We start from the raw sequence: 72089 nt of genomic DNA on the forward strand, positions 1-72089 counted from the left end.
AGAACCCAATCCAGCACAGCAGGATGAAGCATGTCAGCATAAGACATCATTTCATCAGAGACCATGTACTCAAGGGAGAGATCAAGCTGACCTACGTCCCAACGGATGAGCAGCTTGCTGATATCTTCACAAAGCCACTGGCTCATGAGCAATTTAACATACTAAGGGAAGCCATCGGTATGTTTAATCCTCTTCAATAAAATTCTATGTTTAAATTAAACGTTGAGTGATTACCATGCTGAGTGAATTGTGCTAAAACTAGTAACTATTGTATGATAAGTAAAACATAACATAAAATCACTTCATGCTGAGTAGACTTACATACTGAGTGATTATCTCAAGCTGAGTTACTAAGCACACGAATAATTCCTTTGCGTAAAACTGACTACTCTGAACATTAAACGTTTAGAATTCTTAACACTGAGTAAGGATCCATTGCACAAATTAATGCTAAACACGCGAATTAAATAGCCACCTAGGATGACGTAAGCGCAATAATTAGAAAATACATGCGCCGATTGTGTCATAAATGCCAGAATCATTGTCGGTTGAGTATCTCGAGGTCAAACCGCCACCTCAACACTTCAGATCAACTCGACACCTCTATAAATAGTGGACGAATTCCCACTTGTACCTCTTTACGCTTAGAAATTTCTGGTATTCAAATCCTCTATTTTCTAAAATTCCCAAACCTCTCAAATTTCTCTGAAAATCATGTCGGATTCTCAGAATCTCTCCGGAGGCGGTTACAACGACAACCACTCCGTTGAAAATCCATCGTACCAAACTGAGCAAGAACACGAGGAGACCTTAACTGAATCTCAAGGAGAAGGTCAGCATGACCATTCTAAGGTCACAACACCAAGCAAGAAACCCTACGCTGACCAAGCTACCTCCTCGAAAGGGAAACAGAAGCAGGATAAGGGAAAGAAACCGATGGAACGTACCTACTCCCTAGTTTACAACAGTGTAAGGGGATATAAGGTTGACCACTCCCGCTGGTTCTCGAAGGGATTTGTGGAAGCTGAGCAACCCTTCTGTGAGTGGATCTCAAAGAACGGCTGGACCGAGCTGTTCTCGACTCGAGAAGCCACCTACCCTGAGTTAGTGAAGGAGTTCTACGCTAACCTAAGAGCCGCTGATGATGACCGGGACTATATCGTCACCAAGGTTCAAGGGAAAGATATCTTCATCAACCCTCCTTACCTTGCCAAACTGCTAAAACTGAAAACCGAAGGAGCTAAACTTTGAAAAACAGGTGACCACGAAAAAATTGACTATCCCACTGAGTTTTGCAAACCTGCCGGTCATGCCGGGGAAATCTCGAGTACCTCCATGGGCCAGAATCAAAAGATGGCCCATTACATACTGACCAACTTCCTCTTTCCAAAGGTCAACTCCACTTCCTCGGCATCGAACTTCGAGTAGTGCTTCATCTGGCACATGCTGACCTACCGGCCGATCAACATGCTAGTCTTTCTAATCGGTGGTTTTCAAAGAAGTACTGGAACCCTTAGGTTAGGCTCCCTTATTACCAGAATCCTCAAAGATCACCAGGTGAGCTTGGTTGAGGAAATTGAAGTCTGGGGGACTGAGATTACTGCAACTGCATTGTTCGGCTTGGTCTACGACCAACCCATTGTCCCTAAGAAAGGAAAAGGGGCCGCTGTTAAGTAAACAGAGGGGATGCTGACCAGAGAAGGAAAGAAAGTAAGGAAAGCTCAAGCTGATAAGCAAGACAGAAAGAGGAAATCTGTTCAAACCTCTTCCAAAGACGCTGATGCTCCCCCGAAAAAAGATTCGGTTTGTGTCCAAGGGAACTAAGCCTCAAGTTCAACAAGGTCAGGTTGGACCCAAGTCAGCAGAAAACCTCAAAAGGCAAGCTGAGCCTGAGGAAGAAGAAAAAGAAGACACTCCTGAGCAGCCTTTGAAGAAGAAGAAGAAAATCTCCTCTGGGTTGAGTCCTATCGATGCACCCCCACTTGACGTCGTTATCTCTGAAGACTCACATTTCATGAGAAGTCAAGGCATTGATCTTGAGAAACCCCCCACTGACCAAGATGAAGAAGAACTGGGTAATCTCGGAGATCAGTTTGATGCTGAGGAGACAGCAGATGTTGAGCAACATGAAACAACCAACACTGAGCTGGTTGAAGAACAAGCTGAGCCAACAGCAAAGGATCATGCTGATCAAGGGGTAACTTCACCTTCTGACTCACTTAACTCTATTCAAGCTGACCCCTCTCCTCCAAAGACTAAGAAATTAAGGAGACTTAAGAAGAAGGCTCATAAATCCCCAGTTATTGACCTTCTGGATGACTCACCTCTACGGGATCCGATCACTGATCTCTCTGACATGCAGTTCAAATTCTTCTCCAATCCCACTGAGTTTTCTCCACCAGAGCAACATCAAAATCAAGCCTCTGTTTCTCAGCCTAAGGAACATGCCGACTCAATTGCTACTCAATGTCAAGATAATACCGAGCAAGTCCTCGAAGTCTCTGCTGCTCAAAACATTGAGATAGCAAAGGAAAAACATGCTCAGGTCAGTGCTGAAACTCCTCAACCTCCTCAAACCAGTCAGCTTCAGCCTGACTCTGAGCAAGTAGATAATTCTGCCGATCACCCTCTTCCACATCCTCAAGTGCAGAATATCAACCTGTCAGCTTCTGCTGGCAATCTGAACTCAAGACCAGCCGCTGATCATGCTGGCATTTCCAATAATGAACGGAACCAAACACCTCCTCCATCCGGTTCCACTCATATTCCGGTATTTGGGCCAAACATTGATGGATCCTACACCTACTTGCACACTACTGAGTCTGGTCGAAGAATCATTGACTCAGCTCAAGCCTTGCTCCAGGACCTTCATCAATCCAATGTCGATACCGCTGGGTCAGTTCCTGTTGAGCAAACGCAACTTTCCTTTGTCACTCAGCTTCTCACCGAAATCAAAGGTCTTAAGGATCTTCTGAGTGTCATGACTTCTCTCCAGTCTCAACAGCCCAAGCAGGACTCAATAGTAAAGCTGGCTGAACTCCAGCTGACAATGGTCAATCACATGAACTCTCTCCAGGGTCAATTTCAAAACCTGTCAGCTGTGAACTTTATGTATGCATCTTCTCTTGAAGTTCATCAACTCTTTACCCAGCTTCACTCTGAGCAGGCCATAACCAATGCTCAACTCTCTTCCTCCTCCCAATGCTCCATTGAGCAAATTAGTGAGGTTGTCCGTCTGCTCAACTTGAGTAAGGAAGAGATGGAAACTGACCAACTCAAGACAAATGAGCTTCTGCAATACTCCCAATCCATCTTCAAACATGCGCGTCACACGAATGCTCAACGTCAGTATTATGACTCGGCTCTGCTTAAGATGTTTCATCAAGCTTATGCCATGCTGACTGACACTATCACCTGGGTTGGAAAGTCTCAAGAATACATTCTGAGTATGCTCAGGGCCTCGGTCAGGGTTCCCGGTTCTGTCTTGGATGATGGTGTTCCTGTCTTTGATGGTCTAAATGAAAGCACGCGAAAGCTTAAGTCATATTCTGTGCGGTTAACTCGTGCTGCTCTCAACAACACCTTCATTCCACCTCCTCCCGATGCTGGAAAAACGGGGGAGAAAGAACAAGATAGAACTCAGCATATAGGAGAAGCATCTGGAAGTCAACAGAAACAAAAGGGAAAAGCCAAAGAGCATTCTTCCCAAGTCAACAAGAAAAAATAGCTTGACTAGATTTGCTAGACTTAGCTTTTGAAACTTGTATTCTTTTCCTGATGTATTTTGTTGTGATGACCATTAATCCAAAACTATGCATGCATCTCTTTTTTCAAATTGACTAATCTTATGTGATGCTTACTTATGTTTTGTTTTAAACATTTAATGTATCTTCATTAAATCAACTATGTTATTTGTTTACATTGCTTCATGTTTGTCTGCTGTGTTGATCTATACGTTGACCTCTTTTATATGTCCTCTTAACTAAACCTCATTGAACAAAGATATACTCAGCGTACTCTGATATCTAAATCTTCCGCATAACTTAACTGAGTTAAAAAGAATATGTTCCATGAGCTGACCTATTTCTGAAAAACTGACCTTAGACTTACTTGATTGAACCTTGAAATGTTTAAAGTAAAACTAAGTCAGTAGCTCAACCCTTATGGGGGAGTATCTTGAGAAAAATAAGGTCAACTATCATGGGGGAGCTCAACACTGAGTTCCTTACTGAATATTTTTGCCAACATCAAAATGGGGGAGTTTGTTGAAACACCTTTCCACATGATTTTGATTTGACAAAATTATTTATGTGAATGATAAAAATATTCTAACACATTAAATTTAAATGCTTTGATTTATTCACACTAATGTGTTTGTTCAATGATGAGTTAATTGATTTATAAGACATTAAGATAAAAAGCCTAAAGGCCTATAAGAGGAAGTCAAGCCCAAGTCAACAGATCAAGACCTCACGGCCCAGGAAGACAAAACGCAGTCGTATCAAGTAAAACGCCAGCCCAGCATGAAGACGAAGCTGCTGAGTTAAGCGACAAGGTAGTCAACGGCAGAACAGAACCAACTTAGAGACAAAGTATTTCTACTTTGGGTAAAGCTCAGAAGACGCAGTAAGCTGTCTGGAAGTCTTTACTATAAATGTCGAAACATTCTGTTCATCTGACGAAAAGCTGCTGAGCACTACCGTAGACAGAAGATGCAAGAATCTCATTGGCCAACGACACTGAGCACGTCCTGAGTGAAAGCGATAGGAAGCTATTAGCCTCCAACGGTTATTTCGAAATTCGAAATCACCTGTGCTTGAAGTGTCATTATAAATAGGCCTTTCAAATGCTTCATTTGATGCAGATCTTCAATCAAGTCGAAACGCTGACCAAATTTATACTTGAATTTCTGTGAGAAAAGCAAAGCAAATCTTACACCAATTCCAATCATTGTGTAAAAGTCTAGAGTGATTTTATTCATCTAAAGTGTCTTAGAAATTGTTGTTTAGGACAAACACTTATCATTTCTAGAAGAATAGAAAGGAGAAGCTGAGTACTCGGTTATAGTACTCAGCGGTAGTTATAGGAGTGAGTAGAGGAATAGAGGAAGGTACTCTTGTATACTCAGCTTCTGTTGTAAAAGGTTTCGTGCTCTACCTTTAAAGAGCTCAGTAGAGGATTCAAAAAGCTCGGAACGAGTTCCGGGGACTAGACGTAGGCGGAGAGGCCGAATCAGGATATGTCTGCTGAGTAACATATTTCTAACCTTTAAACTCCTTTATATATTGCTTGCTATAAAACTGAATAAGTAACGAACTCACGCTGAGTTGAGTGCACTAAGAAGCTGAGTTCAGGAATAGACTTAAGTGCTATCTCCTGACTCAAGGAAAGAAACAGACTTAGTCACCAGTTGACTAAGCTTGTGTCTTAAAACTACTTAGCGCCGCTGTGTAAATATTTTCTCAAAGAAAAGAAGTCAGCCTTAACGGACAAAATTTTAAATAGTTCCTATCCCCCCCCCCCTTGGAACTAACCTTGTCACGTTATACGGGACCAACAATTGATTCGCAATCGTTGGTTAAGTGTTCTACATTGATGGAACTAGAAAAATAATTATAAAACGTTTGGTACAAAGTAAGAGATGGTCTAGTTGTAGGAGAAGAACAAGATTTTCTTTGAACCAAGAATTGGGAAGGAAAACAAGGATCAGAGATGAGTGACAACCAGAGCTTGGAGACGATCTTGTTTCTATGGAGTTGTTTAACGGGAAGTTTGTAAAAGATTTCTAGTAGCATATCAATTGGAAGATCGTTGATTGTAGATGATGATTTTTGTTTCTTCTTTCTATGCAAGCAAAAGGAAGCCATCAGTCTTGATCACATGCACCTTAATGAGCACGTAAGATTTGCTCATTCACCGTTAGATCTAGGTTTATTAGAATCCTAAGGTGGAGATTCAAAGCATCTTGAGGCTTAGATTTAATAAGCCTATATCTAACGGTGAATGAGCAAATTCACTTGCTCATTAAGGTGCATGTGAAAATTACTGAGGAAGCCATTGTATGTGTTAAGAGCAAAGCAAATCAATTGAGATTCTTTTTATTCGAAATTAAAACCTATTGAGTCTATATATATACTAATCTCTCTCACTCCTTAATTACAATTTCAGAATTGAATTCACTAATCAATAATATAAATCCTAATTAGGGAATCAAATTAATTTTCTTATTAAAAAAACACTAAATGTATTAATGTTTGAAATTATCATTTCCTTATAAATTCTAAACAACTATTTACATAAAATATTATTTACTCACTTTCTATCTATTTTATTAATTTATGTTCACAGACAACAGTAGGATTCTACTCAATATGATGAGAAAAAGGAAAGAAACATTTGATAATTGACTTTTGGGTATTTTAAAAACGGTTTCTTTAAATTAAATAATTTGATATAATTGACTTTCTTTCTTTTTTTAATTTATATAATATTATTTTTTGTAAGTACAGTAAAACCTCCATATAGGAATACTCTATATAGGAATAACCTCTATTTTGTTATAAAAAAAACCCGGTCCCAACTTGGGCCAGTTATAAATAGGAATAACCTCCAAAACGTTATTTGTTATACACTTTTCAAGTCCCACCTTTAGAAACTATGCCTCTATATAGTAATAATTATATATATATATATATATATATTGACAACCAAAGAAGCATATATTAAGAATCAAGAAGAAGCATATTACAAATAAAATCAGGGGGTACAGAAAACCACTCACCCCGATGTAAAGGTAAAATACTACTTCTAGCTAACAAATGAGCAACAGAGTTTGCAGAACGACAGACAAAACGAATAGAGCAATTAAAAGACTCGTTCAATGAAAAATGACAATCATTGGCTAAGGCGTTAAAAGGAGATGAAACCTCTAACGGGCGGGCCATAGACTGTACCACGATCAAAGAATCTGATTCAATGATTACATCCTTCCATCCGCGGTCTTTGATCCAACTAAGAGCTTCACGGACCGATAGGGCTTCAATGAACGATGCATCTTGATAATTCTGCAAGATTCCATTTTTAGCCGCAACAAAACGGCCCGACTCATCCCGAACAATACACCCAAACCCAGCCACATTCTCGTCCGCGAATGACGCACCATCCACATTCAATTTTAGGAAGCCTGTTGGAGGACGCTGCCACACCGTCAGGCTTGGCACAGTCGGACTGCCTGAAGAAGAAACAGACACCTGCGCTTTCTTCCAGGCCTGTAAAAAGGAGCCGGCCGAATGGTATAGGATCGAGACTTATGAACCCTTCCGATTCCACACCATGTTATTTCTATAACACCAAATGATCCACCATAACACGGCTACAAGCTCAACAAGCTCCACTAGTTTAGAGAAGATCCAGCCCCAATAATAAAAAATGTTATGAAATTGGGTTCCCACATCCCCAATAGGCGAAATAGTCCAAATAGCTCGAGCCATAGTACATTTGAGAAAAATATGATACGAATCTTCCACCACCTCATGACAGAGCTCGCATAAATCTGAGATAGGAACCCTTCGGGCTTTCAGCGTGACTTTAGAAGGAAAACAGTTAGCAAGAACCCGCCAAATAAGGTTCTTAACTTTAGGGGGCACTTTAAGATTCCAAACTTTATTCCATAGTGGAGAATCAATGAACCAATTTGTTCCAAATCCAGACATAAGCTTTCGATACCCACTTTTAACTGTATAGATGCCCCGACGGTCATCCTTCCAATACCACACATCATGATCAACCCGATTAGATAAGGGGATACGGAGAATAAGATCTGCATCCCGAGGAACAAAAATACCCGAAACTAACCCAGCATCCCAAGACCTCCGACCCTCCTCCATAAGATCAGCTGCCACTTCCACCCCTAAACCATCCAATTTTTCACTTTCAATATATGGAAAATGATCGTCAGGGAGCCACGGGTCATCCCAAATTCGGACCTCACCACCCGCCCCTACAAATCTACGAATACCTGACTTTAACAATTCTTGAGCACCCATAATACTACGCCAGATGAAGCTAGGCCCATCAGATAAAGATGCATCAAGAAAAGAGCAATTCGGATAATAAAGAGCCTTAAAAACACGAGCCACAAGAGACTCGGGTTTTGAGCTGAGACGCCAACCTTGTTTAGCCAATAAAGCTAAGTTGAAATTATGCAATTTTCTGAACCCCATTCCACCAGCTTTTTTCGGGCAACACAGCTTATCCCACGATTTCCAATGTAAACTACCTTTACCCGAACCATCTGATCCCCACCAAAAAGAATTCATCAACTTCTCAAGGTCATCATAGATATTCATAGGAAAAAGGAAGAGACTCATAGCATAAGTAGGAAGCGCCTGCACTACTGATTTGATCATAACCTCCTTACCTGCTCTTGATAGAAATCTGGCTTTCCAACTCTTCAATCTAGCCCGCACCATGTCCTCAGTAAAGCCAAAAACCTGTGACCTATTCCTTCCCACCACCGAAGGTAGACCCAGATACTTATCCGGGAGGGCTACAGTGGACACCCCCAAGATATTACTAACTTCAGCACACCCACCATCTGGGCAGTTTCGACTGAAAGAAATAGAGGATTTTGATAAATTTAGTTTCTGTCCAGAAGCACACTCATAGTCATTTAGAGCTTGTTTAATAGCTGAAGCTTCTGATCGATTGGCTCCGAAAAAGAAGTAACTATCATCAGCGAAGAACAGATGAGAGATTGCTGGCGCTTGGTCTGCAACAACACAACCACGGATCCGACCCTCTGACTCCAGCCTAGATAAGTAGAGAGAAAGACCCTCCGCACAGATAATAAAAAGATATGGTGACAGCGGATCCCCTTGACGGAGCCCCCTCTGTGGTACAATAGGGCCCACAACATGCTTCCCATGGACAACCCTATATTTAACCTTTGTAACGCACTGCATTAAAAGGTTAACAAAGCTCGATGGGAAACCAAGTTTCACCAACATCTCCTGAAGAAATCTCCATTCCATCCTGTCATATGCTTTAGACATATCAAGCTTAAGAGCAGCTATGCCACTTGAAACCCTTCTAGTCCTCTGATGGAGATAGTGATTCACCTCAAATGCCAGCATAACATTAACAGTGATTAGTCTGCCAGGAATAAAGGCACTCTAGGACGGAGATATAAGAACATGAAGGACTTTCTTTAACCGATTAGCTAAAACTTTAGACACAATTTTGTAGATCACATTACAAAGAGCTATCGGTCTCAAGTCAGAAACCATCTCAGGCTTCGATTTCTTAGGGATTAATACAATATTAGTTTCATGAATCTCATCAGGCAACATACCAGAATTTAACCATAACAAACAAGCTTCAGTAACATGACCTCCTACTACATCCCAAAACTTCTGATAAAAACCGGGGTTAAAACCATCAGGACCAGGGCTTTTTTCAGGGTGCATTGAAAACAAGGCTTCTTTAATTTCCACAGCATTAAACTCACCACAAAGCATATCACAATTTTCCACAGACAACTTCGGCACCACATTTTCAACAATAGGCCCCAAAACACAACCATTCGAGGTAAAAAGCTGAGAAAAGTAAGAGAGAATAACAGAATCCAAACCTGCACCCCAGCTGCGCCATTCGCCATCTACATCACGAAGCCTCACAAAGCTATTCTTTTTCCTTCTATTATTAGCAGCAGCATGAAAAAATTTTGAATTCATATCACCGCCAGCTAGCCACAATTTTTTTGCTCTTTGCTTCCAATACAATTCCTGTTGGTACAGGATATTTTCCAGCTTTTCCCGAGCTTCTAACAGTAACGCCTGACCAGCCCCGTCGATGCGATTCTGCAACCTTTTAATCTCAGCTCTACACTCCACAAGTTTGGAAGAAAACCGACAGCGTAACTCAGCTCCCCACTGATACAGCGCCTGCCCGCACTGCTCCTGCCGAACCAAAATGTCAGCCGATGCATTTACATTCCAGGAGCTTATAATCTGTTCCCGACAATCAGGCTCTTGAGTCCAGGCAGCTTCGAAGCGGAACCGGCGAACAAACACCCCTTCACTAGGGGTCGGACACAGTACAAGAGCTGAATGATCAGAGGCCGAAGCTTCCTCATTAATAACATTGGCCGAAGGAAACAATTGAAGCCAGCTGGATGATGCTAACCCCCGATCTAACTTCTCTTCAACGAAATTATGATTGCCTCTGCTCTTTTCCTAAGTAAATGCATGTCCAATCATAGGGACCTCGAACAGATTACATTGCTCAATCACATCAGAAAAAACCATTAATTAAATAAGGTGGATGTCTGCGACCACCACTCTTCTCACTCTGTAAAGCCATGTCATTAATACACAGATCCCGGATCATCTCCCAAGAAGCTAACCTTCTAGAACGCTCAGGAAAACCATAAAAACCGGTTAATCGATACTCTGGCAAACCCAGTAAAGAGACTTTGACATCAATAAAATTTCTAAAAGCACGTAACAAACTGACTAAACCATTAATTTTCCAAAGTAAAGCCAAACCTCCACCTTGGTTAATAGGATCAATGAAAAAGAGACCAGAATAAGAAAGACTACGCTTTATTACCTCAACCTTCTCGCGGTTACATTTCACCTCCATCAGAAAAATAAAGTCGGGCTTGAACCTAGCAACTAAGTTCTTTGACATACAAACTGTTCGAGGGTTGCCCATACCTCGACAGTTCCAGCTTAACGTATTCATTCTCCTCGGCGGGTCTGGTCTCCAGATCCCGCCTGCTGTAAGTTTTTTGAGCCAGTCACCAATGGTGTTGTATCCACCACCATATCAGAGGTTATATTCTCAGCCACCTCCTCCTTTCTTCTCCTCTTTGACTCCATAACAACAAGGCTATCCTTCTTGTCTCTTTGCTTTGAGGCCATCCCCTTATTATTTTCAAACAAGGAAACAGTATTCATCACAGTCTTAGTTCCAACTCCTTGTTTCATAATACCTCCAGTAGAACTTTCCGGGGCCGCAATATTTTGCAATGGACGAGCCGTTTCAGGCGGCTTTGACAAGAGCCACTTCGACTGAGGTGGGGGCTGCAACCTGTGGGGCAGAGCACGTAATTCCACCGAGAATGGCCGTATGACAGTAGCCGGATTAGGCACATCAAGCAATTTCAAACAAAATCTCTCAGCATGCCCTAAACAACCACAGAAGAAACATAATATAGCAGACGTTCATATTTGAACGTAATGGTTTGCAGAGTCTCACCCGCTTTGCTGATAGGCATAGAAGCACACAAGCTTTTCCGAACATCAAAAGAAACCCTAATCCTCATATACGTTCTGCCGACGCCATTGAAGTTGTTCGGATCCGATTCAACAAAAATCCCTAAAGTATTGCCAATCAAAACAGCCACCCTCTCTGACATAAAACCACTTGGCAAATTATGAACTTGAACCCACATCTCCGTATACATTAGTTCTTCATCACCACGAACCACATCTCCTTCAAGTTTCTGCATGATTAAAAGATGTTGATCATAAGTCCAAGGGCCTCCTTTTAAGATCCGTTCACGCTCCCATGGATGATATAGATCAAACCGAAACAGATTAGGACCCAATGGTTCCACCGTCAAACCTTTTGCCGGCTGCCAGATATCAGCCAAAACGCTCGGCGTTTTTTGGGTTCTTATAATCCTCTCTGTCAAAAAACGCCCAAGAAAGCTCCAACGTTGAATCGGCGCCGTTTGTACCACATCTTCTGCTTCAAGCACAAGCCCCAACTGCAGACTTCTCTCCACCCCATCAATCATATTATGATTATTCGAAGAAGCCATTAAATTGAATACAGAGACTAGAACCGAAAAAACAATAAAATTGTTTGGAAGATACTCAAATCCTAACTCTAAAACTCCTCATACGGGAGAGATTCTCAAATCAAACTGTTGAAACCAAAATTGATTAAAAAACCAAATAACCAAAACCCCTTTTTACTTTTCTTTTAACCAAAAGGTTTATTATTTTAGAACTTTTTCATATTCAAACCTTAACCTCAAACTATTCAATCAAACAGAGCCGCCATTATACAATTACGAATTTGGTCCGGCATTCTTCAATCCTTAAACTCAACCTATTCAATCAATGAAACCCCTATTTACTTTACTTTAATTCAAAAGATTTATTATTTTAGAACTTTTTTTTCTTATCCAAACCTTAAACTCAAACTATTCAATAAAACAGAGCCGCCATTATGCAAATACGAATTTGGTCCGCCATTATTCAATCAAACAGAGCCGCCAGCAGGGAACAACCATTGAACCTAAAAGTATGATGACAGGAACATAACAATGATAAAAAAACCCTATGCAATTTCAGACCGGAAACAGATCTGTGAAATAAGAGAGGAGCGGCGGCGAAGGACACGGCAAGGAGAACAGAACCGCGACTCTAATCAAGGAAACGACAGAGCCAAAGCCCTAACAGAGCCAACCTCTCCATCAAATCTAAACTATTAGACCGTTCATAATATCTGAACCACAGGGGAAGGCGGCGGCGCAGAGATCGGCGACGGACAGAAGACACAGATCCGCGCGATTAGAAGAGGAAACAGCCGCGAGAAGGGAGCGGCGGCGGAGCCATTTAACACCGAAAACAACGCCGGCGATGCGAGACGCGGAGCGAGATCTGGACGGCAGCTTCTCTTAGGTTATATATATATATATATATATATATATTAAGAATTCAAACTAAATTATAAAATATTAAAAAAAAACTATTGAAATTATCTATGAGTTGGAAACACATACTATAACTTGAAATTATAAATATTTAGCATTCGCATTGATGTTTACATTTTTCCAATCATTAATGTCTATTGTTATACATCATATATAAACCATGCATGTCTATGATAATCTTAACCAATTTGAAGTGGTATTATTTCATATTCCTTAACCATGCCTCCAATTTAAAATTTTATGTGTTGAAATTTTTTATTATACCAAACTCTATTTAGTAATAACATTCCAATTGTTATACAAATAGCTCGGTCCCAAGTGTATTCCTATATAGAGGTTTTACTGTAACTGTTATTTTATTAATTATTTTCCAGGTGAAATGCATTAATACCAGCAGTTAATAATGTTATTGTCAATATTTAAAATCTAAATCTTTTAATTACATGACCAGCTAATAACAACTCATTTCAAACACATTATTTTTTTTTAAATAATATGTTTGAAATGAGTTGTTATTTTTTTTGAAAGAGGAATGAGTTTTATTAGTTGATCATGTAATTAAGAGATTTAGATTTTAAATGTTTACAATAAATTGATACATTATCCAACAAAGATTTTGAAATTTAACTATTGTTTCACTTCAATTAAATTGAATTTAATAATTCAATCATGGTTATTATTTAGTTGCATACAACTTTGATTTTGCCAATAATAGTATTCCTTTTTTGTTTTAGGTTATATTATAATTTCAATTTAAGGTCTGTTTGTTTATATTTAAATTGAAATATATGCTTTATCTTTTTTTTATATAATTATAATTATTCATATATAATATATGTTTTATCATATATAATATAAATTATTATCATTTACTATAATTATAATTATTTGGATTTGATTTCTTAGTCTTTGAATTGTACGTAAATTTGTATTTGTATTTTTAGTTTAAAATAGACTCATCTTTATTTGATATTGGGGATATATATAAAAAAATATTAAATAATATTTATTCAAGGCAAAAAGCATTATTAGGCCCCCTGAACTTTCATTTTTTGGTTCATTAAGCCATTGATCTTATATTTGGATACATTAAGCCCCTGATCATTTATTTTTTTATCTTATTAAGCCCTTGATGACCAAATTAGTAAGTTGTGAACGTCTAATTCTGTTAAAAATACGTTATTAACTTCATCTGTGTTTGAAATTATTAAAAAAAATATATTTTTACAGTTTGAATTAAGATTTTTACAGTTTTTCTATAGCCAAATTACACATCCAAAACTGCTTTCAAATAGTGAAAAAATATAAATTTTGAATGCAGGTGCAATGAATAACAGTTTGTTAACTGAATTTTATGTTAAAAAATATTTTTTTGGGTCATCAAGGGCTTAATGAGACAAAAAAAAAAAAAGATCAAAGGCTTAATGTATCCAAATAAAAGATCAATGGCTTAATGAACCAAATAATGAAAGATCAGAGGTCTAATGGTGCTTTTTGCCTTTATTCAATATTATTCAATAGCTTTTATCGAGCTTAGTCCAGCCAAACTTTTATTTGATATTCAATAATAGTTCAAGTATCAATTTAGTTTTATCTTTAATAATATATTTAATTAATATTGCTATTATTATTATTAGAACCATTATTATTACTATAAGCTTATATTAATGTCTAATATTATCATTAAATTATTTTAACGTCTAATATCATCATTATTATTAAGCTCAGTAACATTCAGTTTGATTCAGTTCAGTTTACTTAAATTCAGTAAAAAAAAAAAATAACAGAGTCTAAATCTGCTTGATTATAGGTCAAATGTCAACCAAAATAAATAGTCGATTTATCCCATTTCACTGTCTACCCCGAGACTGAACCATATAAATTGAAAAGTTCCCTAATCACATGCATATTCGTAACTGTAGCTTGATAGAAAAGAAACATATATTATCTGCATAGAGTAAATGCAAGAGAAAACTCTTACTACAGTAATAACCCATAGGTAGAAAGCTATCATCCGCCTCTAACTTGTTTAACCAACGGCTAAGAAATTTTATGTGGTAACAAAAAGGGTTGACAAAAGAGATCACCATATCTGACCCCTTGAGAACAGGAGAAGTTCTCGCTCTTCTACTAGTTAAAATAGAAATTTTGGAAGATGCAAGGACATTTAAAATCCACTCCCGAAAACCAAGCGAGAACCCAAACACCTCCACTATAGAAAGTAAGAAATTTCAATCAATAGTATGAAAGACTTTACTGATATCAATTTTAAGCGCCATGTTCAGACCAAAACAATTCTTATTCAACATTTTAACCCTTTTAGAGGCAATATCGATACAATGATGAATACTACGATTCTTAAGGATCGAACTAATTAATAGAGACAATTTTTGAAGCAGCCATTGCTAACTTGTCAACAACGATATCGATTTTGAAGGAGAAATTACCCATTATTAAAGTTCTATAATGCTCCACTTATGATGCCCCAGGTTCTTGGGCAGCAAAGCCATCAAATTAGAGTTCAATATGGGCATAATGGGGTTAAATGCACTATTGATCAGTGAACTTATATGGTTGTTTTAAAATGGTCATTCAACTTCAATTTGTTTCAATAAAATCATTCAAATTTTGAGGTTTGTGTCAATAAGGTTATTATGGCCATTTCAGTAATTAAAAAGCATCGACGAGCCAATTCAAATCTTTAACCGAAACGACACATGACATCCATATATGCACCACCTGGCTATCACGTGTTGGTTATTTTGTGGAAAAAAAATAAAATTTAGTTTTTTTTCATAAAAATAACAGGCATGTGGCTGCCACATTTCATTTCGGTCAAAGATATGATTTGGCTCATGTTAACGTGTCACCTATGTCATTATTTTGATGTCTTTTAACCATTGAAATCGACGAAGTTACCTAATTGAAACAAAACTCAAAGTTGAGTGACAATTTTGAGACAACCATTTAAATTCAATGACCAATGGTGCATTTAACCTGGGCAAAATATGGCCATTTCTTATGGATGCAAGTGGAGAGGGGATTCCGTATCCCCGTCGGTGATCTGCCCCCTGATAGGGACAAGGAATCACCGATAAGAATCCCCATGGGACGGGAATGGGGATAATTTTATCCTCCGTGACAGGGATGGGGCGGAGATGGGGAATGGTATCCCGGCCCCGTGGGGATCCCCAATTATTCCTCATTATAATTAAAATTATGCTTTAAATATTATAATTTATAACATTTAACTTAAATTAAGTAGACTTATTTTCAAATAAAAAATTAAATGGGGTAAATAAAATATTAGTGATTAATCTTTTGCTCCAAGCCACACCATGTCTATGAACTTCATTTTACGCCCAAAATATAAGTGTCAACTGGCAAGCATAGAAGTTTACGCACAAAAAAAAACCAACTTAAGATTTCTACATATTTGACATCCCTAAGTTTACTGAGAACATAACAACTTAACAATGGCATGCTGAGAACATCTTGGAAAGCTAGACACCTTTCGAGAAATTTTAAAAGCGAAATCAGTTCCTCCATCTTTTGATATCACCAAAACCAACTTTTCTAATATTCTTGCTTTCTTAAGTAGGAACTTAATGAATTTGAGCACTAGCTTACATTTACCATCTTGCTTAGAGAGGCCAATAATCTCAACAGTTTTCAAATGCGGCAGCAAACAATTGACGACACTCCTATTTGAATTCCAGTAGTTCTCTTCGGAAGCATATGGAGTCGTTCCACCCTAGACATAGAGTTTGTTAGCACTAATGACTTAATCAACAATATATCAAAATTGAACATAATTGGCATGGCAATTAATTGAAGTTAAGATTGATAACAACAAACTTTACCTTGTAAACATTCAACTTTATCACTAATCTCTCAAGTGCCGGTGAACTACAAAGTGCACACATAATTCTAGGAAGGTGATCAAAATTAGGACGATCCAGATTCAATATTTTGTTGTTAGACCATAGATAATATAAGCCTCCCACCTCTCCATCCGATAGAATCTTCAAACATAATGAAAAAGAAGATTCTTAGAAATGATACAATAGTAATTCAATTGCAAATTTGAATATTTAGCTGAGAAGTAAAATTCAAAAGCAAACTTCCAATGGTATCAAATTCTAATATTTAGCTGTCAATTATTTGTCTATGGTCACGGAATTGAAAAACATATAAAAAAAAATGAAAGATTTTCTTGTATAAATTTACCTTGATAAAAGAAGCCCCCGTTGATAGCTCCTTGACATTTTGAAGCTGCTTAAGGATCACCTTGGCCACATGTTCACCACATCCTTCCACGTATGGATGTAGAGGAATCTAAAAATCAAGAGTAGCACAAATTAAAGATGGAAAATTGATCACTTTAAATGTGGCATTATTCAAACCATAACAGTTGAATTCTTCAAGGTTTGGACATGAAATTTCAATTGCACAGCTTTGATCGATATTTCCTAAAACTAACTTTTTCAAAGATTTTGAAGCAATTACAAGCTGACTGAGATAACATTCTTTTAATTCCAATGAACGAAGCAGTAGACAGCCAGATACAACATTTTCAATTGTCGAGTCATTGCACTCTGCCAGTCCCATGAGAGTTAATTGCTCAAGATTTGGACATGAAATTTCAATAAGAGTATCAAATTCAATAGGAGTATCAATACCAAGAATCAAGATTTTCAATGATTTGGAATCAATAACATAGTCATCTCTTGGAATATCGTTTAATTCCAACGATTCAAGTAAAGGACTGCCGGATAAAGCATTTCGAACAAAATCTCTATCAGCATAACCTTGCATCCTCAACACCTTGAGAGATACCCAATTTACCTTCCAATCCTCCATAAAATAGCAATGAACCATTTCCAATTTGGCCAACGAAGTGTTGTCGAGAAGGAATTTAGGCAACAGGTAAGGACTACACAATAAATGAGAACCACGATCCAAGATTAGCTCCTCCACATGTTTTCTCGTTGCAAATCGAATTTTCGAACAAAAATTAGAACCCTTGTTAAAGTTATAAGCAAGATGTAATTTCTTGATCTTGGAGCAGTCATGTTGAAGCAAGGTATTATAAATAAATCTAACGAATTCTTCAACAGGGTCATCTGAGTAATCACAGTACATATCAAAATCGAAAATGAGAACCGGAACATGAGTCCATTGATTCCGCCACCTCTTGGATAAAATGTCAGTCTGAATAGCGTCTACAGTTGAGGGCAAAATGGATAGGATATGGTGAAGAAGCGAATCTGGCAACGAACTGATTCGGTCTTCTTTCTCCTCCAACTTGAGCTTTTTGTTTCTTCTTCCTTTGCCTCCACTACTCCCTTCCATTACAGAAGCTTCTATGCAAAAATTATGGAAAAGAAAGAAAGAAAAAAAAGACTGAAACCCTCAATTGTAGGAAAGACCAACTGTCAAATTGTAAATACTAAATAGCAATGTTACCGGACCGGATATCAAACCAGATTTGTAACTGGGTCACAGATCATTTGGTTAGATCGGATGGCTCGGATTGATCGGACCGGATGACGTAATAAATAAATATATATTAATTATATATATATATATATATATATATATATATAAAATAATTATAACAAGCCTATAATAAAATTGCAAACATAAATTAGAGAACAAAATCAAAAATAAAAGACAAAGCACTCAATAAGCATTTCTATATGAATCAAAATTACAAGAATCTCTATACTGAATCAAAATTAGATGTTAACTTAAGAAATTTCTACAAAAAAATTAAGTATATAGACCATATGTGTCACAATTAAATTAAGTATATAAACCATTCCACAGAAAAAGAACCACGAACCTGTAAAGCCGTGCAGTAGCTGTGAGAAATTTCCACAAACCGGTCGGTTTTTTGAGGCGGCGCCGAAAGCAAGGTCAGGGGGCGGAAGCAAGGTCAGGCGGCGGAAAGAGGGTGGCCAGAATGGGGCAGAAAAGAGGGTGGCGGCAGTGAGGGGGCTGGCTGGGCAAAAAACGATCCATCTATTTCTTAGGGCATCTCCAACGCTCCCTATTTAGAGCATTGGAGATGCCATATTGGAGATGCCAATATAGGGAGGGTTGTCATCCAACCCTCCCTATATTCTTCCCCTCTTGTGGGGAAGACGCTGGTTCTTCCCCACAAGAGGGGAAGAAAAATGGTTCCCCATTTAAATGGGGAACCATTATATTATTATTATATTATTATTTTTTTTGTTTCTTTTTTATTTAATATATATATTAAAAAATGTTTTAGTTGTATTTTATTTTAGGGGTTTTTTTTTTTTGAGTATGTAGTATTATTTGATAGTTGGATAATTTAATTTTTGTTTATTTGTATGTATAATTATTTTATATTTGGGTCAATTGTATTATAAATAATGTACATTAATTTTAAATCATGCAAAATTTAAATATTGAAAATTAATAAATAGAAAAGAAGTACTAAAAATAGATTACACATAAATTATCATTAATTAAAACAATACACGTAATTAAAAATCTAATACAATCCATTGGATAAATAAAAATAACATAAAACAACAACAAAAAAACAAAAAAAATAAAATAAAATAATAATATGTCTTATTTTAATGTTGGTTTATATTTTTATTTCCGTTAATGTGTACGTGTTATTATATGTTTGTTTCTAATTTTATTTTGGTGTAATGTTTAAGTGTTTCTTCCATGTTTTAGCTTTTTCTCCCATGTATTATTCTGGAGGAAATTCTTTTCCCTCTCATCTTCTTTTTGCTGATGACATGCTCATTTTTGGAGTGGCATCCTTGAGCAACTTGCATGCTCTCAAGGATTTCTTCCTGCTCTATGGACAGATCTCCGGTCAGCAGGTCAGTTGGGACAAATCTGCCATCTTTTTTGGTTCTCAGGTGAGTCCTCCAAGGAGGGTTCGTCTTGCTCATTGTCTTGGCATCCGTTTGTAGTCTCTCCCTTTCAGTTACTTAGGAGTCCCCCTATTCAAAGGAGCTCCAAGGGCTCGTCATCTCAGCAGTCTTACTGACAAATTTCTCTCTTAATTTAGCAAATGGAAAGGGAAGGAAATAGAGTTGCTGATGCATTGGCAAAGTTTGGAGTCTCTTCCTCAGTGATCAATTGGTGGCCTTCAGCTCCTGCTTTTTGCCACAGGTTTATCAATGACGACATTTGTAATATTTCTCACTTGCGGTTTTCTTGACCTTTTCTAAACTTTTCTCTTTCCCCTTTCTTCTTGTTTGTTCTCATTCCTCTTCTCTTGTTCATACACTCACTTTTTCTTTTTTAATATATTTTTGGGTTTGTCAGTTATTGGGCCTCGGGTGCTCACCCACCCAAGTTCTGTCTCGTCCCAATTTCTATAAAAAAAAGTGTTTCTTAATATTAATAAATAAAAAAATTAATAATTTTTATATTATATATATTTTACATTTTAATGTATAAGTTTTTTTTAATTATATATAATATTTTTAGAATTATTTTTAGTCTAAATTGATAATGTTAACAATTAATAATAAAAGTGTATGTAAAATGTATTATAATATTAATAAATAATGTATATGAAATGGAATAAAAAAGAGAATTTCTTTTTAGGGAACAAATTATATTTTTGGGTTGGAGAAAAAATAGGAATTGGGGAAGAAAAAATAGAGAATTGGGGATAGGGAAGGGAAATATGGGGGTAATGGTTGGAGATGCTCTTAGGGTTCTTCTACTCTGTTTATTTTGTTTCTGTAAAAAAAATGTTTTTTACGTTTAACTTTTTATTAATTTTTTAGACAAAAAGTAAAGATAATTTTAATTTAAAAAAAATTTTAACCGAGGTCACTCCGGTTCCCGGGCGGACCGCTAGGTTCCGGTTTGGCCCCGGTTCTCTTCGGTTATTTGAGCATTCAAATAACTGAAGTGACTCGGACTAGTATTCTAGTCGGTTTCCAATCCGACCAGTCGAACCGACCGGTCCGATCCGAACCTGATAACATCGCTAAATAGAGAACTTATATCTAGTAAAAAAAGTAAATAATTTATTAGTCCTTTACTTTTTATCTAACACGTTGTTTAGTCCTCTTATTTTTTTTCTTTTTTCTCTCTCCTCTCTCTTAATTTTTCTCTCTAAAATAAAGCTATCCCCGTCAACACTTTCAAAATTTTTATATATATATATATATATATATATATATATATATACATTTATTAATCTCCCCTTCAAACACTTATATACATTTATTAATCATTCGTCCTCGGAATCGGAGAGAAGCAGCAGCAGCAACAAGAGGAAATCGCGGGAGAAAGATATCGATCACATTTCTATTATAAAAGCAGCTACGGGATCTGTTCGAATGACAGCTGAATTCTTGGTGGGGAAACTAGCAATGGGGTCGCCAGATATTCAGATATTCAGAGGCAGGCAAGCATCTGAATACTTGAGAATCACGAGGTTTCGAAAGTCGTGCTTAAAAAATTACGGTTGCTGAAAATGAAGTATAAACATGAAGGGTAAATTCTAAAAAAAACCTCAGTGGTTTCATGTTATTCCAAAAAAACCCTTGTGGTTTGTTAATACAAAAAAAAGGACTATGGTTTGCACCGTTACCCGAAAAACGGAAAATGGCTTAACACCGTTAAAGTGCTGACGTGGCACATGGGTAAGGTTGGAAATTCGAATTCCTTCTTCTTCTTCTTCTTCTTCTTCTTCTTCTTCTTCTTCTTCTTCTTCTTCTTCTTCTTCTTCTTCTTCTTCTTCTACTTCTTCCTGCTTCTTCTTCCTTCTTCCTTCTTCCTTTCTTTTTTCCTCTATTCTTTTTTTTTTAATTTCGGACACTCTGAAATTTTCCAGATTTCTGAAAAATTTTCAGATTTCTAGATTCAGAATACCTGTAATCACCATTCTTCAATACCCTGGAGAAACTAATCCAATTACCTGTAATATTTTGAAGAACATAGCCTTAAACTGAATCCTCTCAGAATCAGCACTATCTGCTCGAGGTCTATATATATTGAAAAGAACTGCCAAATGCCTCAACCACATTAATCCCAATCACAAAATTTTCCAAAAAGAATTCAGAATTACCTAAAGTAAAGTAGTAGTACCAAAATGACCATGATCAGTGACAATACACCGACCCTCCCCATCAATCTTAAGAAGCTCATCCTTGTCAAACTCCTCAAGGCCTTGAGCTATAACCGTTGTGTCGTCTTTCCCATTTTTAGAATTATTGACAAGACCAGTGAAACCTTCCTCAGCTGCAACTGGCAATGTTGGTTCAGCACTAGAAAATGCAGAGTTTACATGGCAAAAAGTAGCAACACCTACAAGGAGAGTGAAGTAAACAATCACAGTTAGAAATAGAAATAGAAAGCAAAAACTAATTGGTTGAGGCAATTTCACAAACAGGTTACCGGAGTAGCCAGTGCGGCCTTTCTCACTGGTACGGGTGCAGGAAAAGAACGATTCATAGCCATCAGCCATGGCTAAATCCGCCGTAAGCTCCTGCCTTCTTAATTTAGTCTCCTGTTCGATTCGGTTCCAGCAAGAAATTAACCAAAATGACAATAGAAATTTAGCTATTTCGGAATGAACCACACAAGAAACATAATTTAGAAGGAAATTTTTGCCTGAAAGCAAATAATATCTGCATCAAAAGAATTGAGCAATTTGAGGAGAGAGCCGAGCTGGGAAACGCGCTGCCTAAGGCCATTGACGTTGAATGTTACTATCTTCATTATTTTCCACCCTATCTGTAGCCCAAAAGCTCCGGTAGCATTTTCGGTGGCTGAGAATGCAGAAGAACCGCCTTAAAACTACGACGTTTTGTTAGCATCGGCTTCTTCCGGCCAGTGAAATTGATTGAAATTCGAAGAGATACATGGCGGATACGAGATTACTACATAAAGTCGACGGCAAATTGTTAATTTTAGACACTAACCAAGCAATAAACTTCATAAAATAAAGGTAAATTACAAAACTGTGGTTCAATAAAATAAAGGAAAACTTTGGGATTTTCCAGAAATCTGGAAATTTTCCAGATTTCTGTAAAATTTCCGGATTTCCGTAAACTTAAAAAAAAGAAAAAAAAGAAGGAAGAATAAGGAGGAAGAAGAAGAAAAAGGAAAAAGAAAAAGAAAAAGAAGAAGAAGAAGAAGAAGAAGGAGAGAAGAATAAGAAGGAAGAAGAATGAAGAAGAAGAAGAAGAAGGAAGAAGAAGAGGATGAAGAAGAAGGAAGAAGAAGAAGGAGGAGAGAGATGGAAAAAAAAATTCGAATTTCCAACCTTACCCCTGTGCCATGTAAGCACTTTAACGGTGTTAAGCCATTTTCCGTTTTCAGGTAACGGCGCAAACCACAGTCCTTTTTTTGTATTAACAAACCACAAGAGTTTTTTTGGAATAACATGAAACCACAAGGTTTTTTTTTGGAATTTACCCAAATATGAATTGAATGTTAAGGAGACCATGGAAGAAGTAGGATTGGATTTGCCTTTTGACGAAAAGAAAGCTGAGATTACAAAGATTGTTGAAACTCGTAAGGTAGTTTATTTGTCGAAAGCAATTCAGAAATCTTATATTGAAGTATACGAGGAAGGTACAATTGCAACTGCTATGGATTCTATGTTATTACCTACTGGATCTCTTCCGCCCCTGAGGCTCCCTCCACCACAACATAGCTTTATAGCAAATTATCCGTTTCTGTTTATGATCAAAGAAGAGGTTTCCGACATTATCGTGTTTGTTGGAGTTGCTCTTAATCCTATTTTGGATTGATGTTTAACATTATATTACATGTCTTTCTCACATAACAACTTGATCTGATTCTTGCTTTGTTTTAGGTTGAAAATAATTTAATAAAATGCCATTGAGGTGAAATTTCTAATTTCTTTATATACCAGATTCGGATGTTTCATTCTGAAAGTTATTGCATGAAATTTAGAGCAACAGATATAAGTAATTGTGATCTAACTTGCACGGAAACAAAATCAAATGTTCGGAAGTTTTATTTTTAAAATATAGCGTTCAAACAAGAATGAAAATCGAAACGGCCAGGACTCCGGACGAGTTGAGGCTCAACGTAATGCAATAGAGTTGTTTTATCACATAGGTACATAATAAAATTACATATGACCCGAAAACATAATACGAACTCAGTGACTTGATTACATGTTTTGGCACGATTATGACACATAATTTTGTTTGAGTTGAGTTAAAGTTGACTCATTTGACAATACCTCGATAATTGATACGATACAAATACAATATTAACCCAATAATTCACACTCTTACAACAGTCCCTTTTCCTCTCTCACTCTCTGATACGGGTTCGAAATTTAATTTGAACCAAATTCTGATGGTTAGCTGGGATTCTAGGCAGTGGCGTATACACGAATGCTTGGTTGGGGGGCTTATTTTACACGTGCTGTGTAAAATGCTTTTTTTTTTTTTTTTGCTAAATCGGTGTCTAATAGAAAAAAGTCAAGTTTAGAGAGAGCCTAATATGTGAAAAAATTAGAAATTTAGATTTAAGTAAAGCCTAACATGCAAAAAAAAAAAAAAATAGAAATTTGGATTTAATGAGAGCCTAACAGGCACAAAAAAAATTGAAATTTTGGATTTAGAGAGGACTTAACGGGACATGTGCCAATTTTGGATACTAATATAGCACCCGAGATAAATTTCTTGGAAACAGGGAGACCGGAATCACCACAACCTTAAATTTTACCGAAACAGGGGGGACCGAAACTACTCGTGGCCATGGTGGTGAACAAATCATAAACATTAACTTCACATGTGCGTCATTTTATCAGTAACAAATCATAAACATGTGTTGGGATGTGAAAAAAATAAAAAAATACAGTCTTTTTGTACGAACTAGATAAAAAAAATTCAAAAAATTCACCAAATTTATAAATATTAATCTTCATTTCTATTATTAAATTATAAAAAACATAAAATCTTTTTTTTAGCACGTATTGTTATACAATTGGTGCAGAATAAGAAACAAAAAAATATCTGTGTTTTATAATATTGTCTAAAATTGACCAAATTTATGGATGTTAGAGATAAAATTGCTCTTGGCTTCCAACGTTAGGGTAAATTGCACAATTTTAGATTTTGGAGCTAAAATTGCTACAATCGCTTAAGGCAATGAAATGCTAATCTCTTCTCGTCTACCTGGTGGAAGATGAGAGCGCCGCCATATCTCTGTACAGTAATTTCTTAACTGGAGCTACAAAGAAGAAACCCAAAAAGTCCAGGAAAAGCAAGGAACTGAAGATGATATCGAAGACGAGGAAGGATTTCGCCTAAAAAATTCAGGTCCATCTCGCACTTATGCGGTCCAGCCACTGGGAAATCTGTACCTCAATCCAAGTTTAATCAATTCCAGAAACACAGGTTTAGGTAATATTCAAAGCCTATCTGACGAGCTAGTTATTATTGATATCTTAGGGCTTCTTGATGGTACCAATTTGGGGATTTTGTCCACTGTAAGCAAATCTTTCTATGTTTTTGCTAACCATGAGTCTCTGTGGAGAAATCTTGTATTGGATAAACTAAGTGATGGATTTTTGTTCAATTGATCATGGAAATCCACTTACATTGCTGCTTTTTACTCCTCATTTGATATTTCTGGCATCTGCTCATCGAATGTCATTGTTAGGGACTTTTACTCGGATTATCTTTTCCAAAGTTGGTTATGTGCTAATCTTGAGTTGAAACCGGAATCTCTAACATTTGGAATCAAGTCTGAGAAGATGAGCAGCTTGGTTTCACAAACTCTAAAGCTAAAAAATCCAAAACTTTTGCTTCTACAGAATTGCTCCTCCTTTTCTGACCTTAAAATCATCCATGCCCATATGATAAGAACCCATACAATCTTCGATGTATTTGTAGCTAGTCGTTTAATTACCTTGAGCATTGACAATAACTTACTAGATTACGCTTTACAGGTTTTTCACCAAATTCCAAACCCTAATCTCTTCCTTTTCAATGCATTTATCAGGGGTTATTCTGGAAGCAAAAACCCAGATCAATCTTTTCATTTTTACATACAATCACAACGGCGGCGAGGTATATTTCCTGATAATCTTACTTATCCATTTGTAATCAAGGCGTGTGCTCAATTACAATCTTTGCATATGGGAATTCAAGCTCATACTCAAGTAATTAAGCATGGATTTGATGATGATGTCTATGTGCAAAACTCACTTGTTCATATGTATGCTACTGTTGGGGATATAGACTCTGCTAGTTTTATCTTTAAATCAATGTCAAGTTTGGATGTTGTTTCCTGGACTTCAATGGTAGCTGGCTATAATAAATCAGGGGATGTTGATTCTGCGCGCAAGCTGTTTGATAAAATGCCTGAGAAGAACTTGGTCACATGGAGTATAATGATCAGCGGTTATGCGAGGAATAATTTGTTTGAAAAGGCGATACAATTGTATCATGTTCTTCGATCGGAGGGTATTCGAGCAAATGAGACAGTGATGGTTAGTGTGATATCTTCATGTGCTCATTTAGGTGCCATTGAAGAGGGAGAAAAAGCGTATGATTATATTAGGAGGAATAAGATCACTGTTAATTTGATACTTGGTACAGCTTTAGTAGATATGTATGCAAGATGTGGAAGTATGGATAAAGCTCTTCGGGTTTTCGAGGTGCTTCCGGAGAGAGATGCACTAAGCTGGACAGCTCTTATTGCTGGATTTGCAATGCATGGTCATGCGGAGCAAGCGCTGAAATACTTCTCGGAAATGATGATGATGAACTCAGGGGTAACACCAAGAGACATAACGTTTACTGCTGTTTTATCTGCGTGTAGTCACCGCGGATTGGTGGAAAGAGGGATGGAGATATTCGAAAGCATGAAACGAGATTACGGAATTGAGCCTAGGTTGGAACATTATGGATGTGTCGTTGATCTGCTTGGCCGTGCAGGGAAGTTAGCAGAAGCAGAGAAGTTTGTCCTTGAAATGCCGGTGAAGCCTAATGCACCAATCTGGGGAGCGTTACTCGGAGCTTGTCGAACGTACAAAAATGCAGAAATAGCAGAAAGAGTGGGGAAGATTTTAATAGAGTTACTGCCAGAACACAGTGGCTACTACGTGCTGCTTTCGAATGTTTATGCACTCACGAACAAGTGGGAAAACGTCGAAAGCATGAGACATATGATGAAGCAAAGAGGAGTAAAGAAACATCCTGGATATACCCTGATTGAAATAGATGGGAAAGTTCATAGATTTACCATAGGAGACAAAACTCACCCGGAAATTGAGAAGATCGAACGGATGTGGGAAGAGATTCTTAGGAAGATAAAACCGGCTGGATATACAGTAAGTACTGCTGATGCATTGTTTGACATAGACCAAGAGGAAAAAGAAAATGCAATCCATAGACACAGTGAAAAACTTGCTATAGCATATGGGATTATGAAGACGAAAGCTCATTTGAGTATTCGAATAGTGAAGAACTTGAGAGTATGTGAGGATTGCCATACAGCAACTAAACTGATTTCGAAGGTTTATGAACGGGAGTTGATTGTGAGAGACAGGAATAGGTTCCATCATTTTAAAGGGGGAATATGTTCTTGTGCAGATTACTGGTGAGAGTTGAAGTAATTTCAACTTTTACTCATTGATATTTCTGGCATCTGCTCATCGAATGTCATTGTTAGGGACTTTTACTCGGATTATCTTTTCCAAAGTTGGTTATGTGCTAATCTTGAATTGAAACCGGAATGGCTTGAGAGAGATAATATCATTAGAAAGAAGGGAAGATGAGTTCGTGTCTAGCTTTGAGGAACCGAATAAGCCAGTATTGTTAGAAGTGTGTATGGATAATTGGGCTGCATTGCAAAAATGGGACAGGGATTATTTACTTAAGCTTTGTAGCGATGTCAAATTTGCAGTTGCTCCTGTGGAAATGAAGCTAGAAGAGTACTTTAGGTACTCGGATCAAGTGAAGGAAGAGAGGCCATTGTATCTTTTTAACCCAAAATTTGTAGAAAAAATTTCAATTTTTGGCTCAGAGTATGAAGTTCCAATATATTTTAGGGAGGATTTGTTTAGTGTTCTAGCCAATGAGAGGCCTGATTATCAGTGGATCATAATTGGCCCAGCAGGGTCAGGTTCCTCATTCCACATTGATCCGAATGCTACATCGGCTTGGAATGCAGTGATAAAGGGCTCTGAAAAATGGGTTTTGTTCCCTCCAGATGTGATACCTCCTGGGGTACATCCTAGCCCAGATGGGGCAGAGGTGGCATGTCTTGTTTCCATTAATGAGTGGTTCATGAACTTCTATGAAGCAACAAAAAATTGGAAGAGAAGGCCAGTTGAGTGCATCTGTAAGGCTGGGGAAGTGGTTTTTGTGCCCAATGGATGGTGGCATTTGGTGATCAACCTCGAAGAATCAGTTGCCATCACCCAAAACTATGTCAGCAGGTATGCATTTTCATGTGTATGTGATATCGATAGTTCTGCATAAGTTCTCTTTACGCATTTCATACAACCATTGGAAAATTGCCAATTATTGACATTCTTCTTATGTTTGTTAGAATCACATGTCTTGTGTAAGATTGCTCTCCCTCATACTTAAATAAGCCAACGCAAGCCCTGTATTCAATCAAGCTAAACTGTGACATATATAGGAATGCTTATCTAGTGAATTGGATCATGTGTATGATAAGCTACTTAATATTGGTTTGTGAATGTTTTTTATGTTTCAAGTAAAAAAGGTTGTTTATGAACTTCGGATGCATTTGTGTATCTAACATTAAAAAGAGAATTGCAGAAACTCCTTTTGAGAACTCAAAAACAGTACTTCCATGCAAATATAACTCCTTTTGATTGTGTTGTTGATTTGAGGGATAGGTAGTCCATTTTAAATAATGGCATCTGCAGCCGAAGGAAGGCTGTTGAGGGTCTTATTAATTGAATTCATCAATCTTATGAAATGGTAAAAGAACTATCCAAGGACCAAGATATATATAGGTGAATCTAGTTTTTTTTTTTAAGCCTTGGCGCAACAGTAAACGTTGTTGTCGTGTAACCAAGAGGTCACGGGTTCGAGTCTTAGGAGCGGCCTCTTGCCCAAAAAAAATTGCCAAGGGAAGGCTTGTCCCCAGTACAACCTTGTGGTGAGACCTCTTCCCGGACCCTCGCTTAGCGGGACGCGTAGTGCACCGGGCCGCCTTTTTTTTTTAGTAGGTGAATCTTTGATTACACATCCGTCGAATTAACTATTGTTGTGTGCATAAGGAAGGATTTGAACTCGAGATCTAGCATAAGCAATGAAAGGCCTTTCCTAAGGGCTGCCTAAACCCTCCAAAACAAGCAGCTTGTGCTGTGGTTCCATGACATGGTATCAGGTTACATTGCCTGATTTGAACAGTTTAGAGCCTAGATAAAGATGACAGTATGTGCATACATACTTTATGTTCATATGGTTTTATCCCAACTTTTTTCCAGGGGCCTGAAGAACATATTTGCTGCAGGAGAAACTTAACTTGTTGAATGTTCTGGAATTTCTTTACAGGCCAAATGCAAGTGAGCTGGTATCTGGAAAACGAGACCGTTTGTGTAACCTTGCACGATAAATTTAAGAATGCTATTGATTGATCCTGGAACCATTGAACATTTGGTTTGGTGAAGAGAACAGAGGAAAAGGAATCCGAAAAGAAGAAGAAACTTTACGTCTGCAGATTCAAATGCTGGTGCTTTCAAGTTCTCATTCTACAAAGTCTTATGTTATTACCTACTGGATCTCTATTTCCGCCTCCGCCACAACATAGCTTTATAGCAAATCATCCGTTTCTGTTTATGATCAAAGAAGAGGTTTCCGGCATTATCGTGTTTGTTGGAGCTGCTCTTAATCTTATATCTGATTGATGTTTAACTTTATAGTACATGTGTTTTTCATATAACAACTTGATGTGATTCTTGCTTTGTTTTAGGTTCAAAATAATTTAATAAAATGCAATTCAAGTGAAATTTCTAATTTCTTTGTATACCAGATTCGGATTCTTCATTCTGCAAGAAATTTAGAGCAACAGCTACGAGTGATTATTGTCAATCTTGCATGGAAACAAAATCATATGTCGGGAAGTTTTATTTTTAAAACTTAGTGTTCAAACAAGAATCAATGTTACAGGTAAAATTATACAATTTTAGATGTTAAGGGTAAAATTGCATTGACTTTCAATGTTGGGGACATTTTTGCTTCTTATCCTTTAAAAAAATATAGGCATTATACTCATTTGGGTCCCTAAACTAAAACTTCAAAGTCAATTAGGTTCCTAAACTATCAAAATAATCAATTAGGTCCCTAAACTAAGTAAAAATAGTCAAATGATTCTTCATCGTATTCTAAAATCAGAAATTGTGACTATTTAATATAGAATGTAATAATCTCTGTATTGGTTCAAAATGAATTCAAGAAATATGGTCTAAAACTGTTCAACCGAATGATTTTCGATGAGGCCTCAATTGATAATTTTTTGTTTAAAATGAGGACTCAATTGATGATTTTTTTATTAGTTCAGAGACCCGATTGATACTTTTGATAGTTTAAGGTTCCAATTGATTTTAAAGCCTTAGTTTAGAAACTCAAATGGGTATATGCCAAAAATATATTAAAACTTCATATTTAAACCTTAATTCTATTATCATTCCTCGATTTGTTATCAACAACAGCCCGTGTATGAAAAAATTACACTGGAACGATTATGCAAAATGTTTGAGTTTACTTTAGTAGATAATTTGAGTTGACATATAATTGATCCAAATTTTTGGATTGGAGTAGGAGTGAGCTGCTAACTCGAAAATAAAACAATATAATATGCACACTTAATTAATATAGGTAGTAAAAGTACAATTATCAATTGCAAACACGACTCAAACCTTCCACATTTTTGCTTACGACTTGTAAATGCATTACATGAACGAAACATGATATATTAATGGACTTTTGGAACTAATCCAAAACCGACATAAGATCTTCATAAGTAATATTATATCTTACTATATTTTTAAATGTCACCATTAACATATAGGTGCATAATAAAATTACATGTGATCCGAAAACATAACACGAAATCAGTAACCCGGTTACATGTTTTGACGCGATTATAACACATAATTTTGTTTGAATTGAGTTAAGATTGACTCATTTGACAATACCTCGATAATTGATACCAATGCAGACACAATTTTTTAGTTGTTTTTTTGACACACACTATAAAAAAAAAAGTTATTTACCGACGGAATTTTTCAACTTTAGCGACGGTTATAACCGCCGGTAAAAACAGTAGCGACGGTTTTAAAAACCGTCGGAAAAGTGTTGTGAATGCTACTGTTGCTACATTTAGCGACGGTTTTATGTCATCGTCGGGGTAAGTTTTTTTATTAGCGACACCTTCTAATGGCGGTTAAAACCGCCTCTAGAACCGATTTTAACAAAAAAAAAGTATGGATTTACCGACAGAAATCTGTCGGTAATACGTCGCAAAAAAAATTTAGTGCCCAAATTGAAATGGTATAGACGAAATGGTTTCACTAAATCTCTGTAATACCATACATTTTATTTCCTGTGTACATTTGATTGGTTATATATATATATATATATATATATATATAACCAATCAGCACAAATTCCCAGAGTATATCATCCCTAATACAAAGATTACACAATCTTGACTTCACAATACTAACAATATTACAAATATGGATATAGTGGACAAGATCTATAAGGAACAGGAGTGATAGACCTCGGTTTACTTACAGGTCACTGTAATTGCGGCAAACAGCACAAATTCTTCAAGAAATGTGTTCAGACGTGCTTTCAGATTAGGAGTTCTAATGCCTGCATGTAGGAAAGTGGCTGAGAGAGAGAAAGAGAGTAAGATTTGATTAAGAAAAAGCATCTTATTATGAAGAATAAGTCTGAGAAGTGTACGAAAGAAAGAAACCAACCAAGAAGCCCAAAGGCATGTGCCCATAGCACAGTCAAGAGACCACAGGAGACATGCCAAAGGATGAAACTTGCTACAAAATGAGTAGGGATAAAAAGTTAATGGGAAAAAAACTTGCTGCCCTTTTAGCAGATGGGCGACCACCAATAACAAATCTAGAATTTGTGACGCTTCAGTTTATTGTAGAATCCATGAATTTGCTATGTAATGCACTGACTATGTTGCACGAAAATGGACCGGAAATGTTATTTCTAAAACATAACAACAACAACAACAACAACAAAGCCTTAGTCCCGAAATGATTCGGGGTCGGCTAACATGAACCATCATATAAAACCGTGAAAATCAAGTCGTGTCAGCGACACAGATTCGCTCCCTCCACTCCGTCCTATCCACTACCATATTTTCCTCAATTCCCAATAAACTCATATCACTCTCGATCACCCTCCTCCAAGTTTGCTTAGGTCTTCCCCTACCCCTCACCACTACATCCCTTTGCCACTCTTCGGTTCTCCTAACCGGCGCATCAAGCGCTCTACGTCTCACATGGCCAAACCACCTTAGTCGGTTTTCTCTCATTTTATTCTCAATAGATGTAACCCCTACTTTTGTCCTAATTATTTCATTACGCACCCGGTCCTTTCTCGTGTGACCACACATCCATCTCAACATATGCATCTCCGCCACCGACATCTTATGGATGTGGCAGTGTTTCACTGCCCAACACTCCGTACCATATAACAATGCTGGTCTAATTGCCTTCCGGTAGAATTTTCCCTTCAATCTATTAGGCATGCCGGGATCACAAAGGAAACCCGTAGCACTCTTCCACTTCGACCAACCAGCTTTAATCCTATGGGCAACATCTCCATCTACTTCTCCATCCGTTTGGATAATAGATCCTAAATACCGGAAGCAATCCGAGGCCTGAACAACTCTCCCATCTAGGGTGATTGTCCCTGCCTCCCTACTCCTACGGCCGCTAAACTTACACTCCAAATATTCTGTCTTACTTCGACTCAACTTAAAGCCTCTAGATTCTAGAGTTTGCCTCCATAGTTCCAACTTCATCTCCACTCCTTCTTTCGTCTCATCAACCAACACAATATCATCTGCAAACAGCATGCACCATGGTATACCATCTTGAAGTGAACTTGTTAGTTCATCCATAACGATGGCAAAAAGAAATGGGTTTAGTGCGGAACCTTGATGCACTCCAATCGTAATAGGAAACTCTTCAGTTTTCCCAACACTAGTACGTACACTCGTGCATACTCCCTCATACATGTCCTTTATGATGTCAATATATTTCCGCGAAATGCCTTTCCTTATCAAGGCCCACCAAAGTACTTCCCTTGGTACCTTATCATATGCTTTCTCCAAGTCAATGAAAACCATATGCAAGTCTTTCTTCTTATTTCGATAGTGCTCCATTAATTGTCTCATTAGATGGATGGCTTCCATAGTTGATCTTCCCGGCATAAAGCCAAACTGGTTTTCCGAGATCTTCACCGTCCTCCTTAGCCTTTGTTCAATCACTCGCTCCCAAAGTTTCATAGTGTGACTCATTAATTTGATTCCCCGATAGTTGGCACAATCTTGGACATCGCCTTTGTTCTTATACAAAGGGATTAAGGTACTTTTCCTCCATTCTGATGGCATCTTATTGTTTCTCCAAATTTTGTTGAAGAACGTCGTCAACCATTCGATTCCTCTTTCTCCCAAACATCTCCAAATCTCAATAGGGATGCCATCAGGTCCTACTGCTTTCTTCAACTTCATCTTACTTAATGCCATTTTGACTTCACCCTTTTGAATTCTCCGCAGGCATTCATGATTTATCATATCGTGATGGATACTTATATCTCCAACATCTTGTTGGCGATCTCCATTAAATAAGTCATCAAAATAGGACCTCCATCGTTCCTTGATATCCTTATCTCCAACTAGGACTTTCTGGTCCACATCCTTCACACATTTAACTTTTCCGAGATCTCGCGTCTTCCTATCTCTCATCCGAGCAATTCTATATATGTCTCTTTCCCCTTCTTTCGTATCCAATCTTGTATACAGATCCCGATTCACCTTTGCTCTAGCATCTCGTATGACCTTCTTTACTTCCCTTTTAGCCTCTTTGTATTTTTCGTAGTTCTCGTCACTCCTACATTTCCCCAATAGTTTATAGGATTCTCTCTTACTCTTTACTGCTTGTCGTACTTCTTCTGTCCACCAAGATGTGTCCTTACCCGGTGGCATGCTACCTTTAGATTCCCCTAGAACTTCCTTCGCTACTTCCCTTATACTATGCTCCATCTTATTCCATATTGAATCTATATCTGAATCCATATTGCAAGTCCAAATATCTTTTTTGGTCATCTCATCCACAAATTTTTGTTGATTCTCCCCTTGCAATTTCCACCACTTAATCTTAGTCTCTACTTGAGGTGTTTGTTTTCTTATACATTTCCTACTTCGAAAATCTAGCACCACTACTCTATGTTGGGTTGTCGTACTCTCACCAGGGATCACCTTACAATCAATATAACTCTTTCTCCAAGCACTCCTTACTAAGAAGAAGTCAATTTGGCTCGCATTACCGCCACTCCGATAAGTCACTAAGTGGGATGTTCTCTTCATAAACCATGTGTTCATGATACTCAAGTCATAGGCTGATGCGAATTCCAAAATATCATTTCCTGCTTCATTCTTATCTCCAAAACCATACCCTCCATGAACACTCTCAAACCCATCTCGCCTAGAACCCACGTGTCCATTGAGATCACCCCCTAGTACCATTTTTTCATCCCTAGGAACCTGTTGCACCACTTCCTCTAAGTCATCCCAAAAAGCTTGTCTTATAGACACATCTAATCCTATTTGTGGCGCATATGCACTAATGACATTCACAACCTCATCCCCTATCACTAGCTTAACACTCATAATTCTATCGCTCTTCCTAGACACCGCTACTACCTCATCAATATACTCCCTATCAATAAGAATACCTACTCCATTTCTACCCTTATCCTTTCCTGAGTACCAAAGCTTATAACCCCAAGGAGCTATCTCTCTAGCCTTGGCTCCAACCCACTTGGTTTCTTGTAGGCATAATATATTTATTCTCCTCCTCTTCATAACATCTACAATTTCAGCTAATCTTCCTGTCAAAGAACCTATGTTCCATGTCCCAAAGCGTAACCTACTACCCTTACCCCTACCCCTACCATTACCGTGGACTAGCTTATTTACCCGCAACCCTTGCATATTTGACACCACCCCCGGGTCCTGGGGTGGCGCGCCGCTTCGGGGCGACGACCTAGCAACCCTTGCACATTTATCACTACACCCGGGTCTAGGAAGTGCAGCGCGTCGCTGAGTAGGGAACGCCCCAACGGTATTTATATTATGGTTCATGTCATAAGATGTGGCTAAGTTTTACGCTGGCCGCCACAAACCTACCGCAACCCTCCTCCTTTGTCCGGGCTTGGGACCGGCTGTAAAGGCCACCAAGTGACCCTCACAGGCGGAGTTATTTCTAAAACATAACCTTCATAAAAATAGCCTTCAAACGGACACGGACACGAAATGCAGAAATGCTATTAGAGAGGAGTGTCCACGCAGTTTCAAATAGACGTAAGGGTCCAAGCAACCACTCTCAGCTACTCAACACCATAATCATTCAACAACCAACAAAATAGACACAGAAAAGAAAAGAGTAATAGTTCGCTAATTGGTCAAGATGATGACCTCACAAATAAGGGAAGATATAATGTATTTGAAGTAATTCAGAATTACGTTACCTGGTTGACAACCTCCTGATCTCTTGGTTCAAGATTATGCTCCTGAAACAAATAGGGCTACTGCTTGGTCTTCTGCTCCTGAAACAAATAGGGCTACTGCTGCTGCTATCTCTGAGGGCCTGAATTCCAAGAAGTCAATACCTACATTCCAATTCCCATTTAACTCTCTGATTAGTCTTAAATGCCTGTCAATTATAGAAACTCAATTTAATCTCACTAATCAAGACAGACACCTTATTATTCATCTTGCTTAGGAAATAGTCCAAGTAGGAACAAGGAGTTATAGCTTGCATTCTCCATTTCAATGTAAACAGCAATAAAAGCTCCATCCTTTGTATTGTTTTTGCGTCAAATACAAACTTGGGTGCTCCTACCTACCCCAAAACAACATCATTAGGAGAAGAACATCAAAAAAACATCAATATCAATTATTAATACATGAAATTATAGTCTTTTATCAAGTTATATACCTGTAAATCTACTGAGTTTCCTCCATTTTGGCTGCTACTGATAAACAGACTACGACTAACAATTGAACAGCCCAAGCTTTGTCCTTATATGATTCCAATAGTTACAAGGAGGAAACAAGTATCAAGATAACTAGCAATGCAACAAACCAAATTGTGGCAAGATTCAGAAAGAGGGATATGAGTATCTTCACTTACAGGCAACTGATAGACTGATAAGAATCGATCCAAGTATCTTCACTTGCAGGAGAGCAACACCAATACCTGTAAAGAAGAGAGCACATGAGAGAATTGCCTACTGATTTTCATTTCCATTATCTATGAAGAGAAAGTTAGAACTTAAGTTACCTGGTACAATACCCTCTTCGACAACTGCCTTTGTGGCATTTAAAGCATCTGTAACCCTATCTTTCTTCTCACCAACTTCAGTTTCACTAGCTCCTCCAATCTGTAACAACCAAAGTTTTACAATTTAGTACACACAAATGCAGTAGTCTATATGATTGTATCGGCATGGGGAAGTGTAGGCAAAGGCAAACCTTGAGAACAGCAACACCCCCAAAAAGCTATTGAGAAATTATCCCTACATTCATACAAAGGGCTAGCCATATTACTTCAATATGAGATTCAATCAACAAATATAGTAACAGATAAGCATGGAATTTTAATTTCACCTGAGGGCTCTGATGCTTCAGGTAATAAACTGCCCAGATCACAATAGCTGTAAGCTTTGCTGGAAAATCAGACAATAAACAATATCAGTAAACTAAACAAGAAAGAACAGAATTCAAAAACGAAATAAACACAAAAATGAGATACTCTGCATCTATATCTAGAAACAATACCTATCTATAAACTGAAGGATCTCCATATGATTTTTGGAGTTCAACTACATGTAGATATGGACTAATTTCAAAACACCTGGTACAATTTGAAAGATATCTACAAGTCAAACATTTATTTTTGCAAGCAATAAAAATTCTGGTAACTGAGTTTGGGCCAAGGATTCTGCTGATAATGTTTAGGGGACCTCGAGAATACCATTTAGTAATCTGAGTGTCTCCCTTAAATATCTAGAAATTAACAAAATGACATATAAGATAGAGATTTAGACTTACCTTTGATCTAGGTTCCTGAAGAAGCACCGTGAAGAACCCAAAGCGCAGAAAGGATCTACAACAATCAAACGCGCAGACAACGATCTCAAAAAACCAAAGGATAAAGAACAAGTGTCTTTTGATGCTAATCTACTAGCAAGATAATCTATGACAAAATAAAATGCAGGTATACACTCAGAGGTTTAGATATGTAATGGTTTACCTGGTTCAGCATCACAACCTACCAATTACAAGCTCACTGACCATTACCTGGTTCAGCATCACCACCATTTTCATCCTTAAGCATTCTAAATTCAACCATATCTTCAATGCACTGCATAACCCAAAATATTTCAGAACACAGAACAATAAAATTCAGCCTAATGATAATTTGAGACTAACGATCGAAGGCGCACGGAAGTCTAACGATCGGCGATCGGAAGTCTAACCTTAGGCAAACGAATCAATTAGAGATTCCGACATAGGAGATGTGAAGAACGAAAGAGATTCCGACATAGAGGAGATGTGAAGAACGAGAGAATGTGGACTTTTGAAAATGCATTACACGAACGAAACATGATATATTAATGGATTTTTGGAATTAATCCAAAACCGACGTAAGATCTTTATAAGTAATGTTATATTTTATTATATATTTTTAAATGTCATCATTAACATATAGGTGCATAATAAAATTACATGTGATCCGAAAACATAACACGAAATCAGTAATCCAATTACATGTTTTAACGCGATTATAACACATAATTTTGTTTGAATTGAGTTAAAATTGACTCATTTGACAATACCTCGATAATTGATACCAATGTAGACACGATTTTTTAGTTGTTTTTTTTTGACACATCATCGTTTACTGATGTGTCACTTTCAAAAATAATTAGGTAGTTTAAGCTTTTAAATATATATATATATATATATATATATATATAGATTTTAAATATACAAATTATTGGATGTATATTTTCTCAATTAATTCACTTTAATTTTATTGAATTATTCACGGTTAGTGATAATTAAAACCAGTGTAACCACTTAAACGTTTTATAGAATTAATAATGAATATTAATTCCACTTAATTTTATTGATGATATTTAATTCCCTATTAACCATCATTTAGCTTATATATTTTGTTAAAAATAACTGTTAGTTTTGAACAGAAATAAAAGAATTACAATAAACGTATATAATAAACCATTGAATGAACTAGATGAACGGAATAAGAAGATTCTAAGACCTAATGAGTTCAGTCTACAATCGACAGATTTTATCACAATCGACAATCGTCTTCGTCTTCCAGTATGCAACAGAAGCATGGAGTCGAACTTAAACCGTGTTCGCCGAATGATCACAAGAAATCCACGAAATAGGACAAACAAATCGAAGCAGTAGTTTGGAAGATGAACAAATTATAGCAAAAAATTTTTTTTTTGCAGATAAACAGTTTAACTGTTTCAAATGAACTAAAGGAAGACTGTTTGAAATTTTTATTTTTTCTCAATTAATTCAAAAATTAATCATTTAATGAAGAATTAATTCATATTAATAACAATTAAAACCGGTATAATCACTAAAAAGTTTTCCATTAATAAAATTTAATCCTCTAATAACCACATTGAATATGTATACTTCGATAATAAAATAATTCACGTTAGTTATAAATTATTAAACATGCTGAAGCGGCATGTTTTGAAGAGACTACAGTAGTTATATAAATTATAAATCATTGAAGTTTCGTATTCTATCGTACTTAAATATTTCTCATCTATTTATATACAACTATTTAGTCTAAAATTAGGGGTAAATTACATATATGGCCACTAAATTTCATCAATTTTAACATTGTGACTACTGAGTTTCAATTCTTAACAATATGGTCATTAAATTTTATAATTTTTTAACATTGGTAGCCAGTAAACTTTAACTAACTCCTCAAAATGACCGTTAATGACCTCAAAATGAAAATATTCAAGAATTAAAGTTGTTCAGAACAATATTTACCATGAAACAATACTTTTTAAGCTTAATACATTACGAGCTCCCCGAACTTATCCAAAAGAGTAGATTGGCTCGTGTCTTACTAGCTCCCTAAATTTGCTTATTTCGTATCACTTGCAAAGTTCAGAGAGTTAATCTACTTTTATGGACAAGTTTAGGGAGCTGATGATACGAAATAAACAAGTTTAGGGGGTTGGTGAGACACTTGCAAAGTTCAGGAAGCTAATCTACTATTTTGGACAAGTTTCAGAGAGCTATTGATGTATTAGGCCTATTTTTTTATTTTCTAAAGATTTTTACCTTTAAGAATTCACTATTTCTCCTAACCAAGAAGCACCTAAATGACCTCAAAATAAAAAAGGGAAAAGTACAAAAATAAACCTTGTGGTTTGGCCCATTTTCGAAGTGCACCCCCGTGGTTTAAAAGTTTGCAAGTCGGTGCCTTGAACTTCATTCCGTTAGCAAAGAGAGGTAAAATTGACTAACGGTGTTAAAAGTCAAAGGAAAAATAGTTAATTTGGTCCTTATATTTAATAATTTTATAAATTAAGCATCCTTATTATCTAACTATCACAAACAAACCCCAAAATAAAAAATAAAAATTCAATTATACCATCTTCTCCATTACTCTTTAATTTTTTTCTTTCTCTCTCATCTTTTTTAATTTTTCTCTCTCTAAAATCAAGTTTCTCTCTCTAAAATCACAGTTCAATAATTTCTTCCCATTAAACCATAAGTAAACCTTATGTACACTTGAAAGCAGTACACTTGAAACCTTCATTTGTGTACGTCGATTTTGGAACCAAAACTTTACTTATCTCGGCTTCAAACCAAGCTCTTGGCTCAGTTTCAGCCTTTGTTAAGCTCTTCCCTACGATTACTATTTTCCTTATACGTATTAAGTTTTCTTCTGCCGACGGCAGCGCCATGGTTGCAAATCAAAGAACGACGTTATCTTCTCTCTTGAACTCGGATCTCGTCGTCTACTCTAACGAAGAAGATGATGTTCCGAATAGCCATAAAACCAGTACTACCACCAGCACTCCGACCAGCGGCGAGGCGTCTCCGTATCTGATGTCGTCTCCATGGAGCCAGCCGTCTCCTTATGCTAAATCTCCCTGGATCTTTCCGTCTCCGATAATCAACCATTTGAAGCTCAGCAATAATGGCCTAATCGGATCTATGGTGCGGGAAGAAGGCCACGTGTATTCTTTGGCGGCTGCCGGAGATTTGTTATATACAGGTTCCGATAGCAAAAACATTAGCGTTTGGAAGAATTTCAAAGAGTACATAGCGGATTGGTTAAAGCCATTGTTATCTACGGTGATAAAATTTTCACAGGTCATCAAGATGGGAAGATCAGGATATGGAAAGTTTCTTCTAAAGACCCTAGCGTCCACAAAAGAATCGGAACCTTACCTACTTTTAAGGAATTCATTAAGAAATCTGTAAATCCGAAGAATTACGTTGAAGCTCGCCGGCACAGAAACGTTGTACTCATCGAGCATTACGATGCCGTATCATGCCTGAGCCAAGAGCTTGGTTTACTCGTATTAGAGAGAGAAACTTGATTTTAGAGAGGGAGAAAAATTAAAAAAAGATGCAAAAGTGATTTTAGAGAGAGAAAAATTAAAAAAGATGAGAGAGAAAGAAAAAAAATTAAAGAGTAATGAAGAAGATGGTATAATTGAATTTTTATTTTTTATTTTGAGAGTTGTTTGTGATAGTTAGATAATAAGAATGCTTAATTTATAAAATTATTAAATATAAGGACCAAATTAACTATTTTTCTTTGACTTTTACCACCGTTAGTCAATTTTACCCCTCTTTGCTAACGGAATGAAGTTCAAGGCACCGACTTGCAAACTTTTAAACCACAGGGGTGCACTTTGAAAATTAGCCAAACCACAAGGTTTATTTTGTACTTTTTCAATAAAAAATTTCAAGAATTAAAGTTTCTTAGAATATCAATAAACTCTTCAAATTTTTTATTTTGATGCAGTGGTTTTGAAACATTGAATGGCTACCGATGTTAAAAAATGTAAAATTCAGTGCATCCCATTAATAACAGTGGCCATAATATTAACATAGGTAAAGTTAAATGGTCATGAGTGTAATTTACCCCTAGAATTAGATATTTTAACATTAACTTTCCTATTTAGATACGTTTTAGGAGTTTTAAGAAATAGAGTTTTTGTAGGATTCCTTACTTACTACTACTATAAGAAACAACGCCGCGCCGCTTCTATCAGAAAAAACAACGCCGCCCAACCCCAAAGATAATCCGACGAATATCATTAACCTCTTTCTCCACCGCTTCCTCTTTCGTCTTCGGCGAATATGATCGATATGAAATCCGATGAACACCAAAGAAAGAACATGACGGAGTTTGGAACGAAAATCGCTAGTCATTCCATTCTCAAAGAAATCAAGAATGGCTGCCAAAACAATTTGGTAATATCTCCATTATCATTGCATATTGCTTTGAATATGTTGGCTTCCGCTTCAACAGGCCGAACATTAAAGCAGTTGCTGCAATTTCTCAAATCGGAAAGCATTACTGATCTCACTGCTCAATCTTCCCGTTTAGCTGGACTCGCAACCAGTGACGTTGGAGCCGATGGAGCCAATTTAGGTCCGATTGTATCGTTGGCTAATGGAATTTGGGTGAATGATGGTTTCCCTGTGAAGCCTTCTTTCAAACAGTTGGCGGAAGATGTTTACAAGGCTAAAGCTCAATCTTTTGATTTTCTCAACCAGGTATTACTTTTACTATAGAATTCTATTTCGTTTGTTTTCCGAATTAGAAAGTTTTAGGGTTTAGCATTTAGGGACGATGGCCAAATTTTACACTAATTGTTTGGTCGGCGTGATTTCTGCTAACTTAGAAAATAGTCCAAATTTAATTTTAATTTTTTTAAAGAAAAATCAATTTTATCATATTTATCAAATATTATGTTTAAGATATTTAATATTGGTTAAGTTGTAAAAATACCACTAATTTTTCGGGATTATGGGCAATTTTACGCTAACATGTAGTCAAAGAACAATTTTATGCGTAATGTTGATAATTTAGGTCAATTTCCGACACTATTATAAAACATAGATATTTTTGTTCCTTGTTTTGAATCAATTTCATATCAATTCGTTCTATAAAAAAGATTTCATGTTTTTTATAATTTAATAATAGAATTGAGGATTAATATTTATAAAAGACAGTATATTTGTTTTTGTTCCTTGTTTTGAATCAATTTCATATCAATTCGTCCAATTCACAAAAGACAGTATATTTGTTTTTTTTCACATCCCAACATATGTTTGTAATTCGTTATTGATAAAATGACGTTCGTATGAAGTGTAGATGACAAGATATGGCCGAAAAGATAGTTTGATGAATTATTTTTCAAATTTACCCAATTTATCAACGTTAGGATAAAATTGCTTTTGATGACTTCCAATGTTAGGGGTAAAATTGCTCCTGACTTAAAATGATAGTCAAACCAGCTTTTACAATTTTTCGGTAATGTAAGGCTAAAATGAACCTTGTTAGGAAACATTAGGCTTAAATCTGCACAATTTCATATGTTGAGACTAAATGTGTACTTTTATAAAAACATTAGAGTTAAATTTGATTCATATTCCTTTTAATTGAATTCAATAGTTGTTTACTTTTTGCAATGAGAGTTTTCGAGGTTGTGTTTTTAGGTGTAATCGGTCTAATAAGATGCAAGAGTTATCGAATGCTAATGAATTACATTAGTCATTGCATAGATAATTTTTTATTATAATCAAGGACCGATTCAATTCCTAACTATTGTGTTGTCCAGGGGGAGCAAGTCAGGGATGAAATCAATTCTTGGGCGAGAGAAGCCTCTAAAGGGCACATCAATCTGCTTCTTCCCCGCAATTTCTTTAAAGAAGATGCAATAGCTGTACTTGCAAATGCGATCTACTTTAACGCAAAATGGGTTCTAATGTTTGACGCGTCAAGGACAAAGGATGAAGATTTCCATCTCCTCAATGGACAAACGGTAAAAGTTCCGTTCATGAAGATGCCTAGTACGACAAACTATTATGGATCATTTGAGCGTTTCAAGCTACTCAAGATGGACTATAGAAATGGGAGAACACTTGCTATAAAATACGCCATGTATATCTTTCTTCCTCATGAGAAAGATGGATTACAAGAACTAGTAGAAATGTTCCACTCTGACCCGAGATCTTTACTGGAGAATCGCGAGGTTCGATATATCATACTTGATGACGTGTGGTTGCCGAAACTGAAATATGGATATGAATTGAATGCTGATGAGACTATGAAAGAACTAGGATTGGATTTGCCTTTTGATGAAAATGAAGCTGAGATTACAGAGATGGTTGAATCTCGAGAGGTAGTTTGTTTATCGAAAGCAATTCAGAAATCTTATATGGAGATAGACGAACAAGGTACAAGTGCAACTGCTATCAGTGCAGTAGGAATTCGTCGCGGGTGTAGAATTTCGATGACGCCTCCTCCACCGCGACCATGTTTTATAGCGGATCATCCGTTTCTATTTATGATCAAAGAAGATGTTTCGGACATTATCCTATTTGTTGGAGCTGCTCTTAATCCGAGTTCAGAAAAAGGAGCTGGGAAGAAGAGAAAAAGGAAAGCAGATGGGAAGAAAAAACTTAAACACCGAACGAAACAATGAACCTTTATTTTCATAATTGTTGTTAATTAATTTCCTGAATTCATTTTTTGATTAGAGCACAATTATTTCTGAGGAATATTTATAAGAATTGTGAGAACAGAACAAAGAAAACAAAAAAAAAAAAACTACTTTATGTGCTTGTGCTTTAACATTAAGAGCGTATTTGTTCCGCATTTAGCGTTTCACTTAACGGGATGAAATATTGTGTTTTGTTAGATTTTTAAAGCAACCGCTTTTACCATTTCTTTTTGGCAAACAAAAAAGGATAATTAAGCCTGTGACCTTTAGCAGTTTTAAGGATCAAGTCAGTGATTAATTATTTTTCCATATTGAATCTTTGATCATTGATTCTATTATAAAGTCGGCCCTTATTTAGCTTTTTTGTTGAGTTTGACCGGCATGCATGGTTAGGGCGATTCGACCTATTGATATTGACAAATAAAAAATAAGAGTTTGTTGACTAGAGTAGATAGAGAGTAAAAAGTAAGAAGAAATTACATAAATCAATTGTTGAGTTTGACCGGCATGCATGGTTAGGGCGATTCGACCTATTGATATTGACAAATAAAAAATAAGAGTTTGTTGACTAGAGTAGATAGAGAGTAAAAAGTAAGAAGAAATTACATAAATCAATTTTTAGTAGGTTCTTCCAAACTCGATTTTTTTTTCTCCCTTTTTGTGGTTTTAAGCATTATAATCGTCAAATCGATCTTCTCTTTTCCCAAACTCGATGTAAAAGTTAAATAAGGATCGGATCCATAACAAAATGAATGATCAATGACTCAATGTGAAAAAATAACTGATCATGGGCTTAATCCTTAAAACAGGCAAAGTTCGGAAGCTTAGTTATGCTTTTTGCCCAGGGGCGGATGTAGGGGGTCAAAGGGGGCATTCCCCCCCACCCCCCCCCCCCCCCCCTTCATTCCGAATAAAAAAAAATAAAAAAATTTAGTCCAAAACGACGTCGTTTTGGTTCCCCTCAAAACGACGTCGTTTTGTCTTGTGGGTTTTTGATATAAAAAGAAGGGTTAAGGTGCAAAAATACTCGAGCAATTTTACTCCTAACGTCTAAAATGGTGAAATTTTATCCCTAATGTTGGAAGCCAAAAGCAATTTTACCCCTAACGTTGATAAATTGGGTCAATTTGAGAAATAATTCGTCAAACTGTCTTCTCGGTCATGAATCTTGTTATCTACACTTCACACATGCGTTATTTTATCAGTAACAAATTACAAACATATGGTGGGATGTGAAAAAAAGAAGAAAAAATATTAAAAATATATTGTCTTTTGTACGAATTAGACAAAAAAAAATTCAAAAAATTCACCGATTTTATAAATATTAATCTCCAATTTTATTATTAAATTACAAAAAATGTTATATCCTTTTTTTAGAACAAATTGATATGCAATTGGTGCAAAATAAAGAAAAAAATGACTATATTTTATAATAGTGTCTGAAATTGATCAAATTTATCAACGTTAGAGGTAAAATTGCTCTTGGCTACAAACATTAAGGGTAAAATTGCACCATTTTAGACATTAGGGGTAAAATTGCTCATGACTCAAAACGTTAGGGGTATTTTTGCACCTTAACCATAAAAAGAAGCAATATAGGTAGAGGCAGCAAATCGTTTTCAAGCTATGACAGATCGTAGATGTCAATTGACACCTCGTAATCGTCGATCTACTTAGCATTAGAAGTTTTTTTTTAAAACATTTTGTATCGAATAGCAATTATGTATTAAAGTATATTTTTTTTCAATAAATTGGACAAGCTTCCTATTTTACTGTACTTAATTTTTGTTAGTTAGTTCAGATTTATTCCAACTTACGCAATACTACAATTCTTCTCATTGTTTTCTTCCGTGAGATTGCTGTCAATTTCGTGCCTGAATACCATGGATTATATGGAAATTGACGAACCTGAAAAGAAGAACAAGATGGAATTCGGGATGCGAATTGTTAGGCATTGCATTCTCAAAGAAATCAACAATGGCTACCAAAACAATTTGGTATTATCTCCATTATTATTTCATATTTCTTTGTTTATGGTGGCTTCTGCTTCAACAGGTCGAACTTTACAGCAGTTTCTACACTTTTTCGAATCAGAAAGCATTGCTGATCTCAATGCTCAGTCTTCCGTTTTTATGGAACTCGTAACCAGTGGCGGCGGAGGAGGACCGATCATATCATTGGCTAATGGAATCTGGATGCATCATCGTTTCCCAGTGAAGAATTCTTTCAAACAGTTGGCGGAACATGTTTATAAGGCGAAAGCCGAATCTCTTGATTTTGTGAACCAGGTTAGATTTCTCGGGATTAGGGTTTAGCGTTTATTTAAACCATGACAATTTAGGTTTTGATAACAGAACGAGACACGTTATTGATATTATTCCATTAAATTTTTTCAATGGTAAGTGAAGAGAGAAATCAGAACTTAACTGAGTAATTAGAATGACGTGTCCAATTCCGAGGTCTAAATTGATACTTTTTTTAAAGTTAAGCCTATATTAGTGCTATTTTGTACGTAGAACCGGAATTGATAGTTTCTCAAAAATAATTAGTCTATTTTAGTTCATTATCCCTTATTTTTAGTGTACTAACTTGCCCGTGGCTAAATCTATGTTGCAGACATACACTTCTCTTTAGTAGTGTTTCTAAGGGTTGGTTTCCGTGTCCGTACTGTATCCGTGTCAGTTTTGGTTATGTTTTAAAAATAACCTGTTTATGTATCCATATCTGTATTTGTTTCTGTGTCTATGAAACATAGGTTAAATCTCTTCTTCACATATCAAATTTGTTTTAACGAACAATTGATCAAACCATAACAATTGTTTTGCGCAGGCGAGCGGGTTAGGAACGAAGTTAATTCTTGGGCGAGAAAAACCTCGAAAGGGCACATCGATCCACTTCTTCCCCCGGGTTTCTTTTCTAAAGATTATATCAAAGACGATATAATAGCTCTACTCGCAAGTGCAATCTACTTCAAAAGAACATGGGCTCAAAAATTTCGTGCCTCATATACTAAGGATGAATATTTCTATCTCCTCGATGGACAAATAGTAAGAGTTCCGTTCATGAAGAACTATCGTAGTAGTAGCTCTTATCTGAGAGAAGTGGTTTAGCTCTTCTTGCTTAAGCGAGCGAAGTCAGATAGAATCAAGTACTCAAGTGAAAGCTCAAACTCAAGTACGTAAATACCATCCTTCTCACTTCACTCCTATTACCACTTTTCCGATCGTAGAATAACAGGAAATACCAACTCGAGGGTTGAAAGTAGTGACGATTGCCTATCAATGGAATTCCCCTCTTCTCTGTCTAGATTGGGTTTTTGTTCCGTGAGTTACTGTGAGATCCTTTTTGAGTGTGAGATGAAATGTGGGAATCGCCTCACTTCAAGCAGGAAGCGAAGCAAGCATCCAAACAAAAAGCCACGGCCTTTCTTGTCTCCTGTTTTTTTGGACAGAATCAAAAAATCTCTTTTTTTTACTTTTGATATTGATATTTCTGAACTGATGAAAAAAATGTTTATAAATTGTATGTGTAAAAACACAGAATTTAGATTTTCGAATTATACTTATCTAGAGAAAAAAATAACTTTTACGTGCGAACTTCAGAAGCCGGATTGTGTGAGTGTCAAGTGAAACCATGTTCCATCGCATCTTCGTTCCTCTCTCTTTCGATCGACTAACTTTGTACCTTGTTCTATCAAACAAGCATCTTCGTTCCTCCCACAGTTGGTCCCCGGTAAAACTAGTCTGTACCTCCCCCATCCCTGTTGCTGTTGGTCGAGCGTCTGCAACCAAGCCTTTCAGTCGAGTTACTTTGTTCCCGGTAAAGAAAGTAGCTGCGCCGGGCAACTACCTACCTCTCCCGGACTCCGTTCCTGCCGTCAGACTGGTATTGGTCTGACTCCTTACCTCTCCTTCCAGTCGACTAACTTAAAGTACCTCTCCGGGTAACTAGGAGTTCCCCACCTCCGTACCTTTGGTCGAGCTGCTTTACTCCTTGTCCCGATCTTCTCGCCTCGATCCCCGGTAACAATACCCCCTTAGAGCAAGTCTGTCGTTTGAGAGTTTCAAGCTACTCAAGATGGAATATAAAAAAAGGCGAATTCGACAGTAAAAGATACGCTATGTATATATTTCTTCCCCATGAGAATGAAAAACTGGTACAAAAGTTCCATTCTGATCCAAGATTTTTACTGGATAATCGCGAAGTCTCAAAAGTCGAGCTTGAAGAATTGTGGTTGCCGAAACTGAAGTATGAATATGTATTGAATGCTGATAAGATCATGAAAGAAGTGGGATTGGATTTGCCGTTTGATGAAAACAAAGCTGACATTATAGAAATGGTTGAAACTCTACCGAATAGTAAGAAAGTTTATTTATCGAGAGCAATTCAGAAAGCTTATATTGAAGTAAACGAGGAAGGTACAATTGCAACTGCTATGATTTTAACCATACCTGGTCTTGTTCAATCGACAGAGACGCCTTATGATCCACGACCAAGTTTCGTAGCAGATCATCCATTCCTGTTTATGATCAAAGAAGAGGTTTCCGATATTATCCTATTTGTCGGAGCTGCTCTTAATCCAAATAATTGAAAGATGAAAGAAATTAGCTTTTTTTTTTTTTTTTTTTTCATCATTAGTTAATTTGATGAAACTTACTTTTGATTAATATGTTTAGTACCGTTATATATAAAGATTACTGTTTTTTATATGTTACATGTTTCCTTCATGTTCGTGTTTTTTATTTTTATAGTCCAAATTTCATATTTATGTCCCTAAATTAACAAAATACCTGAGAAGGAGGTTGATACTATTTTCAAGTTTTGTGAAGAGGCATAAAATGTTTATTTGATGCTCTAGCATCTGAGATTATTGGAATTCGCGAGGCATTAAGTTGGCTCAAACAGAAAAATTTACATATGGTATACATTCAAACTGATTGCTTGGTGGCTGTTCAGGCTATTTTATCTTCGGAGCCTGATTTCTTGTATCATTCGGAGTTAATTACGGGATGTAAATTACTTTTAAAAGATTTAGTAGCTTGCCCTATTTTTTTTTTGTAAAACACTCAACGAACATGGTAGCTCATGCTCTTGCTAAAGCTGCCTGTTCCGAATCTGTTTGTGGAGAGTAGGATTGTCCACCTTCATTTCTTGTCGATTTGTTAAACGTTAATTCTTAATAAAAAAAATCTTATTTCAAAAAAAAAAAATGTTAATATGAAAATTAGTGAAGTTAACCAGAGTTCGTAGTTAATTAGGAGACCTAGTTAAATACTACTGATTAGAATAAGTAAAAGATAAAAAGAGATCACTAAGTTAAGTTCACAAAAATTCTAAAAGATAAACTTTAGAAATCCAATCTAAATTCTCAACTTTATCCTATCATTAAGATAGTGTAAATTGGTGAGATTTCCAAGATGAGGAGGAACGATAAAATGGGTAAAAATTTATTGAGAAATGGGAAGGGAGAGAGACAACCGGTCATAAAGGGGGTCAATGGTGGAAAATTCATGGTCAACGGTGACAATAGCCACCAGTGTAACAAAGTATAAAGTTCGATGTCCGTACCGGGAAGAAATTTAGTTGAGTGGCCATAATGTAAAAATGGGTATAGTTCAATGGCCATGGGTGTAATTTACCAATCTGAAAATGAAAATTTTCAAAAATTAATGTTGTTTAGTATCATATTTACTATAGAACCATATTTTTAATTTTTCAAAATCATAATTGTTGGAGTTTCCTCTCTCCAAACATTATCTTTTTTTCTCATAAAAAACAACGGCTAAATGACCTCAAACCTAAAAAGTTGAGAATTAAAGTTGCTTAAAATATCATTTAACTCTTAAAAACTTTCATTTCGAGGTCGTTATCGACCAAATTCTGATAAAATGAACTTAAATGCAAAATTTTACAAACCACAGAATTGTATTTGTAAAATTTTGCAATCCACAAAGTTGCGTTTGTAAAAAAAAAAAAATTCCACATAATAGTTATTTGTAATTAACTCATCAATAAATTCTTCCATAGGATTTTGTTGCTTATGCACAAAATGGTAACAGAAATTATAACTCCAATTATTCTAGTCAGTCTAACACTTCTCGTTACAATTCTAATAAGAACTCGTTTGTAAATAATACTATTAAGAAGTGTTCTAACTAAACCACGGGGTTGTGGTTGAGTGGTAAATGCTCCTCCTCTCTTCTCCAACGGTTCAGGGTTCGGTCCTCACCTTTGGGAATGAAAAGAATTTCTGTGGCCAGCAGTCCCACCCATAGTGGTGCAAACCATATGCGAAAAAAGAAAAAGTGTTCTTTGAAAACCTTTAGTGAGTATTCTTAGCTAAAACAACAGAACATGATTTTCTTACATTTTTTTTTTGCCCTTTCATCTCTTGTGCCTAGATATGTGTTGCTGTATTTATTTAGACCTAAGATTATTTCTGTAACCATTGTATCTTTTTAAACCTGTTTAGGAGTCTAGATACCCGTCTAGGCTCATCTTCATTGGACCAGGTTTGGACTTATCCAGGAATGTTCACATACACCTTAATGAGCAAGTGAATTTGCTCATTCACCGTTAGATATAAGCTTATTAAATCTAAGCCTCAGAATGCTTTGAATCTCCACCTTAGGATTCTAATAAGCCTAGATCTAATGGTGAATGAGCAAATTCTACATGCTCGTTAAGGTGCATGTGATCAAGACTGCTTATCTTATAATATTAGAGAAATTTACATAGAAATTCACTTTTGAAAAACTATTTACAATTATATCAAGTCATAATTTTGAACGGTGGCTTTCACATGGTCAGTGACTGACCATGTGAATTTGGTCAATCACCATTAAATCTAGCAGGTGTGAATCTAAGTCTTACGATGATTTCAATCTCCACCACATGATTTTAATAAGCTTAAATTCAATGGTGATTAACCAAATTCACTTGGTCAGTAACTGACCAGGTGAAAATTACTGAATTTCGAATTATGTCAAACTAATAAAATCATTATTTTTAAAAATTAAAATTTATAAATTAGGGGTCTAGATATTGTCAAGAGTTTGAGATTTATGAATTAGAGTTTAAACTTTTTAAATTAGGTGTAAAAGCATATTTTATTTGCTATATATAGAAAAAAAATGACATGTTGAGAATTAAATTTGATGATATAATTTAGTTGTAATTTTGTATATATAAAAGTCATTTCGAATCATATTGGGATGAGGTGGGTTGAAGGTTTTTCTTTGTTTTAATTTAATTTTCCTTTATTTAATGTAAATGCATTGTGTACCACTTAAAAAAAAATCATATTCATGTAAAAAGCCCATAGTATTAATGTTAGGCCCGTCACCCAAGCCTGTGTAAGCCCATTTAGTTTTGAGTTAGGTTTGGGTTCATTAAAAATACAGCAGGTTGCCCAGCCTGAGAATATATTAAATAAATGGTGCTTTCTATGATTACTTTGTTTTTTACAAAGTAAGCCTTACTTGGTTATTTTCACCATTGGATGATAGAGTATAAAATTCATCTAATGGCAAAAACACACAAAGTAAGAGTTAGTTTATAAAAAACAAAGTAAGCATAGCCTTTACCTAAATATTATGTTATTCATATATATATACAATATTATTTTCATAAAATACATATACTAAAAATCTTTTAATAACAACTAGCATTTTTATTTTACAAATCTCTAATAATAAAAAGATTATGGAGTTTTAATTCCATAGAATCCAATGCCTGGATTGGATATATAATCCAGTATGTGTTCCAATAATCACAACAATACAAAGTATTTGAAATTATACTGTTATGGTATGATAACAATTAAGAGTATTTTTTTGAAATTACATTTTATATATTAACAAAATATAGATTCCAAAATCAAATCGCAACTATGTAAAATAAACTTAAATATCAATTAGTTCATAAACTATTAAATTAATAAAAAACATAAAATATCCACTATATGATTTATTGTTTCAATTTAAGCAGTTGTTCTTTAGAGGGTTGTGTTTTCTTAATATGCAAGAATAACTTTTATAAGATAAAAAAACTTGTAGTTGTAATCAGAACTTAATTGTATAATTTTATTATTTTGTTTTGTAAATAAAACAAATCACCAACCTCTAATCGCAAACTTTTAAACCTCAACCTCTGTTTGCAAATTGGTTAAGCTCTAAGTTTTTTTTTTTTTTTGTATTTTTCCCTATAATTTATAAGCAGTTCAATAGAATAGTTTTTTGATATTTATTTATGTTTTTTTTATTAAATAATATAATTTTATTTGTATAGGTAGGCTTGTGTAGATTAGTCTTGGGGTGTCATTTCCAAACTCGAGCATGAGCCCAAACACGGATAAATTCATACCGGAATGGCAAGGCTTAGGCTGAGTATTTATAAGTCTAAGTCTAAGTCCGTTAAGCCCAGTCAGAACCCGACCCATCTACATGTCTATATCTTTTAAAATTCAATTTTTGTATTATTATTTTAAAAAAAATATTACTTTTGGACTCCTCCTTGCATGAGCCATGAACAGATACCTCTCTTGCTCATGCCAAAAAACGGCATGTGTACTTTCACATCAATTATCTTATATTGGTTGTTTATCAATTATCACTAACATTCTTGATGCAATAATTAACTAAAATACTTACATTAGTTTGTAATTTTATTTTTGCATATTAACCTTGTTTAATTCGATAGTCGATAATATTTTAGTCAATAGAAGAGAAGAAAGGCGTGGTGAATGTGCGGGCGGGCGATTTTATTTAGATTGTTTATGATACGTGAATATTTTATTATAGATTAAATATTATTGGAAAAATTAAATTTATATCCATAATTTCATATGTAATCTATAAAATTGATATTGGATTACTTAATTAAAATGGCAATAAATGGCAATGGAATAATTAGAAAAACTAAATTGACAACTTGATCATGAGAAACAACAATTTTACTTTTATTGAACAAAATAGTTCATTTTTACTCTTATATTTAGCTCAATTTTATTTTCATATTAGAAAATTAACGTAATTTTACATTTTTTTGTAAGTAAATATTTACAAAATAAAAAAAAATTCTTGAAAAATGATAAAATTCAACAAGGATTTTAACCTTAAAATATAAAATTGAATGGTTCAAAACTATAAGAGAGAACTTCAACCAGAACAAAATGCTAAATTAATCTTTATCTTTGCATTCCAGAGAATAAATAATATTTCATTAAATTTTGTAACGAATTGAACCATATTCCATCATTCTTCTAATATTATATTTCTCTATTCACCATATGTGCCTTGTATATAGCAAGGAGGTGGAGTTGGGCAGCCTACGGGAACCGATATCGGCCAGATCGGTTGCACAAACATAAGACTCCGAATAGAAATAGCCAATTGTAGCGGAAAGGAACAAATCTCCCTCATCTTTTTTCTTCTAACATCGAATGAGTAAATGCGATAGTAGACATGATCTGAAAGATATAAAACATCACAATCTATGGGATCTATAGCTAATACACTACAGTTGATACCATGTTGCAACGATATAGGTTTAAAACCGTATTGATCTATCCAATCTAAATCTAATCTGCGATGAGCACTCCAACTTCTGTCACCTTCAAACTCGTCAAGTCTCCAAATAATAGTAGAGAGAGAATCTATAGTCACATAGTAGAGGCGATCTCGGCTTGCTCCATACACGTTATGAAAACCATTGATATCAGGTAATGGAATCTTAAGACACAAATCACTATTTGGTTCAAATGCAATGAGGGAATGGCTCAATCCACTTATCCAATACAAAATTCCTCCATGTTCAACAGCATGAGGCGTAGCTTCATCAAACATAATTGTAGCATCAAGTGTTATCGTTAATACCCTCCATTCAACAGTTTTAGACTCGAATATCTCCATGTTCAAAACGTTTGATTCTATTCTGGGCTCGCCTCTAACAATTCTCACCACCTTAAACTGAGTTTGAGTCGAACAATTTGAAGATTCACAGTTTGGGTAGCAAACCATGTTGGTCCCTTATAACGTGACAAGTTAGTTCCAAGGGGGGGGATAAGAACTATTAAAAAAAATTTCCGTTGAGGCTGACTTCTTTTCTTTTGAAAAGGTTTACATAGCGTCACTAAGTAGATTCAAGACACAAGCTTAGTCAACTTGTGACTAAGTCTGCTTCTTTACTTGAGTCAGAAAATAGCACTTAGAGTCTATTCCTGAACTCAGCTTCTTAGTAAACTTAACTCAGAGTGAGTTCTTTACTTAGTCAGTTTTATAGCAAGCAATATATATTAAAGGAGTTTAAGGGTTAGAAAGATGTTACTCAGTAGACTTATCCTGGTTCGGCCTCTCCGCCTACGTCCAGTCCCCGGAACTCGTTCCAATCTTTTTGAATTCTCTACTGAGCTCTTTAAAGGTAGAGCACGAAACCTTTTACAGATAGAAGCTGAGTATAACAAGAGTACCTTCCTCTATACCTCTTGTAACGACCCGGTCCGGAGTGGGTGGCGCCAGGGTAAGAAGGCCTGAGCAAGGAGCGGCCCTAAGGGATGGCGATGGGGGCAGGAATGAACTGAATCCCACATCGAAAATGGAGAGGGAGTGATTGGGGCTTATTAGTAAGATGTGAATCCAATACATGCAGACGCGTTTTAAAGCCATGAGGCCCAATGTGTTGGAATTGGGCCAGAGCGGACAATATCTACATGGTATTGGACCAGGGTGTTACAATTGGTATCAAAGCCGACTCTCCACGTACGATGTGTGGTTCGGGGACGAACCAGGCGGAAGATGGTGGGCCTGTAACGACCCGGTCCGGAGTGGGTGGCACCGGGGTAAGAAGGCCTGAGCAAGGAGCGGCCCTAAGGGATGGCGATTGGGGCAGGAATGAACTGAATCCCACATCGGAAATGGAGAGGGAGTGATTGGGGCTTATTAGTAAGATGTGAATCCAATACATGCAGACGCGTTTTAAAGCCGTGAGGCCCAATGTGTTGGAATTGGGCCAGAGCGGACAATATCTATATGGTATTGGACCAGGGTGTTACACCTCTACTCACTCCTATATCTACGCTGAGTACTATAACCGAGTACTCAGCCTCTCCTTTCTATTCTTCTAGAAATGATAAAGTGTTTGTCCTAAACAACGATTGCTAAGACACTTTTAGATGATTGAAAATCACTCTAGACTTTTACACAAAGATTAAGAATTGGTGTAAGGTATTTGCTTTGCTTTTCTCACAGAAACTTCAAGTATGAATTTGGTCAGCGTTTCGACTAATTGAAGATCTGCATCGATTGAAGCAAATGGATGACCTTTATATAGTGACACTTGAGGCACCTGGTTATTTCGAATTTCGAAATAACCGTTGGAGAGAAACGGCTTCCTGTCGTTGTCACTCTGGGTGTGCTCAGCGTCGTTGGCCAATAGGATTCTTGCATCTTCTGTCTTCGTCAGTCTTCGGCAGAATGTTTCGACATTTAAGGAAAAGTCCACGAGACAGCTTCCTGCGCCTTCTGAACTTTTCCCAAAGTAGAAATACTTTGTCTAGAAGTTGAACATTGTCTGCCGCTGTCCAGACTGCATTGTCGTCCAACTCAGCAGCTTCCACTTGAAGCTTTTGCCTCGAAGGCTTCTCGATCCTTCTCTTGCTGAGTCGTCGTTTTACTTGATACGGCTTCGTTTTGAACTCTTGAGCCGAATGGTCTTGATGTGTTGATTTGGGCTTGACTTCCACTTTATGGGCCTTTGGGCTTTTTAATCTCAATGTCTTATAAACAATTAAACTCAACATTGAACAAACACATTAGTGTAATAAATCAAAGCATTTAAATTTAATGTGTTAGAATATTTTTATCATCACTTAAATAATTTTGTCAAATAAAAATCATGTGGAAAGGTGTTTCAACAAACTCCCCCATTTTGATGTTGGCAAAAATATTCAGTTAAAGAACTCAGTGTTGAGCTCCCCCATGATAGTTGACCTAATTTTATCAATTAACTCCCCTGTAAAGGTTGAGCTGCTGACTTAGTTTTACTCTAAACATTTTAAGGTTTAATCGAGTAAGTCTAAGGTCAGTTTTGAAAAATAGGTCAGCTCATGGAACATATTCTTTTTAACTCAGTTTTACGCGAAAGGTTTAAATATCAGAGAGCGCTGAGTAAGCTTTGTTCAATGAGTTTTTCTTAAGTGGACATATAAGAAGTGGTCAACACATTTGATCAACACAGCAGACATATCATTAATCAATATAGACAATGTAGCACAGTTGATTTAATGAAGATGCGTTTTAACAAGTTATAACAATCACTTAAGTAGGCATCGTATAAGAGTAGACAGTATGAAAGAGATGCATATACTTTGTTTGAATTTTAAAGTCAGCACAACAAAGTTCACAAACAGAATACAGATATGAAGGTTCAAAAAGCTAGCTATTCTAGTCAGTGCAAGTGAAGCTATTTCTTCTTGTAATTAATTTGAACAGCATGTTCTGTAGTAGCTTTGCCTTTACTCTTGACTGTCTGCTGACTAACTGAAGCTTCTTCAGTTCGCTGAGTTCTTGGGGCTTGTTCTTTCTCCCCCGTTTTTCCAGCATCGGTTTTGGCAATGAAGGTTTCTTCAATGGCAGCTTGAGTTAGGCGTTTAGAAAATGCCTTTAGCCTTCTTGTGCTTTCATTCATTCCGTCAAAGATTGGGACACCGTCATCCGCAATAGCTCGGGGAATACCGATAGATGCAGCACTCAGCATACTCAAAACATAGGCTTGAGACTTGCCAACCTAGTGTATGGTTTCAGTGAGCATTGCAAAAGCTTGATGAAACATCTTTAGCAAAGATGAATCAAAATACTCACGCTGAGCATTGATTTGGCGCACATGGTTGAAAGTTACGCGAGAGTACTTCAGTATCTCGTTTGTTTTGAGCTGGTCAGTGTCCATCTCTTGCTTGTTTAAGTTCAGCAGACGCACAACCTCGCTAATTTGCTCAATGGAGCATTGGGAGGAGGTGGAGAGTTGGTGATTTGTTTTCTCTTGCTCAGAATGAAGCTGATTGAATAGATGATGAACTTCGGTAGAAGTTGCATATATTGAGTTCACAGCTGACAGTTGATGTATTTCACCCTGTAAAGTGTTTATGTGATTTACCATGGTCAGCTGGAGTTCGGCCAACTTCATTATAGAGTCCTGCCTGGGCTGTTGAGATTGCAATGAAGTCATGACACTCAGAAGATCCTTCAGACCTTTGATCTCAGTTAGAAGCTGAGTGACAGACGAAAGTGGAGTTGTCTCAACATGAGTAGACCCAGCGGCATTGGTACTTGTTTGATGGAGGTCCTGGATAAGAGCTTGAGCTGAGTCAACGATTCTTCGACCAGACTCAGAGGCATTTAGATAGCTTAAGGATCCATCGTTTGTTGGCTCAGATGCCGGAGGAGGAGTAGAACCGAATGAAGGCGGTGTTTGGTTCTTCTCATCATTAGAAGGCCCATCATTGTCAGCGGCTGGCCTAGAATTAGGATTGTCAGTAGAAGCTGACTGAATTTGATTCTGCACATGGAGTTGTGGAAGGGGAGGATTGGCAGAAAGTGTTACTTGCTCAGTGTCAGGCTGAAGCTGACTGGAATGTGGAAGCTGAGGAAGTTCAGTGTGCACCTGAGCAGGTAATTCCTTGGCTTGCTCAACGTGTTGAGGAGCGGAATCTTCGAGCACTTGCTCGGCATTACTTAGGTTTGGAGAAACGGTTAAGTCGGCATGTTCCTTTGGCTGAGAAACAGAGGCTTGTTTTTCTTGTTGTTCTGGTTGAGACTCGGGAGGGGTGGAGAAGAACCTAACCTAAGATGTACATTTGTAAGGTCGGAGATTTCATCCCTTAGTGGTGAGTCACCCATTAGGTCAATGACGGGTGCTCGAAATGCCTTCTTCTTCCTCAGTCTCTTTAGCTTTGGAGGAGTAGGGTCACAAGGAATGGACTCAATGGAGTCAGTGGGTGAAGCTTCCTTTTGAACAGCGGGAGCATTTGCTGTGTGCTTAGTTTCTTCTTCGTCAACCAACTCAGTGTTGATTGGTTCAAAATGCTCATCATCAGTTGTTTCTTCAGTGTCATCCTGACCACTTTCTTCTTCTTCAGACTCATCATCCAGTTCTTCTTCCTCAAACTGTTCCTCCAGTTCTTCCTCGACAAACTGACCACCCAGTTGGTCTTGTTCTTCCTGATCATCTAACTGTTGCTCAGCGTCAACGTCTTGACTTTGTACATAGTGTGAGTTAGGAGGAACGACGACATCAGTTGGTAGTGCATCGATAGGTCTTAACTCAAAATTGAGCTGCTTCTTCCTCTTTCTTAATGGTTGGTCATCAACCTTTCTTTCTTCTGTCTCAGGCTCAGCTTGCCTAGGTCTTTTCTCAGCTGACCTAGATCCACCCTAACTTTGTTGAATCTGAGGCTTAGTTCCTCCACATACAAATTTAACCTTCTTTGGGGCAGAAGCAGCAGCTTTAGAGGTGCTCTGGATAGCCTTCCTCTTTCTTTGAGTTCTTCCCTTTCGAGTCACCGCCCCCTCAGCGTTCTGGACAGCTTCCCCTTTTCCTTTCTTCGGCACAATAGGTTGATCATATGCCAAACCGAATAGGGCACCAGCTGTAATATCGGTTCCCCGAGTGCTGATTTCCGCAACCATGTCCACATTGTGATCCTTGAGGATTCGGGTGATAAAAGAGCCTAACCTAAGGGTTCATGTACTTCGTAGAAACCCACTGATTATGAATACGGGCATGTTTATCGGTGTGTAGGTCAGCATGTGCCATATAAAACACTGCTCAAAATTGGTTGCTGAGTTGGTGCAGTTGATTTTAGGGAAAAGGAAATTTTTAGAGAGAGAGAGTATGAATGCCAAAGATTTCTAAGCGTAAAGAAATAAAAGTGGGAATTCATCCACTATTTATAGAGATGTTGAGTTAATCCAAGGCGTTGGGTTGTCCGTTTTACCTCGAGATTCTCAATCGACAACGATTCTGGCATTTATGACACATACGGCGCGTGTATTTTCTAATTATAGCCTATACATCATCCTAGGTGGCTATTTAATTCGCGTGCTTTGCATTAAAGTTTGCAACGGCTCTTCACTCAGTGTTAAGAATTTCAAGCGTTTAAAAATTCCGAGTAGTCAGTGTTATGCAAAGGAATAATTCTTATGCTTAGTTGCTCAGCTTAAGATAAACACTCAGCATGTAAATCTATTCAGCATGTGATAGTAATTGATTTAGCATAAATCATTCAGCATGGTAATTCACTCAGCATGCATACTATACTTGGAATTTATTGAAGAGGATTAAACATACCAATGGCTTCTCTAAGTATGTTGAATTGCTCACGAGCCAGTGGCTTTGTGAAGATATCAGCAAGTTGCTCATCCGTTGGGACATAGGTCAGCTTGATCTCTCCTTTGAGTACGTGATCTCTAATGAAGTGATGTCTTATACTGACATGCTTCATCCCGCTGTGTTGGATTGGGTTCTTTGATAAGTCAATGGCACTTTTGTTGTCACATTTGACTTCAATTGTTTTCGTCCGAACGCCAAAATCTTCAAGCCCTTGCTTAATCCATAGGACTTGAGCAACACAGCTTCTAGTAGCAACGTACTCAGCTTCAGTGGTTGACAGGGCTACTAACTCCTGCTTCTTACTGAACCAGGACACAAGACAGCTCCCAAGGAAGTGGCATCCTCCTGAGGTGCTTTTTCGTTCAAGCTTGTCTCGTCCGTAGTCAGCGTCAGTGTATCCAATGAGTGTGAAGTCATGAGTATTGGGATACCACAAACCTGCATTCACTGAGCCTTGCAAATATCTAAGGATTCTTTTTACAGCTACGTAATAAGATTCCTTAGGGTTAGATTGATATCTAGCACAATAACATACCGAGAACTGAATGTCCGGCCTACTAGCAGTTAAGTAAAGTAGAGAACCAATCATACCTCGGTACAATCTTCTGTATACTGACTTACCATTCTCATCAGCGCAGAGGACAGTGTCAGTGCCCATTGGAGTAGATATTGACTTACAATTCTCAAGTTCATACTTCTTTAATATCTCCTTAGCATACTTAGTTTGACTGATGAAGATGCCATTTTTCCCTTGTTTGATTTGAAGTCCAAGGAAGAAATTGAGTTCTCCCATCATTGACATTTCAAACTCAGTCTGCATCTGCTTACTAAATTCCTTGCACATTGACTCATTAGTGGCACCAAAAATAATGTCATCAACATATATTTAAGCCAGCAGGGTATCTTTACCCTTCCTCTTAATGAATAAGGTTGTATCAGCTTTACCTCTGACATAATTTCTAGTCAGCAGGAAACTGGTCAGCCTCTCATACCAAGCACGTGGTGCTTGCTTGAGGCCATACAGAGCCTTTTTGAGCTTATAAACGTGGTTTGGGAATTTAGGATCCTCAAACCCTGGAGGCTGATTAACATAAACTTCCTCGTTTATAACTCCATTAAGGAATGCACTATTAACATCCATTTGAAACAGTTTAAAGTTCATATAGCTTGCATATGCACATAAAATTCTAACAGCCTCTAGCCTTGCCACTGGGGCAAAGGTCTCACCGTAGTCAATACCTTCTTGCTGACTATAGCCCTGAACTACAAGTCTTGCTTTGTTTCTGACCACGTTCCCTTATTCATCCAGCTTGTTGCGGAAGACCCATCTTGTTCCTATGGTCTTCTGGCTTCTTGGTTTTGGCACTAGATCCCATACTTCATTTCGTTTGAACTGATCAAGTTCTTCTTGCATTGCATTCATCCAGAATTCATCATACTCAGCTTTAGAAAAATTCTTTGGCTCCTGGATAGAGACGAATGCTATGTTGCTGAGGTATCTCCTGAGTTGATTCCTCGTCATCAGTGTATTCTCAGCGGCATCAAGAATGGCACTCTCTGAGTGACCTCTTGGTATCCTAATCTCCTTTGGTAGATTGATGTCTTGCGCTGGTCGTGTTTCAACAATCTCTGCAGGTGTAGATTGGTCAGTGAAAGTAATTTGAGTTTCACTTTTACCTTTGGTCAGCCCTTGAGGAAATGACTCAGCGGAAGTTTCTTGGTCAGTAGGTGCTGAGTGTGGATCATCCTCGGTCAGCGGCTGGTATCTTCCTGCAGGGTTAGTTTCATCGAACTCAACATGTACTGACTCTTCTAAGACTTGAGTTCGTTTATTGAAAACTCTGTATGCTTTGTTGTTTGTTGAGTAGCCTAAAAAGATAGCCTCATCAGCTTTTGAGTCAAACTTAGCTAGGCTGTCTTTAGTATTCAACATAAAGCATTTACAACCAAAGGCACGAAAGTATCTAATGTTGGGCTTTCGTCCTTTCCAAAGTTCGTAGGGGGTTTTCTTTAGTATAGGTCTAACTAGAGCCCTATTAAGAATATAGCACGCTGTGTTGACAACTTCTCCCCAAAAGTACTTTGGAAGCCTATGCTCACTCAGCATTGTCCTGACTATTTCAACCAAGGTTCTGTTTTTCCTTTCAACAACCCCATTTTGTTGAGGCGTTCTAGGAGCAGAGAAATTATGGTCAATGCCATTGGTTTCACAGAATTCAACAAACTGTTGGTTCTTGAATTCTCTACCATTATCACTTCGGATGTGAGCTAACTTAAGGTCTTTATCATTTTCAAGTTTTCTTACTAAATTTGAAAACGTCTCAAAGGTTTCATCCTTGCTACTCAGCAAGATGATCCAAGTGTACCGAGAAAAGTCATCTACAATGACCAAGGAAAATCTTCTTCCACCCAAGCTCAGCGGCTGGACTGGACCGGACCGAAGAGATCCAAGTGTAGTAACTCTAATGGACGCTTAGTTGAGACAATGTTTTTACTATGAAAAGATTGTTTGGTTTGTTTTCCAGCTTGGCAAGCGTGGCATAATTGATCTTTTTCAAACTTAAGTTCTGGCAGTCCCTCAACCAATTGCTTTCTTGCTAATTTGGCCAGGAGGTCCATGCTTACATGACCAAGTCTCCTGTGCCATAGCCAAGAATTTTCTTCTTTTGACACTAAGCATACAGTTTTTGAAAACTTCTTTTCTAAGTTCAGCATAAAGACATTATCAATACGAGGGGCAGTTAAAATTAACTCATTTATTTTACCCTCGAATATTTTACATCCAGTGTCATCAAATATAACTTTTCTCCCATTGTCACATAGCTGAGCTACGCTGAGTAAGTTATATTTGAGTCTGCTGACTAGGGAGACTGACTCAATAGTAGGATTACCACCAATGGTTCCTGACCCTACTATCTTACCCTTCTTGTTGTCTCCAAAACTTACACTTCCTCCTCGTTTACGCACAAACGTGATGAACTGAGTTTCATCACCAGTCATATGCCTCGAGCATGCGCTGTCAATGTACCACATCTTTGACTTCTCAGCACACCTCAGGCTTACCTGCAATATAGCTAGTTGCTTTTAGGTACCCAATTCTTTTTGGGTCCTTGCTTGTTAGGTTCAACAGGTAAAGCATCATATTTCATTTTATGACGACATACTTGGACAGTGTGTCCATTCTTTCCACAGAAGTCACAGCTGACCTTCCGTTTAGGATGTCTCACTGACTGGTCAGCACCCCAGTGCTGAGCGTGCCAGCACACCTTTGTGGTGTGTCCTTTCTTCCCACAGAAGTCACACTGGACATTCCGATGAGGATTCCATCTCTGCTGACTAGTACTTCGGTACTCAGTGTTCAGAGGAATATTTCTTTTATTCGGAACCTTAAGTTTGTTCTGAATTGATGTGACATCCTTTCTCAGTTTCTTAGAATCTGATTGGACCTCAGAGACAAACTTTTGCATAATTTCTACATTACTATGCAAAATTGAAGTGTCCTGGAGAATATATCGAAGGTCACTCAATTTGACCTCCTCAACCTCGTCACATCGCCTACTGAGTGCTCTAACCTTTTTATTACACTTTTTGACAAGTGTGTAGAGGTCACTCAGGGCATTAACCATTTCATTTCTGAGCAGGAGTAGTGACATTACCTCAGTTGAGTGTTCCTCATCGTCAGATGCAATGGAGGGGTCAGCATGCTCAGAAACACATGCCTCAGCAAGTTCGTCAACCATGAAACAAATCTTTGCTGACTCAGTGGCATCAGCTTCTGATGATGAAGACTCATCACTGTCGCTCTAAGTTGCCACCATTGCCTTCTTGCTGTTCTTTCTTTCTTTCCTCAGCGTGGGACAGCTTGACTTGATATGGCCAGTTTGATGACATTCAAAGCATGTAATGGGCTTTGAGCTGTCCTTCTTGTACTTACTGTCACTGGACTCAGCTTTGTACTTATCAAACTTCTCGTAAGGCTTCTTAGAATATTTGTCATTCTTTCTGAACAACCTCTTCATCTTTCTAGTGAACATAGCCATTTCTTCATCGTTTGTTGAGCTCCCATCAGTGGAGTCAGCTTTCATGACGAGAGACTTTTGCTTCTTGTCTTCAGACTTCTCGTTCACCTCGAAGTTCTTCATTGATATCTCGTGGGTCAGCAGCGAGCCAATGAGTTCATCATACTTGTAGGTGGTTAAGTCTTGAGCTTCCTCAACAGCAGTTTTCTTTGCTTGCCAGCTTTTAGGAAGACTCCTAAGAATCTTCTTAACTTGCTCTTCCTCAGTGAAGATCTTTCCAACTCTCTTGAGCTCGTTGATGATGTTTGTGAACCTTGCGTTCATGTCAGAGATTCCTTCGTCATCATTCATTTCAAACAGCTAGTACAACCTCATGTGCTGGTTGACCTTGGATTCCTTCACCTTGTTGGTTCCTTCATAGGTGATCTCCAACTTCTTCCAAATCTCCTGCGCTGACTCACAACCTGAAATCTTGTTGTATTCTGCAGCATCTAAAGCACAATGAAGCATGTTTATAGCCGAAGCATGATTTTGTAGCTTCTTGAGATCATCCTCTGTCCATTTAGTCTCAGCTTTGACAACCGTTTGGCCATCAATAGTTTCAACAGGAACAAATGGGCCTTGGACTATAGATAGCCATGCACTCATATTTGTTGCCTGAATGAAATTTTTCATTCTATTCTTCCAAAAGGTATAGTTAGACCCGAAGAATAGAGGAGACTGAGTTATGGACAGACCCTTATGCAAAATCTGAGTTGTCAGATTTCCTGGGAGAAACCGAGTGTTATTCTCAGCCATAGTGGGGATCAGCTCAAGGTAGTTAAACCTTGCACAGTGAGCTTTTAAGCTCTGATACCACTTGTTGGTCCCTTATAATGTGAAAAGTTAGTTCCAAGGGGGGGGGGGATAGGAACTATTAAAAAATTTGTCCGTTGAGGCTGACTTCTTTTCTTATGAAAAGGTTTACACACTGTCACTAAGTAGATTCAAGACACAAGCTTAGTCAACTTGTGACTAAGTCTGCTTCTTTACTTGAGTCAGAAAATAGCACTTAGAGTCTATTCCTGAACTCAGCTTCTTAGTAAACTTAACTCAGCGTGAGTTCTTTACTTAGTCAGTTTTATAGCAAGCAATATATATTAAAGGAGTTTAAGGGTTAGAAAGATGTTACTCAGCAGACTTATCCTGGTTCGGCCTCCCCGCCTACGTCCAGTCCCTGGAACTCGTTCCGAGCTTTTTGAATTCTCTACTGAGCTCTTTAAAGGTAGAGCACGAAACCTTTTACAGATAGAAGCTGAGTATAACAAGAGTACCTTCCTCTATACCTCTACTCACTCCTATATCTACGCTGAGTACTATAACCGAGTACTCAGCCTCTCCTTTCTATTCTTCTAGAAATGATAAAGTGTTTGTCCTAAACAACGATTGCTAAGACACTTTTAGATGATTGAAAATCACTCTAGACTTTTACACAAAGATTAAGAATTGGTGTAAGGTATTTGCTTTGCTTTTCTCACAGAAACTTCAAGTATGAATTTGGTCAGTGTTTCGACTAATTGAAGATCTGCATCGATTGAAGCAAATGGATGGCCTTTATATAGTGACACTTGAGGCACCTGGTTATTTCGAATTTCGAAATAACCGTTGGAGGGAAACGGCTTCCTGTCGTTGTCACTTTGGGCGTGCTCATCGTCGTTGGCCAATAGGATTCTTGCATCTTCTGTCTTCGTCAGTCTTCGGCAGAATGTTTCGACATTTAAGGAAAAGTCCACGAGACAGCTTCCTGCGCCTTCTGAACTTTTCCCAAAGTAGAAATACTTTGTCTAGAAGTTGAACATTATCTGCCGCTGTCCAGACTGCATTGTCGTCCAACTCAGCAGCTTCCACTTGAAGCTTTTGCCTCGAAGGCTTCTCGATCCTTCTCTTGCTGAGTCGTCATTTTACTTGATACGGCTTCGTTTTGAACTCTTGAGCCGAATGGTCTTGATGTGTTGATTTGGGCTTGACTTCCACTTTATGGGCCTTTGGGCTTTTTAATCTCAATGTCTTATAAACAATTAAAATCAACATTGAACAAACACATTAGTGTAATAAATCAAAGCATTTAAATTTAATGTGTTAGAATATTTTTATCATCACTTAAATAATTTTGTCAAATCAAAATCATGTGGAAAGGTGTTTCAACAAACCATTCCCCAAATATCAAATTGATCGTGGGTGGGTGGGGAAGGGAGGGCACACCGAGCTTCTTTATAGCGATTGCTTTTTTTTTATCTCTCACAACTTTTTTATTCTTTTTTTATTTTTTGGGACATGTAAATGGACTTTTATTGTTTTTCTTTATTTTTATTTTTCTTTTCGTTTATGTCTTTTGTCATTTCATTTTTTTACGCTTCAATTTTTTTTTTATGAATACTTTATTATCTCTAAGCATGCTAAAAAAATATCAATGATGCTAATTAACAGCTTAAAAGAAAAACTAAAATGTAAAATGATGCAAAAATGAAACAAAACAAAAAATAAAAGGCACCTCCTACCTTATCGCATCCTTATTTTTTCTATAGCGGCTGATGCCACCGCTTTGTCCTTTGAATGTGACAGAATCATTGAACCTCTTCGATGAGAGGTTCATTGCTAACTGGCCTATGGTAAGACATAATGGTGCTCGTCTTGAAGATGCTCTTCACTTGATTGGCGCATGACTTGCTTTTTCCTTTAGTCTTGATCTTGATTGGACCAATATTATCTTCGTATAATCGAGACTCCACCATATCCGAATGTGTTTAGGTTTTTCATTTCCCCGAATCACCTCAACGTCATCCCCTTTCCAAAGTAGTAAAAGTTGGTGCAAAGATGACGGAATGCATGAGTTAGAGTGAATCCAATCTCGACCGAGCAAAGCTTGATAACTTGCTGTAGAGCTCACCACAAAAAATGCCGCCGTAGTGGTTTGGGTACCGATGGTAAGTTGCACAGGTAAAACCCCATAGGTTTTAGCAATTTCGCCCGTAAAAGCTGAGACGGAAATTTATGACGTCATTATGTCGCATACGGATTTCCCGAGAGCTAGTGCCATCTTTGTAGTGGGTTTATCAAAATAAACTCGCTTCATCCGATCTTCCGATGAAGCTTGTGTTGTAACACTACTTTGTCGTTCTTCTTGGACTTCGTTCCTTTCATCCTTTGGATCTTCACTTTTGAAATTTAATGGTAAAATCAAAGAAGTAGCCGCACATCCAACTTGGATCACAAAGTCCCCAACACGAATCTCCACTTTTTTCTTTTCTTGTATCTTTTCATTTGAAACATTGCTAGAATTGACACTAGACAAATCTGTTTCGTTTTTCCTTCTTTTTTCTGCCTCTATTTTTCTTATTCTTCTTTTTGCATTTTTTGAGAGAGGTTGTGGGAATTTTTTATGTCGGTTGACGAACCATTTATCGGTAGGAACTTGTGCCGATGGAGTGACGAAACGCGGCTGGCCTTGGTTTGTGCCATTCTTATTCTTCGGCTTTTGTTTTCTGCAGGGTGTTTCTTCCTTCTCCTCGACGGGTTGAAAGGTGCATTTTGGTACCCAAATTCGCCTTGTTTTTGGGTGACCGAAGTGACTTTCCTTCCGGTTCGAGGTGTTGCTATGGACATCACGCCTAGGAGGTGGTATCACGATGGAAGTCGCATTTATCATGGTGGCAGCTGGAAATGGATCTTCGTCAATCAACATACTTTCTTTCTTTTTGGGAAATTTAAGCATGCCTTTGTTTATTCTGTCCTGCACAGCATTCTTAAAGACAACACAAGATTGCATATTGTGGCTCCAACTATCATGATATTTACAATAAGTCTTTCCACAGGTGTCATCTCTAGACGGAATAATGTGCCCATGAGGTAAGGTGATAAAACCTTCCTTTAACAAATAATCAAAAAGTTCCTCGGTTTTAGAAACGTCAAATGTGTATTGCACATTTGTATTTCGTCTAACCACCTCAGGAGCTTTTGGACTTTTTGCTAGCATTGGACAAACGCGAGATCCTGTTCTAGTTAGTTCGGCTATAGCTACCTCATGTGCCTTATTGGTTTCTATATCCTGATGGTAACTACCTACAGAGTTTTTCTTCCTACGATTATCCTCACGCATTAATTCTTCATATTCTGACACTTTAGCAACAAGTTCGTAATAATCACAAAAATCAATGCCCTGGAATTTCTTCCTATTTTCAAACTCTAAGCCACGTTGAGCAATTTTAACGAACTCGATTTCAGGAATATTAACTCGACATCTACGCCTCATTTTCTTGAAACGATTAATAAAACTTTCAACAGACTCACCTAAGCGCTGAACCATACGAGATAGTTCGGTGACACATACCTCGGGCTCAGTTCGATAGAACTGAGCATGAAATAATTGTTCCATACGACCCCAGTTTCTGATAGATTCGGGTTGTAATGTCGTATACCATGTGAAAGCCGGTCCAATTAGTGATCCTGGGAATAAACGCAAACGAAACATATCGAAGTCTTGCTCCACACTAATCCCGCTACATTGGAATGAAAATCGAGCAACGTGCTCGATGGTAGATTGTCCACTTTCACCTGAAAATAAAGAAAAATCTGGAATTCTAAAACTATGAGGAAATGGGTATCGCTGGTTGTATTCCCTAGGGTAGGCTTTCTGAAACTCAGGACGATATACTTCACGGACCGTAGGTCCATAAATTTCTTGCATGATGTTCCGAATACGTTGCCTATCCTCCGCTTCATTACACATTTCACTCTTCAAACCTGAAACACGAGATACGTTGTTATTATCACGAGAATTCTCACGAATATTTTCACGAGTATATTCGCGGGTATGGTCACGGTCTTGATTTCTCCACGTGCCCCCCGAACCACGGGCGTTGATGTCACCATAGTGCTCTGAGTGGGTATTAGGTCCGGTGTTTGACCTGAAATGAGGCGCATTTGGGGGTATTGAAAATTGTTCCGAGGTTCTTCGATCTCCTCGCTCATTGAATCTCATGTTTTCCTCGCGACTAGACGGTGGCCTATATCGGTCACCTTGGGGAGTGCCTTCCCTTGTGTTATCTGAAACATTGTGAGAATTCAAATTTTTAGCATAAATTTCAGCACACCTATCTGGGATTCTATTCATCTCATCGGTGAGATTATTAATCATGTTTTCCAAATTGGGTTGTCTCCAAGCTTACATCATCTCAGTTTGAGCTTTAACATTTTGCAACATCTCGGCTGCAAGCCTTTCCATGTTGCGCATATGGGCCTCTTGTCTCGCAAAAAATGCGTTGAAGTCCGGTTGTGGCATTGGCGTCCGATGAACATCTTCCAAGTGGCTCACGGTCCCGGCAACATAACCCTCGGGTGCATTTGCATCAACATTTTCATCTTGACCCCTATTCTGATTTTCATCAGACTCCGGAATGGGTAGTTCTCGATCTGTATTTTTCCTTGGTGGCATCTTAAACAACAAATGATATTAGAAAAGTTTGGAAATAAATTGCCAAAACAGAATATCAAAGCAAAAATACCACAAAAAAAACACTTAGTAAATAAAATCGGTATTCACAAAAAGTTATTAAAATTTTGGTAAAACTTAAGAAATTGTAGTTTTGGTACTAATAATAAAAAAACGTTTTTAGGCCCCACTGGGCGTGCCAAAAATTGTTGGCGATATTTTCGAAATATCCCAATTTTCAACCTTGATACGCGTTTGCGGGGATTAAAAATGGTAAAGATAATGCGGGCGTGCCAGAGAAGCTAATTCTCAAAGGATAAAATGGTAATTGAATACAGTAAATAAATAGCGCCTAAATTACTTGAATTCTAAACGAAAAGCGATTGACGACCGTTACAAGGACTGAAAATAAAAACAACGGTCTTGGGCTCCGACGTTACTTGACAGGTCGGTCGGAAAAACAATTTTTAAATATAAGTACCAAAAATAAAGAAGTAAAACGACACAAAAATATAATTTTTTAATTTTCTTTTATATTTTTATTGATTTTGTAAATATTTTTCAATGTTTTTTTGTATTACAAATAATAATAAAGCATGAAAAGTACAACTTAAAAAGAAATAATAACTTTAAAGCTAGAAATGTAAATAAGTCATGAAAAACAAATATGTACGGGATGAAATAAAATTAAACCGATCTCTTTGATGTCATTGGGATGCGCGAAATTAAGGACTGGAACTCCAAAAAATCGGCTCGAGGGTTGTTGCATTGTCCGGGTAATTCTGGGTGAATTCAGAGCAGAAATTTACCACCAAACTAATAAATCATCAGCACTTTGTGGAACAAAACAGTGATTTCGTGGGACTTTCGGGCTCAATTTCGGGAGCTGTATAGGTCGGATTATAGCGAAACGAAGGCTAGTATTTAAAGTTAGGTGCGAATGAAGGGTTTAGAGCTGGAATTTCAGAAAAATGTCGAGTAAACGAGTCGGAATAAATGATTGAAAATGGGGTGACAGAATAATTGTTTGATGGTTGAGAAACCAAAAGCTTGATTCTGTTTCGTGGAGGGTATTTTAGGGGCGATTAAGAAGGCTATAGGATGTCGTTTTTTACGAAATAAAAATTGAGAGTTCTAGAATTGATGTCAATAAAGAGATTAAAATTAATTTGGACTAAAATGATCAGCTAACGAACTCTAAATAAAATTTGGAAAACGTCTCACCAGAAAAGTTGTTTGATGAATTTTTCAATGATGAAAAACTCAAAAGCTTGTTTCTGAGTCTTTTTAATTGATTGAGATCAATAAAAAGTTTCTAAACATGATTTGGAATAGGTGTGTAAACTAAGAATGACTCGAAAATGGGGTTTCAGTGATCTTGGTTTCACGGAAAATGCTTGAAGCTTTGAAGAATATAACAATGGTGAAATTTGACTTAGACTAAGAAAGCTTGAACCGAGGATTGGGTGATGATTTTACTGACTTAACTAAGAGATTGCAAGAAACGATTTGAAAATTGGTTGATTAAACTAAGAGAATTTCGGATTTGAAGTTTCTGAAAATTGGAAGCTTTTCTGATGAACTGAAGATTAAAGAACTAATTCTGGGAATTGAGACATTGTTTAGACTAATTAGATGCTAAAGAACGATTTCTACGAATCTAAGGATTGATAAAAAGGGCCGATTTTAGCAGAGAGATTTGAGAGACAAATTGAGTTGTTCTGTGTTTGATTGATTTTTGAGTGGGGTTTGGAATAAGGATTTGAGCTCAATTTATAGGATTTTGAGTAACAAATCCCATGTTAGTGGCCCTTAAACTTCTCACCCATGATCCCATTACCTTTCCATAAGTTGAAGAAAGAAAATGGCTGAGTTGGGAGTTGGAAAAATGGAGGAAATGCCGTGAAATACGTTCCTCAAATAGGTAGACATATTCAACCCGTTTTCAGCACTGTTTGTCTTTGAAAAATTCTACCGGCTTCGTTTTAGCTCCGGTTTGCTCCGTTTTTGACATTTCGGAAAGCTAACATCCCGAACTTTCTAAAAAAAATTATAACTGTCTGATATCTTGCTGTTTCGGAGTCCATTTTCATTGTCTAAGTTGCTGGACGGGTTACTGAAAAATGGTGCAAATTTGCCCCTGATTTTTATTATTTATTTTTCTTTTCTTTTTATTTCTATTTTCTTTTTATAGTAATCTTTTGATATTATTTTCTATTTTTGTCACATTTTTATTTTATTGTAAAATAAATTTAATTAAAATAAAATAACTATAGAGTAAAAATTATAACCTATGCTAAAACACAACAAATTTAATTAGCCCCCAACACCAGTAAACTCATATCACTCTCGATCACCCTCCTCCAAGTTTGCTTAGGTCTTCCCCTACCCCTCACCACTACATCCCTTTGCCACTTTTCGGTCCTCCTAACCGGTGCATCAAGCGCTCTATGTCTCACATGGTCAAACCACCTTAGTCGGTTTTCTCTCATTTTATTCTCAATAGATGTAACCCCTACTTTTGTCCTAATTATTTCATTACTCACCCGATCCTTTCTCGTATGACCACACATCCATCTCAACATACGCATCTCCGCCACTGACATCTTATGGATGTGACAGTGTTTCACTGCCCAACACTCTGTACCATATAACGATGATGGTCTGATTGTCGTGCACTAGAATTTTCCATTCAATCTATTAGGCATGTAGGGGTCACAAAGGAAACCCGTAGCACTCTTCCACTTCGACCAACCAGATTTAATCCTATGAGCAACATCTCCATCTACTTCTCCATCCATTTGGATAATATATCCTAAATACCGGAAGCAATCTGATGTCTGAACAACTCTCCCATCTTGGGTGATTGTCCCTGCCTCCCTACTTATATGGCCGCTAAACTTACACTCCAAATATTCTGTCTTACTTCGGCTCAACTTAAAGCCTCTAGATTCTAGAGTTTGTCTCCATAGTTCCAACTTCCTCTCCACTCCTTCTTTCGTCTCATCAACCAACACAATATCATCTGCAAACAACATGCACCACGGTATACCATCTTGAAGTGAACTTGTTAGTTCATCCATAACAATGGCAAAAAGAAATGGGCTTAGTGCGGAACCTTGATGCACTCCAATAATATGAAAAAATTTACTGATATCAATTTTAAACGTCATGTTCCCACTAAAACAATACTTATTCAGCATGTTAACCCCTTTATAGGTAGTATCGATACAATGATGAATACTACTATCTTTAACAAAATCGAACTAATTAATAGAGATAATTTTTGAAGCAACCATTGCTAACTTGTCAACAAGGATATTAGAAACGGTTTTGAAGGAGAAATTACCCATTATAATAGTTCTATAATGTTCCACTTATGATGCCCCGGGTTCTTGGACAACAAAGCCATCAAATTA

General features: G+C 37.2%; 2 protein-coding genes and 1 pseudogene across 2 annotated transcripts; all 3 read left to right on the forward strand.

Moving 5' to 3' along the window:
• Positions 1 to 25148: 25148 nt before the first annotated feature.
• LOC136223854 (pentatricopeptide repeat-containing protein At5g06540-like) lies at positions 25149 to 27361 on the forward strand. The gene has a single exon (XM_066012021.1). It carries the CDS (start codon positions 25491 to 25493, stop codon positions 27342 to 27344), a length of 1854 nt encoding a protein of 617 aa, XP_065868093.1. The 5' UTR covers positions 25149 to 25490; the 3' UTR covers positions 27345 to 27361.
• On the forward strand, positions 27360 to 29736 carry LOC136222815 (arginine-specific demethylase JMJ22-like; annotated as a pseudogene).
• An 11398-nt stretch (positions 29737 to 41134) lies between these two features.
• Positions 41135 to 43953, forward strand: LOC136223525 (serpin-Z3-like). The gene is made up of 2 exons (XM_066011566.1): positions 41135 to 41848; positions 42916 to 43953. The coding sequence occupies exons 1-2, from the start codon at positions 41429 to 41431 to the stop codon at positions 43780 to 43782; spliced, it is 1287 nt and encodes a 428-aa protein (XP_065867638.1). The 5' UTR covers positions 41135 to 41428; the 3' UTR covers positions 43783 to 43953.
• The last annotated feature ends 28136 nt before the right edge of the window (positions 43954 to 72089 follow it).

The sequence above is a fragment of the Euphorbia lathyris genome, chromosome 3, assembly GCF_963576675.1.
Source record: "Euphorbia lathyris chromosome 3, ddEupLath1.1, whole genome shotgun sequence".
NCBI classification, from domain to species: Eukaryota; Viridiplantae; Streptophyta; class Magnoliopsida; order Malpighiales; family Euphorbiaceae; genus Euphorbia; species Euphorbia lathyris.

What these genes read in the sequence shown, in the direction of transcription:
- LOC136223854 (XM_066012021.1), top strand. Translation starts at nt 25,491, where the DNA reads ATGAGCAGCTTGGTTTCACAAACTCTAAAGCTAAAAAATCCAAAACTT.
- LOC136223525 (XM_066011566.1), top strand. Translation starts at nt 41,429, where the DNA reads ATGATCGATATGAAATCCGATGAACACCAAAGAAAGAACATGACGGAG. An exon ending in CTTTTGATTTTCTCAACCAG is followed by an intron (nt 41,849 to 42,915) that starts GTATTACTTTTA and finishes TGTGTTGTCCAG; the next exon opens with GGGGAGCAAGTCAGGGATGA.